General features: G+C 42.0%; 1 protein-coding gene across 2 annotated transcripts; it reads left to right on the top strand.

Moving 5' to 3' along the window:
- The first annotated feature begins 1,256 nt into the window (after positions 1–1,256).
- On the top strand, positions 1,257–43,969 carry chek1 (checkpoint kinase 1). 2 transcript variants are annotated; one of them, XM_068053817.1, is made up of 13 exons: positions 1,257–1,338; positions 2,995–3,083; positions 3,314–3,537; positions 6,190–6,254; positions 7,932–8,001; positions 12,010–12,198; positions 14,965–15,069; positions 22,587–22,682; positions 24,373–24,484; positions 26,321–26,498; positions 37,355–37,486; positions 38,902–39,003; positions 41,245–43,969. In XM_068053817.1, exons 2-13 carry the CDS (start codon positions 3,019–3,021, stop codon positions 41,338–41,340), a joined length of 1,434 nt encoding a protein of 477 aa, XP_067909918.1. In that variant the 5' UTR covers positions 1,257–1,338; positions 2,995–3,018; the 3' UTR covers positions 41,341–43,969. The 2 variants fall into 2 exon arrangements, with proteins under 2 accessions (XP_067909918.1, XP_067909917.1); XM_068053816.1 differs by having other exon boundaries at positions 1,270–1,387.
- Positions 43,970–60,948: the final 16,979 nt, after the last annotated feature.

The following is a 60,948-nucleotide window of genomic DNA, read 5'->3' as shown; positions in this document are numbered from 1 at the left end:
ACACGGTCACAGGGAGAACTTGCAAACTCCACACAGGCAGTACCCAGAACTGAACCCAGGTCGCTGGAGCTGTGAGGCTGCGGTGCTAACCACTGCGCCGCTGTGCTGGGTTGTCTTATCAAGAATGGCTAAACAGGTTAGGCCTTTATTCATTGGAGTTTAGAAGACTGAGAGGTGATCTTATTAAAACATGTAAGATTCTGAGGGGCTTGACAGGGTAGATGCTGAGAATATGTTTCCACTAATGGGGGAATCTCAAACTGGGGGACATAGTTACAGAATAAGGGGGGTTACACATTTAAAACTGAGATGCGAAGGAATTTCTTCTCTCAGAGGGTGGCGAATCTCTGGAATTCTCTACCTCAGAGAGTTGTGGAGGCTAGATCACTAGACACAATGTTTCAACATTGTCTAGTATTATGCAAATGTCCTTCCACTTGGGGCTTGCGATTTTAAGTTTCTGTTCATGTGATGCAATAATGTGTGCCACAGTCTTGGCAGGTGGGCGTTTGCCTGACATCACAAAGAAAACCAATAGGGAATTCAGCAGATGAGGAAAGATGGGAGGAAACTGGAGTGCAGCATGAATTGGCTGGGCCAAATGGCCTGTTTCTGTGCCGTATAGCCTATGTAAGAAAGACTTGTGCCTTTCATGACCACAGATATCCCAAAACGCTTTGTAGCCAATGAAGTACTTTTGAAGTGTAGTCACAGTTGTAATGTAGGAAACACAGCCACCAATTTGTTCACAGCAGATGTGATAATGAGCATATAATGTTTTTGTTATGTTGATTGAGAAATACATGTTGGCCAGGACACAGGGGATAACTCCTCTGCTTTTCTTCAAAATAGTGCCATGGGATCTTTTATACAAGAAGTCAAACAGGCCTCAGCTTAATGTGTCATCTAAACGATGGCATCTCTGACAGTGCAACACTCCCTCAACACTGCACTGGAGTGTCAACCTAGATTTATCTGCTCTAGTCCTGGAGTGGGACTTCAACCCACAACTTTATAATTTGAGGTGAGAGTGTTGCTAACTGAGCCACGGCTCAGAGTAATTTGTTAATTTTCAGATAAAATTATTATTGAAAAATGTCTTCAATATCCAGTCAATGTGATTAACATGACCCTTCAATATTATAGAATAAGTAACCGTGAAACCCCTGGTGCTGCTGTTGCAGCAGCTTCAGCTTTGTATCTCCCGCCGGCGCATGACGTCGCCTGCAGCGTAATGACGTTGCGGGACGTGATGCAGTTACGCAAGGCGCCAAACTGGATGGCTGTCTGAGGAGAAGCGGAGCGAGGAGTGACTGGCAAGGACAGCCGGCGGAGCAGGTGGAGGAGGCGGGGAGAGCGGGTCTCCGAGCCGAGGAACGGAATCATAGTGAGGAGGAAGCGATCCAGGAGGAGTGGTCCTGACTGGGAGGGGCTGTGGTAGTGGCAGTAGGCGGTGGAAAAGATTCCTAGATTGGGGTCGAGTCCGGGGGGGCGGGGGAGGGTCTGGGGGAAGGAGTTCTGGTTTGATGGGGAGATCTGGGGGCGGGGGTGTTTGGTAGCTGGTTCGGGGGAGGGGTCCTGGTTCGGTGGGGGGATCTGGGGGTTGGAGTCCTGGGTGGGGTAAGATCTGGGGAAGTTCCTTGTTTTCTTGTTGGAGTCAGAGGGGCGAGTCCTGTTTTTGGGAAGTTGAGTCCTTGTTATGGGGGGATTTGGTGGGGAGAGGCTGTTTTTGCGGGGTGGGGTGGGGGCAGAAAGAGTCCCGGCTTGTAGGATGAAATCTTATGAGGGGGAGAGTCCTGGTTTTGGGGGGTGGGTGGCAGTGGGTGAGCCCTGGTGTCGGATTGGGCTAGGCTTGCAGTGTGTGTCTGGGCTTCTGATGAAATCTTGAGTAGGTTTGACAAACTGAAAACAGAGACAGCAATACCTAAAACAAATTGCTGGTAAGATCAGGTTCGAAGCTTAATTGTAGAGATTATGAGAGGATCTCGCTTGTCTGGCGCACACACTGGTGGAAGAGTTGGAATTGAAGTGGGTGGAGCCAGGACCTGTTGTACAGCACCAGCCTGCAGTGGTGGACTGTGTGCCTGTTAGACTGAGGGAAGTTTCAATAGTCCAACAGATCGTCAGACTTTAACATACCATCTGTAGAATGGAAGGAAGATAATCGAGTGAATTCGTCAGGAAACCACAGCTCTTTCCAAGATTCGCCTGATGAAAATTTGATGTTGCAAAAAATTCTTTAAAGGGAAGGGCTTCAACGATTGATTTTGGACATTTACGCTGAAATTCGTTGTCTCTACTGGAGGATGATGCTTTGACTTAATTGTAGGACAATTGTTGGCCGTTCTCTAGATTTTGACCAGTGTTATGGTGGGTGGTGATCATGGATGTGTAGTGTTTACCCACTCACTCGGAAGCATGGTTAAGGAGGTGGGTTTTGAGGAGGATTTTAAAGGTGGGTGAGAGGGAACTATTATCTACTGTTAACTGAACTGGATTTGTGCAATAGGGCAGAAGTCTGACAACGGGCAGTATACCTTCTCACGGTAACAGGAAATAATGTGCAAGACCAGTTTTAAAAGAAAAATTTCATGAAAACCGATGAACAGCAATTTGTTCTGAAGCAAAAACTTTAAGCACTTGCTGTAAAACCCCAAACTAAAAGTTGAAAATCTGTGCCCAAAATGAAGTGTGCCCACCCCTTTGTATCTTTTCCTCTGTTCTCATTATCAGGAGCACAGGGAAATGAGAAAGGAAACTAATCTGAAACAAAGGCCCAGATATACTTTCCATTATCTTTGAAGGCTGTGCCTTCATGCTGAATATTAATGTAAATTCAAGTGACATGATGGGCTGTCTGGAGTTAGCAGGCTAGATGAGGGGTTTTGTCTAGAGGTGGCAAAGCAAAGATTAGATCATCCCAAATGAGATTAATTCTCTTGTGTACCTTATTCTTGCTATCTGTTGTGTTGATGAGTAATGTTTGTTTTTCAGCGCTATTGGTGATAGTCTGGGAAGATGGCAGTTCCATTTGTGGAAGATTGGGATCTGGTGCAGACGTTGGGTGAAGGGGCATATGGCGAGTGAGTCTGACTGCTTATCCATGCCTTTTGAGTGAGGTGAATGGTAGATGTATCCCTCTTGTGAAGTACTTCGTTGAGTTGGAGCCTCTTTTTAAAACAAAAGCTACTTCTCAAATAGGTTAAAAAAGAAATTCCTGAAAAGTTACTTGATTTTTCAAATCCTGCTTAAGTAGATGGAATGATTTGGAGTTGCTTTGCATCGTATTTAAGCAACTTCTGTTTCCCCAAAGGGTGCAACTGGCTGTGAATCGGCGAACAGAGGAGGCGGTCGCAGTGAAGAAAGTGGACACTACACGTGCTTCCGACTGTCCCGAGAACATCAAGAAGGAAATCTGTATCAATAAGATGTTGAATCACCCAAATATTGTTCGCTTTTATGGCCATCGACGTGAGGCCAACATCCAGTACTTGTTTCTGGAGTATTGCAGTGGAGGGGAACTCTTTGATAGAATAGGTAGGAACCTCGGAAAAACCTTGGGGGTGGCAGGGAGAACAACAACTTGCATTTACATAACACTTTTAACATGGTTAAATGCCTCAAGGCATTTCACGAGCGTTACTAAACAAAATTTGACACCAAGTCTCAGATATTAGGACAAAAGCTTAGTCAAAGACGTAGGTTTTAAGGAGTGCCTTAAAGGACGAGAGAGAGAGGTCTAGAGGGGGACTTTAAGTTTAGGGCCTAGATGGCTGAAAGCACGGCCACCAATTGTAGAGTGATTAAAATTGCGGATATGTAAGAGGCCGGAATTGGAGGAGTGCGGGTATCTCAGAGGATTGTAGGACTGGAGGAGGTTACAGAGATGAGAGGGTCGAAGCCATGGAGAGATTTGAAAACCAGAATGAGCGTTTTAAAATTAAGATGTTGTTGTCAGTTGGGGTGCCAGAGTAGGTCAGCAAGTGCAGGGGTTTTGGATGAATGGGACTCTGTTTGAGTTAGGATACAGGCAGCAGAGTTTTGGATGGGCTCAAGTTTATGGAGGGTAGAATATCGGAGGTCGGCCAAGAGAGTGCTGGAATATTCAATTCTAGAGGTAACAAAAGGCAAAGGAGGCGGATCACTATATAACCGAATCTGAACTGGCTAATTTTATGCTGGCTTGCTTAGTGTTGGAGCCACTTTTATGCTCAGTTAAGGATTCACTTGTTGAAACTCCTCCCGAGGGTGAATTGCTGGGTAAATTCACCATGGGGTACTGAGCTATACGAGTTTGGAAAGTTTTGTGGGCCCTAAACACTGGAATTCCTCTCTTACTCTCTCCGCCTCTGCCTCTTTCTCCTTTAAAACGGTTCTTCAAACCTACCTCTTTGGCCAAGCTTTTGGTCACCTATCCTAATATCTCCCTATGTGGCTCATTGTCGCATTTTATTTGATAATGCTCCTGTGAAGCGCATTGGGATGTTTTACTATGTTAATGGTGTTGTGTAAATGTAAATTATTATTGTTGTCTGTGTTTGGCTATGATTTATCCTATTAATGAATAAGCTTGCACTTGCAAAAATGTTAAATGATGTTTAGTTCTAAGAGCCTGTTGATTGAAGGAGGCAGAATTCCACAGTTTTGAGCTCCTCGGAAAAGAATGTTAGAATAGGAGACTGCAATGAGTCTCGATATCGTGAGGAGGAAGGGCAGAATATTCAGAGCTTCGATAGAAAAGAGAGGATGGTTCAGTGTAACAATGATTATAGTAATAGAATGCAGACAACTGAGGGAAAGGCATTGAGGCTAGAGGTGAAAGAGGCATCACTTAGGTGATCACATTGAAAGGTATAAAATTCTTAGAGGTGTTGACACGGTAGATGCTGAGAGGATGCTTCCCTTAACTGGAGAGTTTGGAACTAGGGATCACATTCTCAAGATAAGGGGTCGGCCATTTAGGACTGAGATGAGAAATGTCTTCACTCGGAGGGTTGCGAATCTTTGGAATTCTCTACCCCAGAGGGCTGTGGCCACTCAGCCATTAAATATATTCAAGAATGAGATCAAAAGATTTTTGGGCACTAAGGGAATTGAGGGATCTGACAGGAAGGTGGAGCTGATGTAGAAGTTGGTCCATGAACTTACTGAATGTTGGAGCAGGCTTGAGGGGCCATGTGGCTTACTCCTGCTTCTATTTCTTGTGTTCTATCAGACTCCAGTCGAGAAGCATAAGTGAGATGTTAAGAATCCACCCAGGCATGGGAGCATTGTTCAAATATTGCACAGATGTGGGCTTTATAAGAATTTCCATAAATGAAAGACTGAGAGAAGCCATCTAAAGTAAGAGACTATTTGTTAGAAACTTTTCTAAGTATTGAAAGAAGTTGACTTTTCAAAGTGCCTTTCCAGAGTGTGGAGGAGGTCAAGATTTAGTAATTGAGTCTTGGAGTGACATGAACACTGGAAGCTGAGAGAAATTTGAAGGCAGTTGAATGTAGAATGAAACCATCAGTGAAAGAGTGGATAGGGTTGATTGATGAATGGGAAAGATGATATATATGAAGAAGAAGCAGAGTGCAGAGGAAGTGGCAGTGTGAGGAACCCTTCATGAGTTGGGCCCTGGCTGCTCAACTGAACTGTAATCTCGTCATTTTCACAGCACACTATGAAAGACTGATTGATGCAGTTTGAGGGTATCTCATGAATTAGTTCCCCACATGAACAGTAAAAATCTTTCAATCACTATCAGTTTGTGTATTATAAAATAGCATGAACTGTAAAGATTGCCTATCTAGATGTTAAGCAGATCCTAAACTTGTGCTGATTTTTAGGAACAATTGACTGCTTTAAAAGCTTCTTATGATCTGTAACTATTAGCCCTCCTTATGAATGAGGTTGATTTTGCTCATGGTAGTGTATTGGAATGGTATCAACCAGCTGAATTTTAAACAAAAATGGGATGAATTTTAGTTCATTACATGAGCTGATTCAGTTCCTAACAGCACACTTAGGGATCATAATGTGTGCTCAAGTGCTGATCTAAGCCAGAGCTGGGAAATGGGATTAAAGTTAAACAGTTAGCATTGGTGTGATGTGAATGCTCTAATTTCAGGTGCAAACATTTTTAATTATTTGATAGCTGACAGCAGATTAAGGCTGTGATTAATTTGATCTGTATTCCAATAGAGCCTGATGTGGGGATGCCTGAAGTGGATGCTCATAGGTTTTTCCAGCAGCTGATAGCGGGAGTGGTGAGTATTGCTAATTTTTTCTTCACTGAATGGAGGCCCAGCCAATTCCTGTCCACCACCACCAACTCCCTCCTCCTTACATCGAACAATTTCTCCTTTGACTCCACTCCATTCTTCTAAATAAAAGGTTTTGCTTTAGGAACCCATATGGGTCTTAGCGAGATCTGTCTTTTTGTGGGATATGTGGAATGTTCTTGGTCTACCCTTACCTCTTTTTCCAGTCTGGTGACAACTGTATCAGTGCCACATCCTGCTCTTACCCTGAACTGGAAAATGTCACCAACCGTGCTTCCAATTCCCACCTTTCCCTTGCCTTCACATGGTCCATCTGCAACTCTGCCCTTCCCTTCCTCAATTTCTTTATCGCGATTTCTGGATAGGTTGTCGATTGGTATCTACTATAAGTCCACTAACTTGCACAGTTACTTTGACTACATTCCTCCCACCCTGATTCCTGTAAGGATGCTATTCCATTCTTCTAGTTTCTTTGTCGCCTTGGTCCAGTCATCTGTTGTTTTAATTCTCCGTTCCCCTCCCACTTTTAACCTCTCCGACATTGTTCTAATGAAGCTGAACAGAAGTTTGAGGAAAAGCACTTAACAGCCTTCTGGGCTCAACATTGAGTTCAACAGTACAAAAGCAAAATACTGCGGACGCTGGAAATCTTAAAAACAGAAAGTGCTGGAAATGCTCAGCAGGGCTGGCAACATCTGTGGAGCGAGAAACAGTTAACGTTTCAGGTCGATGACCTTTCATCAGAACATTCATCAATTTCAGATCATGACCACTGCTTCCATTTTTTCGGACAGCAGCTGTTGGTAATGACTCTACTATTGCCATTTACAACTCCTCTAAACCCATTTTGTGTTTTATCACTTGTTCCATTACCACCCTACTATTGCCTTGCACCATCATCCCTTCTGTTGTTTAATTTCCTGCCTCCCACCCTATCACAGACCTACCGTTTTGTTCTTCCCCACCCCACCTCCCCAGCCTTTCCCTGCCTCTGTACTTGCTTAAGACCTGTTGCGTCCCTATCCTTTTCTAGTTCTGATGACAGGTTGTCGACCTGAAACGTTAACTCTGTTTTTCTCCCCAGAGATGCTTCCAGACCTACCATGTATTTCCAGCATTTTCTGTTGTTGTTTTAGATTTCCAGCATCTGCAGTACTTTGCCCTTGTAATGCTAATTCTTTACATTGTTTTATCTATTGTTTTATTGTGTTGTCTGGGATTTGCAGGGGCATGGTGAAGGAATTTTCTTCATACAACTTTGCATTGCACAGTGTGACTATAGGTGGATTGTGGAATATCTACCTGCTGACATATGCATTCTCAAGAACTTTGCCTGCCAGAGTTTAGTTTGTCCATCAGCTAACACTATAAAGAACCAAGAGTACTGTGTTCCACTTTTTCAAATGACAAAGAACAAAATGAGTGTTGGAAGCCCTGATTGAACCCAGAGCAAAGCAGATATACTGTAAACCAGAGGTCCCAAGCTGTGGCCCAGCAGCCGTATCTGGCAAGTTAGCCCCGCCAATCTGATCCACAAACCTGTTTTATTTGGATGTGTAATTCTCACTTGCTTCTGTCGCCTTGTTATATTTTGTGGGCCTGGAGATTTGGAAAGAGCCATCAGTTAATTCAAAATAAAAGACTGTCTTTGCCTTCTTCTAGGAATACCTTCATAGCATTGGAATTACGCACAGGGACATCAAGCCAGAGAACCTGCTGCTCGATGAGCGAGGTATAGTATGTAACAGCAAAACAGATCTTTTCATCTTTAGTGATGAAGAAAGCACAAAGGCCGGTCATTCTCCCTGTGCCATACTTCCTAAATTTCTGAAAAAGCCTGAGCTATACTTTTACAATAGAAATCCCTTGAGTTGTGGGCAGCACGTGGTGTCTAACTGATATGGGTAACGAGGTGGAAAGCACAGCTGATAATGTGAAAGAGAAAGTTCTTTTTGTAACTTCATGCTCTTCCCTCAGAATAGTATGTAGTGGTGGAACTGTTGTCTGACGGGTTGTGACGTGAGCCTTCCTTCCATAACTAGCGTTGCACCGTCGATAGGGGTTTAGTCCTATCAAAGGACAAAAAGAAGAGACTTACATTTATATAGTGCTTTTCACAACCACTGGATGTCTCAAAACACTTTACAGTCAGTGATGTACTGTTGAAGTGTAGTTGCTGTTGTAATATAGGTATATAGTGTGAGGTTTATTGAGCTCCCAGATAACACAACAAAAGGATGAGGGGAGGATTATCCACAACCGCCAAATGTGAGAATCCTGCTGGATGTCTACCCAGATTTCAGAGCTGCAGCTTCGGTCTCCACTTGCTGGGACCGTCTGGAGCAGGGTTCGAGCCCTTCACCTTTTGACTCGAAAGTGGGAATGTTGATTGCTAAACTGAAGGCAAGTTCCTGACATAAAAATGATAAGGAAGGTGACTGTGATAGCAGCTGAAATTTTTTTAAGCACCTTACCTGCCCCACTTCTATTCGTGTATCTTGTCTTGATTTTGTATGTGGATGATATATAATCTTCACTTAAAGAATTACGAGTTAATCCAGGCAAAGCTGGTTATTGAACGGCCTGGTGCGGTTTTGAGGCATGCAGACCAGGACAATTCCCAGGCTCAACCTCCAATCTGTGCTGGATTATCAGACCTCATTGAAAAGAAACTGTTGTCCTCAGTGCCTTCGAACTAGGGAGGGCAGAATCGACCAATGTTCCCACCCCTGGTTATGATCAATTGATTTCTGTTGCTTGCAAAAATGTCTGTGTACATGTGTCCGGTGAAGAACGTCTTGGATTCTGCTATACTTCCCACTAAAGCCTGGCTCCCCGAACTGAATCCGACTACATGTGTTGGGTTCGGGTGGGGTCAGGTCTATATTCCGTGTCCAGTATTTGGGCGTGGGTCGGGCTGCACTGTACTGGCTCCGTGTTTTATAAATAAATGCATTAAATAACATGTTTGATATTATTAAATTCATTGCGATATTTGGGTCGGGTTGGGCATGAAAAGAAATTAAAGGACTCTGTCTCCAGTCGGGTTTAGTTTCGGGTCAGGCCTTAATTTTATACCCAAGCAGGCCTTTACTTCCCACTTTAGCTGATTATTTCACCAATACTTATGTATCTTAGATATTGAGGATGATCACTTTAGTTTGGAACCAACGGCCGTCCGGTGCTTATACCCAGCTTATGTCAGAAGACAAATTGGATGGAAACAAAATTGATTTAAATTTTTTTTTTTGTTGGTTTGCAGTAACTCAGAATAAAAAAAAACTTTATTCAAAGGAAAAGATGGGTGTAATTTACTTTGTGGTGATTTTCACCCCTTTTCATTCCCTTCTATCCTGAAGGTGATGGTACTTGAGTAAGGTTGCTGTGAAGGATGGTATCGTCTATAAATTACTACAGATGCATCAGGTAGTAGCTGAATTCACTGATCAGTTGGCCAAGTATTATTCAGTGAAATGGGGAAAAAAAACAATTATTGCCCTAAATTAGAGGTTCTGTGAAATCCCTTCATATTCATACCTACCCTGTATCCTATTCAAAGCTAGTCTCTCTGTTCCTTGGTAATGTTGTCCTGTCTTGACTAGAGGTGTTTCCTACTTTGTAGTCTAGAGGATGGATCATGGTCCTGAACATAGTGTGCCATGCCTTCACCTATAGGATGAACTCTGGTTTTAATAAACATATACCAAACCTCTAAAATTATTTTTTTTAACAGAAACCCTTTAATATTTGATTGTTTGTGTCAGTTGTCATGTGCAGGCACTGAACACTTTTTAATATATATTCTACATGACCTCGAGCAGACAGTAAGACCATGGAGTAAATGGTGGCAAATGAGTTTGAATGCAGATAAACATGAGGTATTACATTTTGAAAAGAAAAGGAAGAAAAACCTGCATTTTTATAGCATGTCTCGAAGTGCTTTACCGTCAATTGAAACAGTTTTGAAGTGTGGCCACTGTTGTCATGTAGAAAACGCAATAGCCAATTTGTGCACAGCAAGCTCCCAAAAGCAGCAATGATAATCTGTTTTTGTGATGTCGATTGAGTGATAAATATTGACCAGGAAACAGAGGATAATTCCTCTGCTCTTCTTCGAAATAGTGCCATGGGATCTTTTACATCCACCTGAGATGACAGATGGGGCCTAAGTTTAACATCTTTTCTGAATTATGGCACCTCCCTTCACACCTACTGGTGTGCAGGCTTTGATTTTTTTTTTGTGCTCCAGTCTGGAGTTGGACTTGAACCGACAACCTTCTCAAGGGCACTTAGGGACGGGCAATAAATGCTGGCCTAGCCAGCAATGCCCACATCCTATGGCTGACACACAAGAAGAATAAGGAGGTCATATATTTCTTGGCAAATAAGAATCTCAATGGGGTGGAGGAGCAAAGGGATCTGGGAGTACAAATACATAACTTGCGGGAACTATTTTTAGTGATTTAATAAGCCCATTAAAAATGCAAACCAAGCATTTAGATTTATTTCTAAAGGGATAGAATTGAAAAGTAGAAAAGTTATGTTAAAGGTGTACTGAACCTTGGTTAGACCACTCTTGGGGCATCCAGAACTGCACACTGTAATCTATCATGAAAATGATATAGAGGCATTAGGGAGGGTGGACAAAAGATTTACAAGGTTGTAATTTTTAACAGGAAAGGGTGGACAGGCTGAATATCTTTTCTCTTGAAAAGAGAAGGGTGGGGAGGTGGTGTAAGTTAATAGAGGTCTTTAAAATTATGGAAGGTTTTGATAGAGCAGATACAGAGAGAGTGTTTCCACTTGTGAGGCAGAGGAAAATTTGAGATCTAAGATATTTACCAAGAAATCAAATAGGGAATTCAGAAGAAATTTCTTTACGCAGAGAGTGGTGAGGCTGTGGAACTCTCTACCACAGGGAGTGGTTAAGAGGAATAGTATTGGTGCATTTAAAGGAAAGCTAGATAAGCATATGAGGAAGAAGGGAATAGAGGTTTATGCCGATAGTGTGAGATGAGGAAGGATGGGAGAAGGCTTGAGTGAGGCATGTATGCCAGTATGGACTGGTTGGGCCAAATAGTCTGTTTCCATTGAGTATTTGCAGTAAAGCTCTACATAAAAGAGGGCTCATATTGGTTTAACAATTAAAAGTTTGTTACTTTTTCCTACACCTGCCCCAGCCCCCTTCCCCATCCCAGGAAAGGGTATTCACCAATTCATAACCAACTGGATATTGTTCAGTACTTCAAATTGGAAGTGGGAGATGCGTTGGAACGGAACAGATTTTCCCCGTCTTGCTGCCCATTCACCATCACTTCACTTGATATCTCTCATTAATATCTCCAACAAAGTGTAGCCTATTGAGTGGCAGGAATCCCATGACCTTAGGTTAGTGCAGGAAAAATCTATATGGCTAATTACTCACTCTCTATTTCTGAGTTTGTCCCAGGAGAGTTGCCCTGGCTCACAGATCAGCAAGCAACAAGTGCTGCTTCAGTATTTCTTTACGTTCCAGTTGGAGGGCTGACAGCTGCAGCTGTTGTAGTCCACAAAAAATTGGATCTTAGGCATTGTCAGTGGTGTGTAATAATCTGTAGCTGCAGTGGAGGGAGTCCTGAAAACCTGCCACTGCCAGTCCATCATTAATATGAAAACAGTGTAAACTACTTGACTAATTGTGCTGATGTTCTTGACTGTGTATAGTGTCCCTAGCCCTGTGTTTTTGTTCCCCTCCCTCTAGATAACCTGAAGCTCTCTGATTTTGGCTTGGCGACAGTATACAGACACAATAGCCGTGAGAGGTTACTGAATAAGATGTGTGGCACTCTGCCATATGTTGCTCCAGAGCTGCTGAAGAGGAAGGAGTTCCATGCGGAGCCTGTGGATATCTGGTCATGTGGAATTGTTCTTGTTGCAATGCTGGCTGGAGGTTAGTTTAGCTTTTAAGCAGTAAGATCAGGAGGGATCCACTGGTGTGGTTTATTTGTACTGTACTTACTGTGTCTGTTTATTTCTGTCTCTGTGTGGTTCTCTCTCTCACTTTCTCTGTCTCTTTCAGTCTCTGTCTCTATCTCTGACTCTTTCTGTATGTTTCTGTCTGTCTGTCTCTCTATCTCTGATTTGCTCTCTCTGTCTCGCACTCTTGTGGCGCACTCTCGTGCTTTGTGTCTGTCTGTCTCTCTCTCTCTCTGGCCATCTGTGCCCATCTGCCTCATTCCATGGGGGTATTAACTTGCACATAATATGCATCTCCAACAATAGTGTTTTTCTGCCTATGTGCATGTTAATACAAAGTATTTGTTATTGTTCTGTTATGTTAGTGTTGGCGAGGAATTTTCCAGACTCTCTCTCTTCCCCTATATTGACTTGGGTTTTCTTTCTGATTATTTGCCTGTCCCAGGAGAGATTACATGGCTGACGGAGGGGAGATGTTTGCTCTTGATGCTCTAGCCATCATGATGTGGGGCAGGCTTGACAGATCAGCTGCTGTTTTCCTGCCTGTCAATTTAGTATGTCTGTACATCAGGCAGACATCCCAAAGTTGCTCTCAAATTGACTGTTTGGATTGCATAGGTTTTAAACAGATTACCTTGCCTTTGTTAGGACATTGCTGGCATTTTCCCAGATCGCTCTTTGGGGAATTGGCACCGGAGGATTACAGTTTCCGCCACTTACTACTAAAACTCATAAGTGCACATGGTCTGCTCTGCATCAAAGAGCAGTTTAAACAACAGCTTTCACTCATTAGTGAAATTGCTCATTGTGTTTCTCTCCCCCAACCTCAGTATTCCTCTAATGTAATAAGAGCTGCAGAAAGATGCATAATTCTGTGCACATGGAATATGTAAATTCAAAAATGAGTGTTCAAGATCCAAACTTGATGTTGTAAAGGCTTTAATAAATGATTTTCCTTCATGTTTCTTTCTAACACCAGAAGAAGCAAGCACCAGTTTCTGTATCACTGATTGCTTATGTCATTGAGAGCAATGCCCATTTACTTTGCCATGAGCAATTTTCAGTTTGGGAAAAATACGGAGCAGCAACAGGGTCTGTTAAAATTTGTTACACTGCATGTGGGCATCAGTAGCCCAGTGGAAACATTTATTACCTATCCCTAGTTGTCTTGAGAAGGTGGTGGTAAGCTGGCACCTTGAACTGCTGCAGTCTGTGTTGTGAAAGTACTTCAACAGGTCTGTTAGGGAGGAAGTTCCATGATTTTGACACAGTGACAATGAAGAATATATGGTGATATATGTCCTTGTCAGGATGTGTGATGTGGAGGTGATGGTGTTTGCATACACCTGCTGTCCTTGCCCTGCTAGGTAGTGGAGGTCATGAGTTTGGGAATTCCTGCCAAGGGAGCTTTGGTGAGATGTTGCAGTGCATCCTAATTATAGTACACACTAGCCTGGAGCACTGATGGTGATGGGAGTGGATATTTAAGGCAGTGAATGGGGTGCTGATTAATTGGATTATTTTATCCAGCGTTGCAAATTTGTACTGGCCGTTGTTTAATGTTATACTTGTAGCAATTTTCAGAGCTGAGTTGAACATTTACAGAATTTATTTGTGGCAGATTTCCGTTTGACACCATGTGGGATTGTTGCCCTTTAGAGAAGGGAGGGCGTAATGACAGTGGATTGTCACTAGAGGATGCTGGAGTTGAGTACAGTTTTACTATAACTGCAGTAAGAAAGTACTGTGCACAGTGTCAGAGACTGGCCGACTTGGTTGTGGAAGGCATATTTTCCTGCAGTTGCTTTATTTACTGAGGGGCTGAATTAGCTTTACAGGTCGTGTGAATTTGCTTTCGATCCAACTGATTGAACAACTTTGAATTTTGTTTAAGTCAAATAGGTGTCAAGTTATGACTTTGTGCTTTTACTTGCTACCCTAGTTTCCTGCAGAGCAGCCTGCAGATCTTGTGTGAAATGTGTTGCACAAATGTGAGTTCTTGACTCCCTGCTCAACAGGATGAAGGTGGTTCTAAATCTTTCTGCTTAGCAAATATCTTGGCAGGAGACCTATCCTGGTTTGCTCACAACCATTCCTCTCTCTTTACTGAAAGTTAGAATTTCTCCACTTGCATAAGAGAAATTCTAAAACTATTTTACTTACAAACCGATTTCTTCCATCCTGAACGAGTCATTGTTCTTTAGCAGGAGTAGGCGCAGTTAACCCAGGTGCTTCAGTAGCCTTGTAAGTTCAACTCTTGATTCAACTCCCTTGTGATGGTTTTAGCAGTATGGAAAAGAGATCCAAACTTCTACCACCCTTTGTGTGTAGAAGTATTTCCTAATTTCAGAAGCTAACACTTTGACATTCTGACTCCTCTGACTGACTTTCCTTTTATTTTTGATACTTTAAAGTGTAATGGATGCTCTCAAAGCAGAAAGATATATAAAGTTTTAAAACTTCATTAATTTTAATGTTTCTCTTTAAGGGTGGTGGGGAGCAATGTTCCTTCATAATTCCATGTGCAGAAGTTGCTGAGCAGGCTGCTCACAAGCTGTCCTGCAGCCATGCAAAAAGAATTTAAAGGTACCTTGCATTGAAAAGAACAGGCTGCACACAAAAAAAAAATTAGATGGGACATTGGTGGGGGAGTAGTTGGGGAGACTGATCTAAGTGCCAGGATATATCTTTCGGACAGAGTGGTTTGTCTGCTTTACTGATGGGTCATTCTCTGTTGCAGAGCTACCCTGGGACCAGCCTACGTACAGTTGCCAGGAGTACTGTGATTGGAATGAGAAGAAACTGTACCTGACTCCATGGAAAAAGATCGAGCCAGTGCCACTGAGTAAGGAAATGATAAGGAATCTGCTCCTTGGCCAGGCCAGCACTGAGAGTAACTGTTGGCAGATTTACAGAGGGGAGGAATTGCTGCCACATTAGGTGTTAGTGGTTAAGTGGGTAGCACTCTTACCTCCGAGTTAGAAGGCTGTGAGTTGAAGTCCCGCTCTGTGATTTGAGCACATAATGTAGCCTGAGAAATTTCCACCAACAAAAACACGTTAACTGTCAGTTAAACTAACAGTTGCTGAGAGCGGTAACTGACAGCAGAGCAGTGAATGGAGGAGCAGCAGGCGCGGGAAAGACAGAGCTACGCTTCCAATCGCAGATTCTGTCTCTCCCAGGCTCAGCTGCTCCAGCATGTCCAATTACATCTTGCAGCTGAGACCTGGAGAAGTAAATCAGCAGCTGGCCACTGAGAGACAGAAACACTGGTTGTTCAGCACAGGAGTAGAAGGGTGGTTGGGCAGAGCCTGTTGGAGCAGTGAGATCCTAGAGGAGCAGTGAGGAGGTTCTCGAACAGCAAATAGGTGCTCAGGAGGAGCATTGAGGAAAGCAAGGAGCATCAAAGAGATCGGTCAAGGAGAGCGAAGGCATTGAAGAGGTCAATCGAGGAAGGCGCGGAACATCGAAGAGGTCGTCGAGGGTAAGGAGCATTGAAGATGTCGGTTGAGGAGGGCGAGGAGCATCGAGGAAGGTGAGGATCAAGCACGTCAGTGATTGGTTTGATTGACATTGGACTGGAAGCTTGTATGGTATTTAACCAAGAGCTCTCGATTTATTTCAGTAATGCTGTGAACTCGTGAAGGGAAATGTGCGCCATGGCAAGCCACAGGAAAGATATTGTTGAACGTGAAGGCGGCAGTGAGAAACTTGGGGGAAGCCGGCAAGGGATTAAAGAATATGTGGCGCTGGTGCTGGCTGGAAGCAAAAGTTGGTGGTGTGTTACTTGCCAACTTCTTTTGAAAGATTTGGCAGCCCAGAAAAGCATTGTGCCTGTGGTGTATTTCAGAACTACACTATGGTGCGCGGGGAAAGATCTCATTCGTGAAGGACGTTGAAAGTGTGAAGCACATAGAGAACATGAAGCCCTGTGTGACCAAATTATCAGCTGTCCTGTAAGTCTCATGAAATTATATTCTGAGTACAGTGCAATTTTATTCATTACATACACAAAATTGTCAATACTCAACCAGTTTGCTTCAAAAGTGCACAATATTGCATTTGAAACTAAAATGGTACTATTATCATTTTACAGCTGGCATGCTGAAAAGTCCCAGGCAAACAACTCTGAAGGACCAGTCATATGGCTTACATCCATTCGTCAAGGCAACTGCTGCTGCTACTGCCACAACAAATACCTATGCATTGTCATCAGTTCCCTCATCCCCACCAAAGCCATCTGTACCGATCAAAGATTGGAGGACAAATTTTGAAGCCATGCTTCTTGGTTTTCTTGCTGAGAACAATCTGCCTTTTACCATGGCACCAAAGGTCATCGCTGTTGCAGATCTAAAGATCAGAAGGCATCCAGCGAACTTTCAGTAGATCGCACACCAGCGACGTATAAAATGAGACAAAAACAAGAAATGCTGGAATCACTCAGCAGGTCTGGCAGCATCTGTGGAAAGAGAAGCAGAGTTAACGTTTCGGGTCAGTGACCCTTCTTCAAATGAGGTTTGGCATTGGGAGATTCTTCCAAGAAAAGTTGGATAAAGACTTGAAGACAAGTTTCTTCTCTCTGAACATTGATGAAGCAACCTTTGAAAGCCATCAGAGTTTTTGGAATTCTAGTTCTACTTTTCACCAGAACTAGGTCTGAACCATTTAACAAACATAAATACCATAAAACAGTTTGATGTCTATCTTGATGGTCTCCTGCAATGTGATGAGGGTGTCAAAAAATGGTTTAGAAGCCCACATTTGCAGAGAAAAAGCACCACATTTACTGAATGTAGATGGGGATTCATGTCAGCACATTCACAATGCATGTAAGAAGCTCTGAAAATCCTTTATTTCTATGTTAAATGTCTTCTACCTGAGCTGCTGAAGTCACTAAAGAGATCAACAGGCTTGTGTGAGTTCTTCAGCCAAATGTGCACGTGTCTTGGGGTCAAGGATAACATGCCAGAATGCTGTGTAAGCGCATGTTGGTTGGTAGTGCTTGATGTCACTGTGGATACACTGCGCATGCTGGATGCTTACACCACCTTCTACCTTGCATTTCTGGATGAAACTGATTGGATTCTGTACATTGACCTGTTTAAAGGAATCTACCATAAATGTCATTTCAGCCAGAAAAACAAAGCTGAGATCTTGCAGGTGAAAGGAAAACTACACAAAAAGAATATGACTTCAGAAGGAAAACAGCGCAAAGCAAGAATCTCACAGAAGCTCTTTCACAGAAGAAAGTATGCTACTAATCCAACATTTCTATGCTAATGTACTTCTCTTTCAGAGTAAAATTCCAGTGATTCACAAGCTGAATGATGAGCAGGTTAATCTAGTCAGGAGGCTCTTGGCATGTTTTCTGAAGCCAGAAGTTATTAATGGAATCAAAACCAGCAAGCAGCTCACAGAACTGAATGTAAAGGAAGGCAAAAATATCCTTGTCTTGCAGGATATGTTATCACTTAATGTTATCACTAATGTGCTCACTGAGGGAGAACTTCAGCGCTTCAGTTAGGAGATCAGACAATTCCATGCAAACAGTTGCCGCTATACAAAAAGGAAGGAAGGTTAGACTTATGGTGAAATGAAGTACACAAAGGGGACAAGTACAACACTCTGCAGACTTGTATTTGCTTTGATGAGCTGCTTCCATGGACCAATGGTTGAAGGTTTTTCAGCACCATAGCTAATATCATTGACTCAGGGTCTACCCGGAGGAATGTGCCATCCAAACTGAAAAATACACTGAGAGCAGAGCCTGATTCAAGTTTGCAAGAAAACTCAAGAATAGTGATCCTGTCTGGCAAGCTGGTGAAGTGTATGCAAGAGGCCCACAAGATGTGTGCTGAGGAGAAACATCAGGGGAGAAAAGAAAAAGAGGAACAGAGAAAAAGGCTAGAAATCACACTCTAGAAACTGGCCACAAAACACTTTCCCAAAGTAGTTATGATGGTTGCTGCTAAGAAAGCTAGGAAGGCCCATGTTACAGCTCTGTAATCATCAGCTAAAGGGAAAACCTAACCAGTCAATTAGCAGTGTTGTAAAACCTTAGCACAAATTTGTGCACAAAGCAGAGCATATCTCAAATTGTGTGCTGATGTGAAGAAAACCTGTATAAAAGCCACAAACTACTGGCTAAGTGAAAGAGCTGAAGAAGCAGAGGAAGCTGTCACCAAGAAAGTAGTCACCAAGACCTTCACTAGTCAAGGTCATAGCTGGAAAGAAATATGTAAACCCAAGATTAGGTATCAAGGGCAAAAACAGAGACATGTTATATGGTAAGGACAAGATCAGGCTGCGATAAGAAAATTACTGCAGGAAACTGTTTGAAGAAGAACCAGAAAAGATAGACAACAAAGATTGGAAGTTGAAAAGAAGTAGAACGTGAGGTGTTGAAAGATGAGATAAGAAAAGCTATATAGAACATCGAGTGGAAAGGCAAAAGGACAAGGCCAGACACTAGCAGAAGTACTAAAAGCTGGAGGTGAAACAGTAGTACATGCCATGAAAGAAATTATTACTGGTATATCGATAACAGATGAATGGGCTTGCAAGTGAACTCTATCTGAGATGGTCACAGCGCCCAAGAAAGCAGGCACAGCACTGTCCAAAACATTGTACGCTAAGTCTCATCAGTCATGCATCTAAAGTGCTACTTGACATCATCAGGCAGAGTCACCCCCACAGTTTGCTTCATTCCAGCAAAGGGTGCAACTGACACTATGTTCAGAAATCTCATGGAGAAATGTGAAAACAAGGAGAAATCCCATCTTTTGCTCATGTTCATAGACTATGCCAAAACGTTCGATACTGTCCAGCATGATGCTCTATGGGAGACACTTACAGACTTTGGTGTACCCGAATATCTTGTGTGGCTAATACAAGAGCTATACAGAAATGCTTCAGGAGTCGTCAAAGTTGGTGATGAACATACAAACCAATTCCAGTTTGAGAAGGGGGTCAGGTAGTGGTGTCTTCTGTCTAATCTGGTGGGAGAGGAGATAATCAGGGTGATGCAGGAAGAGAGTTACTAGAGAGATGTGACTGCATCATAGGAGGTCATGGCGTATAGAATTTCAGGTATGCACTCTCATAGCCAGAACAAAGGAAGAGCTGGGGACTATGGCAGGCCTTAAAAGCCGGCTACCCGACCCGAACCCGATGGGACCCGACGACGGGTTCGGGTTGAGTTGGGTTGCACCTCTGTTCAGCATTAGTGCTCGGGTCGGGCCGAGTTGGACGCGCTCTACCGGCTCCAATGTTAATTTAATTTTTGGACTAGAAAGATGCTTGTGCAGATCAGCAACAAAGTGAAAAACGGAAGGTAAGTTAATTGATGGTCGGGTTGGGCATGGGAAAAAAATGGAAGGACTCGGGCCAGGTCGGGCTTTGGTCAGATGTGGTTCTGTTGGGTTTTTTTTTGCGGACCCGAGCAGGCCTTTAGCAGGCCTAGTCAAAAAACGCGGAGTCTTTTTTTAACTGAACATAAATGGGGCAAAGACCAATGTTGTGGCTCTAAATGGCAGTGGCAAAGTCAAGATTAGAAGCACTGAGATAGAGGCAGTGGACAAATTCAAGTACCTTGGCTTGGTGGTAAACACCAAAGTTACATCCAAAAATTAAATCCAGGTTAGATTAGCTACGGCAAGAGGTGTGACCAGTGACTTAAGTAAGTCCAAAAGCATCAGCATGAAGTTGATGGACTCTATGGATGTGAGAGTTGGATTCTGAAGGAGGAGGATGAGAGGGGAATAACAGCTTATGAAATGTGGGTATGGCGGAGAATGCTCATAATCAGCAGGATGGACAGAAAAACAAATGAGTGGGTTAGATCAAGAGTCGAAGTTCAGGAATCAAAAGGGTTGCTAAGTACAGCTAGAGAGAGCAAGATAGCCAAGTACGGACATCAGAAACGAAGATCCGACAGCTTTGTCTTGGCAACAATTGAAGGAGAAATTAAGGGGAAAAATCGGATGGGTGGATAACATTGAGACATGGACTGAGCGAGGCTTGAACAATGCCACAGAGACAATGCCAATGGCCCCACTAAGATTATGGTGATGATGAGGGACGAGCGAGCACAGATTTAGCAATAAGTTTTCAAGGTCATATTCTAGTGTCATGCAGACCCCCACCTGCCAAGAATGAGGCATATTAATTTTGTTATATGAGCATTGATTTTAAACTGTTGCTGGAGTGAAGACTTGTTTGAAGATCACTAGACACTGGGCTGGAAGGACATTTGCATACTAAGAGATGCTGCTTGTGGAGACAAAGGGCTATTCCCTGCTCCAATTAACCCAAATGGATTTTGATCAGCAGACATTGAAGATGTCAGGAAGTGCATTCCAGGCCCTGCTAAGATGATACAATCCACAGAGCCAGGAATGGTTAAACCAGCTGGTCACATGACTAACTGGCTGGTCCAGGTTTTTGAACTAGCCACAGGACAGTTTGAATTCAGAAGGTAGTGTGCAACTGAAGCTGGATCAAGGAAGCATCTCTTTCTCTCGCTTTTTCCCAAGCCACCGGATCCACGGAAGACACGTAAACCTCGAGAGAAAAGACTTGTACTTTGGAACAAGTTGAAGTGTGAACTGGGCCCCAACGAATTGCAAGACTTACTGGCAACCAAAGACTCCACATTGAACTTAAAGGACTGTAACTACCAGATATTGCCTCAAACCTTTCCCCTTTTATTCCTCCTTTTTCTGTCTCTGCGTGTGTTTATCGTGTATGCGTCGCATATTCGTAGTCGTTAACTGGATTAGAGTTTAAGATTAATAAACTTCTATCTTTCTTGTTTAAATCTAAGGAAACCTGTTTGATTTCTTTGCCTCTCAATTAGAGCAGTGCACAAGGATTCACTAAGGGGGAGCTAAAAACACCGTGTTTTAAAATTAAACCCTGTTACGGTTCAACCAAGCAAAGGGGCTGAGAGAGAACCCCTAGACCCCTTCTCTCCTGGACGTAACATCTGGTGTTAAAATTTACTTCATCCTTCCTTCATAATTACATGATATACTAACTATTAAATGCTGAAATGTTGGAATGGTGAGATCAAAAAAAAAAAGTTTCAGACTTTTTGTCTTCGGCTACTATCATAAGTCTCTGGAGTGAGACTTGAACCCATTACCTGATTCAGCAGCAAGGTTGCTAGCACTCAGCCATAGCTTTAACATGGAATTGATACTTACCATCTTACAGGGTTGTGATTTATAATTAGTACTTTTAAATTTCCAATAATTGACTGCAGATTATTCTTGCAGTAATGACAGTAATTGTGTATTATAGTTCTTAGCCAAAATAAATACGTGACAGATGGAGTGACCTGTCAAAGAAAAACTTTCAATTTCTGTATCTAAAAGTTTGATAGTAACTTTAACTTTATGATTGGCTTGCATTTCTGGTGGAGAAAATTCACATTCGGCCTGTTGGGCTTTGTTCCAGACTAGTGCCAGCCAGGTGCTGTTGTTCATGGACATTCCTGAGGCATTGTCCAGATCCTAAATAATTTGGTTCTCCAGATGGATGAGGTTCCACACACAGCCTGTGGGAGGGCTTGTTTTGACGGCTCCTTGTCAGGCAGCAACAGAGATGTTTAACTGCTCACTGCTAGCTCTTCAGGTCTTCCTGTTCCATTGCACTGCAGCCGATGTGAAGGTGGATACGTGTAGACTCCATGAGTATAAATTATACCCCGCGTGTAAGTTTGCATCGTTGGTGCTGGCCCAGGATCAGTATCATTAAGAGTTTGGCAAGTATCATGTACCAAAGGAAGTGTAAGATCTGTGGTGTTGACTTTTGTTTAATGTTTACTTTCAGTAAACGGTATTCATAGTTTATGACCTAAATTGCATGGTTTGGTAGAATGTCTATCTGAAGGCTAGGAGAAGATAAGCTGTCAATTCTGGTGAGTAACAGAGGTTTATCGTTAACCAGGTACTATGCATGTAAGGTCACACTTTAATTTGTATTGAGCGAGGGCTTTTGTAAGTGGTGCTTGATGCTATGCATAAGTGAAATAGTCAGTGAACCTCTTAAAACATAACCAGACTTGCCTTATATTCCTACGCTGCGCTAAGTTTTCAAGATTTCTGTCATGTGTAGGATTTGCTGCTCCTGTTCCTATGTACTTGCTGCTTTTTCCTATCTGCTCAGCTGGTACAGCTGGGGCATGATATTATCCTGTTGTTTGTAAGCTAACTTCTGAGTGTTTTATGCTGTACCTTGCTGCAGATGGAGAGGGACAGGTAGGAGACCGTTACATCTTGCTGTACATTAACAGTAGCTCATTTCCATTAAGACTTTCTAGCACTGCCTGCTGTATGACTGTCTGTCTGGTTTGTGCAGGCCTGCTGAACAAAATTCTGATGGAAGGTCCAAAGAACAGAGCCACAATTTCAGACATTAAAAAGGACAGGTGGTTCATTAACCAATTTAAAAGGGGTAAGTTAATTTGACAAAGCAATTCTCTCCAAAAACTTTCATTGCCTAAACTGTAAGTGATGTAGATCACAAAGGAAGTGCAGTTAGTTCCTTTTTGATGCTTAACTGAGACAATATTTTATGGATTAATTTGTTTGGGAAATGGATGAATCATTTGTGATTCTAGCTAAGGACACAGGCCACCCCACTCTTCAGGATGCAATTGTGCAAAAAAGGGTACAGAGCAGATTTACATGGACTGGAAAAATTTAGTTATGAAGAAAGATTGGATAGATTGGGCTTGTTTTCTTTGGAATAGAGGAGGATGAGGAGAGATTTAATTGAGATGTATAAAGTTATGAGGGACCCAGATAGAGTCGATAGGAAGGAGTATTTCCCTTGGCGAAGAGGTCAGTAATGGAGGTGGGGGTGCACAGATTTCAAGTAACTAGCGGGAGGATTAGAGGGGAATTGACGAGTAATTTGCTTTTACCCAGAGGGTGGTGGGGGTCTGGAACTCACTGTCTGAAAGAGTGGTAGAGGCAGAAAATCTCATCGCATTTAACAAGTACTTGAAGTGCTGTAACCTACAGACCAAGAGCTGGCAGTGGGATCAGGCTAGATAGCTCTTTAACAGTCAGCACAGACACAATAGGCTGCATGGCCTCCTTTTGAGCTGTAAATTTCTATGATACTGAAATCTTAACCTATCTTTCTTTTTTCTCTCTCCCAAATGTTGACAGACCCATTGTGTATTTCCAGTTTTATGATTTAGTACCATTGGAAATATTTGAAGAGATACTTAAATTCAGTTGGGGATAAGAAGGGTGATGGAGGTTGGCTGCAAACTGCTGTTGTTTCTGCCAACTGGGAAGAGTAGGACTGGCTGATTTTGGTGTAGAATTGCTTTATTAAGCGTCCTTTGCTATCCTGAAGCAGGTAGTATACTAGGCAGTGTACTCCTGCACAGAGCGAATTGGGTTTCATTTGTGTTGTACTCTTCTGGGAAGGTGGGTGGAAGGGGAAATGCTTTCAGTTGTAATTTTATTGAAGCATTTTGGAACTGTTTTTTGATATTCAGCCACGGCTAGGAAATACTGAATTTAAAGTTCATAATATAAGGCCAGTCAGCCCATCAAAGCTAGTACTCGGCCCCTAGTTTTCTACTGGCCTGTGAGAACAGTCATTCGCACTTTGAACATTTCTGATGCTTTTTGCCTCTACTAATCTAACTGTTCCAAATATTTAGCACTTGTTCAGCAAAAAAAAAACTCTGGATATTGGTCCATAAACTATTTTTCACTAATTTAAGCTTTATGTCCTTAGTTCTGATTTTCATGCATTAATTTGGCATATACCCTAACTAGGTTATAGCCTATCTGTAGCATTTAATACTTTTATATCCTGAATCAGATCCTTCTTCTGAAACACTTTCTGGAATGCAGAGCTTAAACTTCTGTGCCTGTTGTAACAGGAATGAAGCTAGAGTTCCAAATGATTTCCGACTACCAGCTGATCTTTTTTCTTGTTGGGACTGGTCAGTGAATTGGGGTTAAATGCTGGTACTCTTGTGAGACTGGAACCTGATCAGGAGGTGAGGAGCTCTATTCTGAGAGGAGAGATCTACTTTACGAGGGGCAGGCGTTATGTTCTCTACAATGTTATAAAAGCTTTTGGTTGGTCCTCAGTTTCTTCTGTTCCTTTTCTGCAGGTGTGAAGAGAGCTCGGTTATCCTCTGGCAGCCCAAATGACTCTCAGGGACCTTTCTGTAAACACATTCATTCTAATGTGGATTTGTCCCCTGTCAGTGGTGTACCCTGGAGGTAAATGCATTGTTGATGTGAGAGATTATACATTTAGGCAAATGTCACTGGCAGTAAACCACACAGTTGAAGGGTTTTTTTAATGAATGGGTTGATAGGATGTGTTAACCTTCACAGTCCTGTGATTGAAGGGCCAGCAATGTTGAACAAATGCTCCTGGTTATACTACCCGAAACACTTGATTCAAGGGGTTGTTTTACACAAGCCTTAACTTGTGTGGAGATTGCCTGGAGAGCTGGGTTAAGAGTCCAAGTCTCTTGTTGCCGAATCACTGTCTAATTCAATGTCCTGTAGTCACAAAACACTTCATGGGTTGTATTGGGTATTTACAAAAGAAAAATTCAAATCTTTTTAATGAATCCCAAAGATTGGTATTCCCTGCGTTCAAATAAAAATGTACAGCATAGTTTGTGCTGTGAGAATGACCATACAATAGGCCTATTAAGGCAAACCTAGCTGGATTGGGATGGATGCTGCTGTTGCTAATATATGCACAGTTACATAGGATATAACAAGATAATTCGGCCCATTACAATTTATCCCTCTCATTTATAAATGCACCAGCTGCCTTTTGAATGCCCCTAATGTTTTTGATTCTGGTAGTTTCCTGTCAGATTTATTACTTTCTGAGTAAATGTGCTCCTTTTAATTTCTATTTGAAGCTTGCCTGTATTACTTTATATTTGTCCCATTTTCATGGCTAAATTTTGAAGTAGTAATCTGGCTTCGACTTTACATTTGATATCCCTCAATGCGGTTTGTTTCCTTTCTAGACTGTAAAGTTTGTCTTTCTCCAATGGTTACACATAGCTGAGCCACTTTACTTTGGGGTAGAAGAAAGAATGGTGTCTTTCACAACCTCAGGTGTCCCAAAATGCTGTATAGCCAATGAAGAACTTTTGAAGTGTAGTCACAGTTGTAATGAACAGCAAGATCCCCCAAACAACACTGTGATAGGTTTTAGTGACGTTGTTTTAGGGATAAATATTAGTCCAGTCATTGGGAGAGTTCCTCTGCTCTTCAAAATAGTGCTGTGAGATATTTTACGTCCAACTGAGAGGAAGACATGGCCTTGGTTTAACATCTCACCTGAAAGAGGACACCTCCAACTCTGCCAATATTGCAGTGGTAGTGTTGGCCTAGATTTGTGCTAGAGACTTGAACCCACAACCTCTAACCCAGAGGTGAGAGCGCTGCTGCTAACATTCATAAGCTTGTCGCTCTTCTCTCACCCTCTTCAATGTTTGTAAATGCTCAATGTTTGTAATATGGTGTGGTGACCAGAATTGAAGTCTATCTTCCAACCGTACCTATGCATTATAAAACCCCAATTTACAATCTGTGTGTGGATATTCCAAATTTCACCACTTCTGTCACTCCCAGCAATTTGTATATATTCTGTTCAAAGCATTTTATTTATTTTATTTAGAGATACAGCACTGAAACAGGCCCTTCGGCCCGCCAAATCTGTGCCGACCATCAATCACCCATTTATACTAATCCTACATTAATCCCACATTCCTACCACATCCCCACCTTCCCTCAATTCCCCTACCACTTACCTATACTAGGGGCAATTTATAATGGCCAATTTACCTATCGACCTGCATGCCTTTGGCTGTGGGAGGAAACTGGAGCCCTCGGCGAAAACCCACGCAGTCACAGGGAGAACTTGCAAACTCTGCACAGGCAGTAACCAGAATTGAACCCGGGTCGCTGGAGCTGTGAGGCTGCGGTGCTAACCACTGTGCCGCCCAACCAGAAATTTCATCTTGCTGCACTTTCTTAATTCAGTCTGAATTTTCTACCACTTGTAATACTTTTAATGTATTATAGTGAGGATCAAACCAGGTACTCGAGCTCCCAGCCTGAGCCTCGGGTTGCCGTGTCGTCATGGGATTCCAATCACTCCAGTCTTGATAATCTGGTACAGGGGATTAGCTTCTCCCAGCCTACGTGCACAGATCACATGCTTGTCAGCAGCCAATTGCAAAGCACACCTGGATCATCACAGGTAAGCTGATTTATTTAGTAACACCAAGGGTTACAAGGCTGTACTTGTGAGTTAAGAAGTCATCTAACTCCCGCAACAACAGCTTGCATTTATATAGCATATTTAATATAGTAAAACATCCCAAGGTGCTTGAAAGAAGTTTTGAGGTGCTCTCAACCTGTGTGGACGAAAGCAAAGTCTGCAGGGTGGATGAGCAGACGGGCCATGGCACTATGGTACAGGAAGCTATTCAAGTGGGAGGAGCATGAAAGAACGTAGTAGTAGTAGGGGATAGTATAGTGAGGTGGATTGATCTTTCTGTGCAGCCGAGAGCATGAGTCCCGAAGGTTGTGTTGCCTACCCGGTGCCAGAGTTCGGGACAGGAACTTGGAGTGGGAGGGGCAGGATCCAGTTGTCGTGGACATGGCGGTACCAATGCCATAGGTAGGACTAGGAAAAAAGTTCTGCTTAGTCGAGGAGCTAGGCACCAAATTGAAGAGCAGAACCTCAAGGGTAATGATCTCTGGATTATTACCTGAGCCACATGTCAATTGGCAGAGGGCACAGAAGATTATTGAATTGAATATGTGGCTCAAAGACTGGTGTGGGAGAAGTGGGTTTCAGTTCATCGAGCACTGGCACCAGTACTGGAGAAAGTGGGGGCTGTACTGTTGGGACAGTCTGTACCTGAACCATGCTGGGACCAGTGCTCTAGCAAACCATATAACTAGAAGTAGAGAGGGCTTTAAACTAAACAAGGGGGGAGAGGGTTCAAGCCTGGATAGATGTAGCAAATCATGCGGTAGAGTCCAAGGCAGGAGAGCAGAATAGTAATATGGGAAATGAAGGTCAGAATGGCAGGAAGGGACAGAGAGAAAAAACCTAAGACCACACCAACAGCCAAGACTAGATGTTACAAAGGTAACAAAAAGACAAAACTAAAGGCTCTGTATCTGAATGCAGGTAGCATTCATAACAAAATAGATGAACTGATTGCGCACATTGAAGTAAATAAATATGATCTGATCGCCATTACGGAAACGTGGCTGCAGGATGACGAGGATTGGGTCCTGAATATTGAGGGGTATATGACATTCAAGAAGAATAGGAAGCTAGGTAAATGTGGAGGGGTAGTGCTGTTAATCAATGATGGTATTGGTGCAATAGTTAGAGATGACCTTGGTTCAGGAGATCAGGATGTAGAATCTGTTTGGGTGGAGATGAGAAATACTAGGGGAAAGAAGTCACTAGTGGGAGTGGTCTGCAGGCCCCCTAACATCAACCACAATGTAGGAAGAAGTATACAAGACGAAATATTGGGTGCTTGTGAGAAAGGGACGGCAATAATCATGGGTGATTTTAATCTACATATAAACAGGAGAAATCAGATTGGCAATAGTAGCCTGGATGAGGAGTTCATAGAATGCTTTCGAGAGTTTCTTAGAGCAGCACGTTCTGGAACCAAACAGAGAGCAGGTTTTATTAGACTTGGTTTTGTGTAATGTGACAGGATTAAATAATGACCTCAGAGCAAAGGCACCTCTGGGTAGCAGCGACCACAATATGATTGAATTTTACATCCAGTTTGAAAGAGAGGAGTGGGTCTAAGACTAGTATTTTAAATGGGGGCAACTATGTGGGCATGAAAACTGAGCTAGCTGAAGTGAACTGGGTTACTAGGCTAGGAGATAGGTCAATAGAGAAGCAGTGGCAGACATTTAAGGGGATATTTCAGAATACTCCGAATTAAGTATATTCCTACTATAAAGAAAAATTCCAAGTGGAGGACCCACCATCCATGGTTAACTAATGAAGTTAAGGAAAGCATCAAACTTAAGGAAAAAGCATATAATTGCCCAAAAATGAGTGGCAGGTCAGATGATTGGTCAGAATATAAAAAGCAGCAGAGAATTGACGAAAAGGTTAATCAGGAGAAAGAAATTAGAGTATGAGAGGAAGCTAGCTAGAAATGTAAAAACAGGTAGCAAGAGTTTCTACAGGTATTTAAAAAGGAAAAGAGTAATTAAAGTGAGTGTTGGTCCTGTAGAGAATGAGAATGGGGAGTAAATAGTAGATAATAAGGAAATGGCGGATGAAATGAACAAATATTTTGCTTCTGTCCTCACGATAGAGGATACAAAAAATATTCCAGTAATAATTGTTAAATCAGGAGGTGGAAGGAAGAGAGGAACCTGGTGAAATTACAGTCACCAGCGAAATGGTACTGAGCAAACTGATGGAGCTATGGTCTCACAAGTCATCGGGTCCTGATGGGCTTCACCTCTTAAAAGAGGTGGTTAATGAGGTAGTAGATGCATTGGTGTTAATTTTTCAACATTCGCTAGATTCTGGAAAGGTTCCATCAGACTGGAAAGTAGCAAATATAACCCCTCTATTCAAGAAAGGTGGGTGGGGGGTTGGTGGGGAGACATAAAACTGGTAACTATAGGCCAGTTAGCTTCACGTCTATCGCGTGGAAGATGTTGGAATCGATGATAAAGGAGGCTATAGCTGGGCACTTAGAAAAACTTAAGGTACTCTGAATAGTCAGCATGGTTTTGTGAAAGGGAAATCATGTTTAACCAATTTATTACAGTTCTTTGAAGGAGTAACATGCGCTGTGGATAAAGGGGAGCCCATTGACATACTGTACTTGGATTTCCAGAAGGGATTTGACAAGGTGCCACATAAAAGGTTATTGCGCAAAATAGGAGCTCATGGTGTAGAGGGTAACATATTAGCATGGATAGAAGATTGGCTGGCTGGCTGGCTGGCAGAAAACAGAGTATGCATAAATGGGTCCTTTTCTGATTGGCAGGATGTGACAAGTGGAGTCCCGCAGAGCTCTATGTTGGGGCCTCAACTTTTTACAATTTATATCAATGACTTAGATGAGGGGAGCGATAGCTTGGTTGCTAAATTTGCAGATGGCACAAAGATAAGTAGGAAAGTATGTTGTGAAGCAGACATAAGGAGGTTGCAGGCCGATGTAGACAGGTTGAGTGAGTGGGCAAAAATCTGGCAGGTGGAGTATAATGTGGGAAAATGTGAAATTGTTCACTTTGGTCGGAAGAATAAAAAAGCAGAGTATTACTTAAACGGAGAACGACTGCAGAATTCCGAGGTGCAGAGGGATCTAGATGTTCTAGTGCTTGAGTCACAAAAAGTTAGTATGCAGGTACAGCAAGTCATAAAGAAGGCTAATGGAATGTTATCATTTATTGAGAGAGAAATTGAAAATAAAAGTAAGGATGTGATGCTTCAGTTAAACAGGGCATTGGTGAGACCACATCTCGAATACTGTGTGCAGTTTTGGTTTACTAGATTGATACCGGGAATGAGCGGGTTGTCTTATGACAAAAAGTTGGGCTTATTTTCACTGGAATTTAGACGAGTGAGGGAAGACTTGATTTGAAGTATATAAAATCCTGAACGGTCTTGACAAGGTGGATGTGGAAAGGATGTTTCCTCTTGTGGGTGAGTCCAGAACTAGGGGGCACTGTTTTAAAATTAGGGGTCGCCCTTTTAGGACAGAGATGAGGAGAATTTTTTTTCTGAGGGTTGTGCGACTTTGGAACTTTCTGCCTCAGAAGGTGGTGAAGGCGGGATGATTGAATATTTTTAAGGTGGAGGAAGATAGATTCTTGTTAGAAAAGGAAATCAAAGGTTATCGGGGGTAGATAGGAGGGTGCAATTTGAGATACAAATGGTCAGCCATGATCCTATTGAATGGCAGAGCAGGCTCGAGGGGCCGAATGGCTCTGCTCCCAATTCGTATGTTCATAAGGATTATCGAACAAATTTTGACACCGAGCCACATAAAGAGGTATTAGGACAGGTGACCAAAAGCTTGGTTAAAGAGGTAGGTTTTAAGCTGTGACTTAAAAGAGAGAGGCAGAGAGGTTTAAGGACGGAATTCCAGAGCTTAGGGCCTAGGCATGGCTGCCAATGGTGGAACGATTAAAATTGGGGATTTGCAAGAGACCAGAATGGAGGAGTGCAGAGCTCTCACGTAGTAGAAATGGAGAGGGTTACAGAGGTGGGGTTCACGGCAAAAATAGAGACAATCAATGAGGGATCCCCTTGGGCCTTGTGGGTAGAGGCATAGTCTCGTGTGATCTTGAGCTATAAAGACCAGAAGATCCCAAATTTGAACTCTGGTCTTTTTGAGTCATAGAATGCTACTGCACAGAAGGAGGCCTTCGACCCATTCTGCCTATGCTGGCTCTTGGGTAGAGCTATCCATTTAGACGCACTCCCCTGCTGTTTCCCCATAGCCCTGTATTTTCTTTCCCTTCCAAGCATTTATCTAATTCTCTTGAATGTTTGTTTCTATTGAATCTGCATCCACCACCCTGTCAGGCAGTGCATTCTAGATCACAACAACTCGCTGTGTAAAAGAAAATGTATCCTCATGTGGCCTCTGGTTCTTTTGCCCATCATCTTAAATCTGTTCCCTCTGGTTACCAGCCTTTCTGCCATTGGAAATGGTTTCTCCTTATTTACTCTATGAAAACTGTTAATGATTTTGAAACCTATCAAATCTCCTCTTAACCTTCTCTGCTCTCAGGAGACTAATCCCAGCTTTTCCAGTCTCTCCATATAACTGAAGTTCCTCATCCTTGGTAACATTCTAATACATCTCTTCTGTAGCTTCTCCAAGGCCTTGACATTCTTCCTTATGTGTGTTGCCCAGAATTGGACACAGTACTCCAGCTGAGGCCTTATCAGTGCTTTACAATGGTTTCGCATAACTTGCTTGCTTTTGCACTCTATTCGTCTATCAATAAAGCCAAAGTTCCCAATGCTTTTTTAACACCTTCCTGACTTGTCCTGCCACATTCCAAGATTTGTGTGCGCACAAAGTCTCTCTGTTCCTGCACACACTTTAAAATTGTACCAGTTTATAATGCCCCTCCTCATTCTCCTGCCAAAGTGTATCACTTCACAAATTTTTGCATTAAATTTCATTTGCCATATGTTTCTCATTTCAATATCAGCAACTTGTATTTGTATAGAGTCTTTAATGTAATAAAACGTCCCAAGGTGCTTCAGAGACATCATGAAACAAAATATGACACTGAGCCACATAGGAGATATATTAAAGGAGAAAAGTGAGGTGGAGAGGTGTAGGGAGGGAATTCCAGAGCTTTGCTGAAGGCACGGCCGCCAATGGTGGATGATGACAATTGAGGATGCTTGAGAAATTAGAGAAATGCAGATATCTTGGAGGGTTGTAGGGCTTGAGGAGATTACAGAGATAGGGAGGGGAGAGGCCTCGAATGGATTTGAAAACAAGAATGAGAATTTAAAAATTGAGGCATTGTTTAACCGGGAGCCAGTGTAGGTCAGCAAGCACAGGGTGATGTGTGAATGGCATTTGGTGCGAGTTAGGGACTGGGCAGCAGAGATTTGGGTTACCTCAAGTTTATGGAGGGTAGAATGTGGGTGGCCAGTCAGGAGTGCATTAGAATAATCAAATCTGGAGGTAACAAAGGCACAGATGAGGGTTTCAGCAACAGAAGGGCTAAGCCAGGGTAGAGACGGGCGATGTTACGGAGATATAAATAGGTGGTCTTAGTGATGGTGCGGATACATGGTTAGAAGCTCCACTCCTGCCAAATTATCTGAAACCCTCCACCACTGCAGTAATTACTCCTCTTGTGAGGACATTCCTCCTAATTCTGTTGCGGTCCAACCCATCCATCTTGAACAGGTCCCTCTTTCCCCAGAACCTGTCCCAATGCCTAAGGAATCTGAAGTTCTCCCCGCTTCACTATTTCTTCAGCCATGCCTTAATCTGTCTGATCCTACTATTCCTGTACTCATCTCAGCCAAAGCAGTAGCAGGGTCAGTAATTGGCCTTCATGCCCCTGGACTTTGGAGAAGGAAAATGAGCCTCGGCACCTGCTCCTGATCACCCTCCAGTGACTCCTGTTGGAAAATGCACATTATAGCACCTGATAAGGGAAGGATCAGGCTCTGACCATTGTGAAATAGCCTGCAATGAAGAATGGCCACTTCATCAAGGTGCCCGAGAGCTGTCGCTGTTCATAGAGAGCATCCCAGTAAGATTCAGAACAGCCAAGAAAGGAGGAATAGAAAAACACAATGAACTAGAATGATATGAGTGATGAGGGACTACAATTACCAGAATCAGAGGGGAGAGGAGGAGAATTTTTTTTTTAACACAGTGAGTTGTTATGAACTGGAATGTACTGCTTGAAAGAGTGGTAGAAGCAGGTCCATGCTAACTTTCACATTGGAATTGGATAAATACTTGAAGAATTTGCAGTGCTATTGGGGAAAGAGCTGGGCAGTTTGACTAATTAGAAAGCTCTTTCAAAGAGCCGGCACAGGTACGATGGGCTGAATGGCCTCCTTCTGTGCTGTAAGATTCTATGAGGACTTGTCATGTTCTTCAGACATTTCACACTCCGTAGCACTAGTGTTCTAACTGGATGGTGACTGTCTCATTGACTCACTGAATCCAATCTAGTATGTTTAAATCATCTGTTGTATACTTGTACTGCAGAAGTATTTCTGTGGGTGGCTGTTAGTTCACTTACTGCCACAGTGATCTATTGTTCCTGGCTGTGGTGTTATAGGAAGTGCAATAGACATGATTATGTTACAGTAGACTGTGACCAAAAGTGGTTTCCTCTGTGGGAGATGGCTTGCAGTCTGCTGTATATGGGGTGAACTTTAAAGGTTAAGGAATTTGTTGAATATTAACTGATTCGCTGTTCCATGGGATTATTTCTGTTAAATTTTGGAAAGTAAATATTAACATTTAAACTATGTTAAAAACTTAGACACTGCAGCTCTAAGTCTCTTATAGTGTATCCGTGTTTTAATATATCTAAAATTTTAATATATATGCCTAATTATGTGGGAGCTCACTTAAGCTCTAACTACCTAAGAGTTTTCTCAACATTGAATGCAAAGTGCTCTCCAGGTTGTTCTCGAAGAGAACACTCTCTACAAAAAGCATTCTGTTCTAATTCAGCCTCACCCTGCTAGGGTTGATGGTGAGCAAACTTCATATGACACAGACCTGGTGACAAGGTGAAAGAAAAACAAAGTGATGGAAATACTCAGCAGGTCTGGCAGCATCTGTCAGAACCCCTGATGTATGCTGATGAAAGGTCATTGACCTGAAACGTTAACTCTGTTTCTCTTTGCACAGATGCTGCCAGACATGCTAAGTATTTCCAGCACTTTCTGTTCTTACTTCAGATTTACAACATCCACAGTATTTTGCTTTTATTTTAGTGGTTACTACGTGCCCTAGGTTGGGAAGTAAAAATTCCAGGGTACTCAACATTTTGAAAAGATAGACGGAATGGAAAAGGAGGAGGAGTAGCCGGGATAGAAAAGAATGACATGAGGATAGTAGTGAGAAAGGATCTTGGCTCAGGCGATCAGGAAGTAGAATCAGTATGGGTGAAGGTTAGGAATAACAAGGGTCCGAAAACGCTTGTGAGAATTGTTTATAAACCCCTTAACAGTAGTTATACAGTTGGACAGAGCATTAAGCAAGAAGTAATTGGAACTTGTAACAGAGGCAAGGTAGTAATAATGGAGGATGTTAATCTTAATATAGACTGGACAAATCAAATTGGCAAAGGTAGTTTGGAAGATGAATTTGTAGAATGCTTTTGTGGCAACTTCCTAGAATAATATGTTGTGGAACCAACTAGGGATAAAGCTGATTTAGATCTAGGCAAGGTTCATTAATTAGTAATCTCATAGTAAAGGATCCTCTGGGGGGAAAAAAGTGATTATAACACAGTTGAATTCTATTTTAAGTTTGAGTGACCTACGCAAGTCAAAAACAAGAATCTTAAACTTAAAGTCAATCTCATAGGTATGAGGGGAGAGCTGGATAAAGTTGATTGGGTAAATAGACAAAAAGGTATGGTGGTAACTAAATAGTAGGAAACATTTCAAGAAATTATTTTTTTAAATTTCAACAAAATACACAATTAAAAACAAAAACTCTGACCTATTAGTTAAGAATAGTATTAGATTAAAAGAAGAGGCTTTTAATGTTGCAAAGAGTTGTAGTAAGCTTGAGGATTGGGATGGTTTTGGAGACCAGCAAATGGCGACCAAAAGTTGATAAAATGAGAAAAAACAAAATAAGAGTAAACCAGCCAGGAATATAAAAACAGATTGTGAGGGCTTTTTCACATATATAAAAAGGAGAGTAGCTAAAGTAAATGTTGGTCCTGTAGAGGCAGACACGGGTGAAATTATCATGGGGAATGGGAAAATGACAGGGAAGTTGAACAAATATTCTGTGTCTGTCTTCACAGTAGAAGACACAATTTACATCCCAGAAATAGAGGTTGCCAAGGGACTTTTGAGAGTGAGTAATATCAGCAGAGAGAAAGTATTAGAGAAACTTAAGGGGCTAAAAGCTGACAAATCCACAGGAGCTGATGGCCTACATCCTAGGTTTCTAAAAGAGGTAGCTGCAGAGATATCGGATGCACTGGTTATTATTTTCCCAAAATTCCCTAGATTCTAGAATGTTCCGAGCAGATTGGAAGTTATTCAAGAAATGAGAGAGAGAAAATGGGGAACGACAGGCCAGTTTGCCTGATATCAGTCATTGGAAACATGCTGGAATCTATTACTAAGAAAGTCTTAACAATGCAGTTAGAAAATCATTATATGATCAGACAGAGTTAACATGGTTTTATGAAAGAGGAATCGTGTTTGACAAATTTATTAAGAGTTTTTTGAAGATGTAACTGGTAGGGTAGATAAAAGGGAGCCAGTAGGTGTAGGATACTTGGATTTCCAAAAGGTGTTAGTTAAGATGCCACACAAAAGGTTAATACGCAAGATAAGGGTTCATAGATTTGGAGGTAATATATTGGCATGGATGGAAGATTGGTTAACAGAAAGGAAGCAGAGAGTAGGGATAAACGGGGCATTTTCAAGTTACAGTTCTAACTGGTGGAGTGCTGCAAGCATCAGCGCTGGGGCCTCCGCTAATAACACTCTATGTTAATGACTTGGATGACAAGACCAAGGGTAATGTATCCAAGTTTGCTAACGATACAAAGCTAGGTGGGAATGTAAGTTGTGAGGAGGGCACAAAGAGGCTCAAAGAGATATAGATAGGTTAAGTGATGGAAACAACAAGGTGACAGATGGAGTATAATGTGGGGGAGTATGAGGTTATTCACTTTGGTTAAAAGAATAGAGAAGCAGAATAGTTTTTTAAAAGACGTGGAACTTTAAAATGTTGATCAGAGAGACTTGGTTGTACTTGTACAAGGAACACAAAGTTAGAATGCAGGTATAGCAATCAATTAAGCTTTTATTGCAAGGGGATTGGAGTACAATAGTAAGGAAATCTTGCTGCAATTATAGAGGGCTTTGGTGAGACCACACCTGGAGTACTTTGCACAGTTTTGGCCTCCATATCTAAGGAAGGATATATTTGTCTTGGAGGTGGTACAGTAAATGTTGACTAGATTGGTTCCTGCGATGTGAGGGTTGTCCTATGAAGAGATGCTGAGTAAATCTGACCTATACTCTGTGGAGTTTAGAAGAATGAGAGGTGATCTCATTGAAACATACAAGCTTCTGAAAGAGCTTGACAGGGTTTTTTTATTTGTTCATGGGATGTGAGCGTTGCTGGCAAGGCTAGCATTTATTGCCCATCCCTAATTGCCCTTGAGAAGGCAGTGTGAGCTGCCTTTTTGAACCACTGCAGTTCGTGTGGTATAGGTGCACCCACAGTACTGTGTTAGAGAGTTTGAGGTTGTTGACCTGGCGACAGTGAAGGAACAATGATATAGTTTCATGTCTGGATGGTGTGTGGCTTGGAGGGGAACTTGCAGGTAATGGTGTTCCTGTGCATCTGCTGCCCTTGCCCTTCTAGGTGGTAGAGGTCACAAGTTTAGAAGGTGCTGTCAAAGGAGGCTTGGCTGTTTCCACTGATGGAGAGCCTAGAAGTCTCAGGTTAAGGGGTCAATCATTTAGGACTGAGATGAGGAGAAATATCTTCACTCAGAGGGTAGTGAATCTTTGGAATTCTTTACTCCAGAGGGTTGTGGTTGCCCATGGTTTAGGACATTTGAGGCTGGAATAGATAGGTTTTTGTTCCTGGAATCAAGGGTTATGGGGAACAGGAAAGTAGAGCTGAGGTAGAACATGGCTACCCGACCCGGACCTGACGACATGTGTCGGGTTCGGGTCGGGTCGCTCTTCTGGGTCCGCCATTCAGGGTCAGGTTGGGCTGGGTCGGACACACACTCTGTCACCACCTCCGGTACGTGGCTCCAATCTTAATGGACTTTTTAAACAACCTTTCAGGTCCAGTTACAGTTTTGTTGCTTATCTGCACAAGCTTAAAAAGTGAAAAATGGAAGCTAGGTTAACTGAATATTCTGGTGGTCAGGTTGGGCGCGGGAAAAAATGAAAGGACTCTGGCTGGGTCAGGCTCGGGTCGGGTTTCATTTGCAGGCCCGAGCCGGCCTTTAAGCTGAAGCAGAAAATCAGCCATGATTGCTTTGAATGACAGGGCAGGCTCCAGGGGCGGTACGGTCTACTCCTGCTCCTATTTCGTAGGGTCTTAGGTTTACATTAAAGCTGGGACCCATACGTGTTGTAGTGAGAAGTCTGAATTTCTTTGTACCGGTTGCATTTGCAGTTAGCAAAATAGTGTTTCCACCACTGGTTCTATATGCAGAGTATGGTTGGAATCCTGATGCAGGACTACGATCTTCAGATCCTCGTAGTTGGACATTCTATAGAACATTCGTCTTTTAAAACTGCAGTAAAGAGCAATTAATGAGCTGTTTGTGCACTGCGTCAGAGTGCTCTGTGCTAACCACACACTGCTTGATTTACAGAGTCCTTGGCAACGGCTGGTGAAACGAATGACTCGGTTCTTCACAAAGTTGAATGCTGAACAGTCCTACCTCGGCCTGAAGGATGTTTGTGAAAAACTGGGCTACACTTGGAAGAAGAACTGCAACAACCAGGTAGAATGGTTAACGTCTCTATAGTTAACAGGTTAAATAAGAGACTTCAATCAAAAATTAGCTGAAGACTGAAGTTAACATTTTGCTGCCTATCACTCGCTGAAGTGCTGATTCATTTTTTTTTAGAACTGGGAGAGTACTGAACACATCACTGATTTGAACACAGGTCACGAATGTAGGAATGGAGAGAATAGTGAGCACATGTCATTAATGTAGAATGGAGAGAGTGAGCACAGATCACTAATGTAGAATGGAGAGAATGAGCACAGATCACTAATGTAGAATGGAGAGAGTGAGCACAGATCACTAATGTAGAATGGAGAGAGTGAGCACAGATCACTAATGTAGAATGGAGAGGGTGAGCACAGACCACTAATGTAGTGTTACAACCAGGTGTGAAAGATGTCTCGGGTCCTTCTCAACCTTCACCTGGTCTTACCGTAACACGGTTTAATTTTAAACACACCGTGTTTTTAGCTCCGCCTTAGTGAATCCTTGTTCACTGCTTTCCAATTATAAGGCAAAAAAACCAGCACAAACAGGTTTTCTTAGGTTTAAAGAAGAAAGATTAAAATTTATTAAATTTAAACTCAAACTCTAATTCAGTTGACAGCTACGGATACACGACGCGCCCATGCTGGCATGCATACACGATGTACACATGCAACTAGCAACAGCAAAGAGCAGAAGAAAAAATAAAGTGAAATGTTTGAGGCAATATCTGAAGAGTTTTTGTTATGGTTTTTCAAGCTCACTGTAGAGTCCTTGATTGTAGGTAGTTCTTGCTTTTCTTTGGGGCCCAGTATTCTTCTTAAACCTTGTTCGCTGTAGGAGACTTTTCTCTCATGGGGTTCATGTGTCCTCAGTGGATTCAGAGGCTTGTGAGAAAGAGATGGGAGCAGATAGGAGAGATCTCAGTCCAGGAGCGAACAGTCTTCCTGAGTTCAAAGTCTCTGTGGCCAGTTCAAACGAAAACCCTGGAACAGCCAGTTAGTCAAGTGACCAGCTGGTCTGACCGGTCCTGGCCCTTGTGAATTGTATCCTCAGCTGGCCCTGGAATGCGCTTCCTCACCTTCAATGTTGTTTGTATGTAAATGTTTTTTTTCCCGCCATGACTGATTTGTTTCCGCATTCCAACAGCAGTTAAAAATCAATGTACATAACAAAGTTGATGTGCCTCATTCCTGGCAGGTGGGCGCCTAGCATGACAGTAAGAATGGAGTGATCGCAGTTCATGAATATAGGAATGGAGAGAATGAGCACAGGTCACTAATGTAGAATGAAGAGAGTGAGCACAGGTCACTGTCTCCAAACCGGACAAAAAAAAACTTCTGTCTAGGTAATGTGAGTTGGTGTATGATTTATTGTGGAACTTGAAGATTAAAAGATTAAAGTACAACTGTGCTGGTTTTCAGGTGACCATATCAACAATGGACAGACGAAACAACAAGCTGATATTCAAAGTGAATCTGATCGAGATGAACGAGAGGATTCTGGTGGATTTCAGATTGTCCAAGGTAAAAAAAAAATTTGTTGCATGTAATTTTTTTTATTTACAGATTTCCTACCTGGGACGATCAGTTTTAGGTGAATTGTTGAACGTCACTGAGTGTTTCCTTTTTTCCTTTAACCTTTTTCGCTGACAGGATTACTAAGTTTTTTTTCTAATCAGTCTTTCCGCCACCAAAAGTAGAGAGTTTCCAATCCACGTTGCCCTGGAATCTCACTAGTTTATCAAATTGGCAGTGTTTTGCTCCTGTCATCCAAGGTAATGCCATTTACTCCTGTCCAAATAAAAAATGGAGAAAACGCATTAAACTGTGCAGCCAGCAAAAGGCTCTGCAGGTAAATCTAAATGTGTCGATGTTCAGTCTCCATTTTTAACTTTTGCTGTTCATTGTTTATTCCTGCCTGATTTTCAACTGGATTTAGTTGAACAGAAAGTCTAGCAAGAAGTTAAAGAGGCTTAATAAAGCAGTGAGCCCTGATGATTAGCTATACTTAGGACTGGGGGAATAAAGAGAAGCGGTTTGCATTCCCAGTTGGACAAACATTGTTTCTGAGCAAAGTGTTGCAGCCTTTGAATCAGTACCTACAAGAATGGTCAAATATCCAATCAATTCCTCCTTTTTGCAAGATTGTCTCTGATATCAAGAGCACTGTAATACCGTAACCCAATACTCTTTCTGTTGAAGACAATGAAATATTCCTGGGGTTTTGCCTGGCATATCTGACAGAAAATGCTGTTGGAGTCCGAGGCAAACAGCTTGTGCCAGCGACAACACTTGGTGTCAGCTAGCCCATATGCAGTATTTTTATACCACCATATTTCCCCTGTTGTGTTGTGCACAGACCCACCGTCCTGACATCTAGGAAAGGCCTGCCACATCTGTGAACAGTTGCCGTAAGATTGCTGTTGTAACATTGGAGAGACTGCACATGCGTGAACCTTGCAGTTTTTCCATTGCTGTGTCAGCTCTGCAATGTAAACAAACAGATATGGCACCAGTAGGAATCAGCATAATTACTGAAAAGAGCTAGAAAAGGAGTGTTAGTATCTCCAGTGGTTACAGATGTCAATTTGACTGAATCTGATGTCTGTTGTGTAAACTAGATCGTGTAAACTTTTGAACTCTGAACTGGCCCAGGTCTATCTGCAGATGTATGTCTGAGATTCAGACCCAGCCAAGAGCCTCAATGAATGAAGGGCCAATTGGCTTCATGTTCTGAATCCCTGCGCCTTGCTGTATTGCAGCAGTTGGCTGAATGCATTAAGGGAAAAAAGGATTTTGCTTCACGCTTTTTAAACCCCTTTTAAATTCCTGACATGCTGAATACCTCCTGACATGAGAGAGCACCTCAGTCAAAGTTCTTAATGTGTGACTGTTTTGCTGCAATGCCCTTAAGTTAAAGCCAAGGGAGCCCAACCTATCCTCACTAGACGTCTTTTACCAGAGGGGTAAGAGGGAATTCTGACTCATCTACATCCCTCTCCCTGATGCTGAACCAGATTGTTTTCAACCTTGGTGTTGTATTTGACCCAGAAATGAGCTTCCATCCACATATCTGCACCATCACTAAGACCGCCTACTTCCACCCCTGTCTCAGCTGATCTGCTGCTGAAACACTCGTCCATCTTTTGTTATCTCTAGACTTGACTGTTCCAATGTGCTGATGGTCGGACTCTCAGTTTTCATCCTCGGTAAACTCAAGCTCTTCCAAATATCTGCCCATATCCCAACGCGCTCCCGGTCATCCATCACCCTGTGCTTGCTGACCTACCTTGGCTCCCAGTCCGGTAATGCCTCAGTTTTAAAATTGGCATACTTGTGATTGGTGGCTTTGTATGCAATAAAAGAAAAAATTGTGTTTATACAGCGCCTCCCACAACCTCCAGATGTCCCAAAGCACTTTACAGCAAATTGAATATGTTTTGAAATGTTGTTAATGTAGGAAGTGTGACAACGAATTTGTGCACAGCAAGCTCCTGCAAAGAGTGCTGTGATAATGACCATATAGAGCTGCTCTGGGCCCATTGTCTTAGGAGAAACTGTTGCTTTAAGGGAGTTCCCAAGAGAGCATATGATCTATGATCCCTGCGTAAGGTGATCCTCATTTTTAACCCCAAATGGAGCATAAGTTTCCCATGAAACTTAACAGCCTGAAGACTTAAGTATTTTAATATTTTCTAGTTCTGTTCTCTTTAGAATTACCTCCTAATCCATGGACTTGCACTGATTTTTACTTCTTTCTTGCAGGGTGATGGCCTTGAGTTCAAAAGACACTTTGTAATCATCAAACACAAACTGAGTGACATCATCTACACTCAGAAGATCCTCCTGCCTGTAACCTGATCTTTCCTTTGAGTTCCTGCACTGCATCATATCTCTGCTGGGATGAGGCTGTTAGTAGGAACTGTGTGGGATAACGGCTGGGATACCTTTTCCCACTCAGCTTGTAGACACTGTGAGCTTGTGTGTATGTTTGAACGTTGAAAGTTAAGCCCCAACTGTAGTTAATGGAGAGACTTCAAATAATGGATCATCAACTAAAGTGCAGATTTTAAAGCATGAGCAAATGTATCCAGCGCAGTCAAATCCAATGCTTTTCTCTTCCTGACACAGTGGTTGAGGTCATTGTTTGAATCTCTGCCAGAACCTGCCAGGTGCTTAATTCATTTGCATTTTTTAAACAAAATTGGGAGTAGATGCGAAGTTTGTAGAACTCTATAATTATGTGTAACACTGAATGAAATTCATCTGGTCACCTGACCATGTGAGCATCAGGATATCCACAGATTAAAAACAGCCTGTGGAGAAATGTGAGATTGTTATCTACTGAAAGATGAGAATGAAGGGAGCAGTGGAATCTTTCCAGGGTGGGTCTGTCAAATATTGCAACATCTCCCAACCTGTGGACCAGTTGGCTTCCAAAATGTTCAGGAAATGTCAAGCTTTCAAGAAGTTTGCAAGTGCCATCGAGGTGTGTCTTGTATACAAGATGGGGAGGTATGGTGCAGAGTCCAGGGCCTGTAGGTTGGGAAAGTTGTCGCACTGTTTTGGTTAGGTTCACTTTTAATACCAGTATTATACACACAACATACCCAACTGTGAATTCTGAGCATTTGATTAAAAACGCAGAAATCAGTGAAGGGGTGAAGTTGTTGGGAATTTGAGACTCGTCAGTCAGACTGTCTGGGAGCATTTCTGCTGTTGAAATTATTGCAATCATTGATCTGGTGTCTAGTTTGGCCGATCAAATTGGGCAATGTCATTTTTCAAATTATACGTAAAAGGGTTGTGTGTGTGGAGTACTACGCTGAAATATCACTAGAGTGCTTATCTGCACTGTCGGATTGACAGATCTTATGATGGTGATTGCAGGAGGTGTAGCTTCATTAGCTGTGGGGTTTTTGGATACCCCACTTCACATCCAGTGATCCAGTCTCATACCATGGAATAGCAGAAAATTCTGCCAATTGTTTTGTAAATGGAATTCTCTATCTGGTGATTCAGATGCCCAACAACATACACTATCAATTATTTATTTTAAAACTTTTAAGAAAACATCCATTTTGCGTGGGATTATTAGACTATGTACTATGTATTGTGAACTGTGTACTCTGAATCTGCTGTTCCAGTATAAAACTCTTCATGGTAAATCATTCACAATTTCAAAAAAAATCTAGCACTTTCAAGATTAAGTTAGAATCAAGGGGGCAGAAGGATTGAGTTATGTACAGTTTCACAAGTTGACATTAGCAATATATTTTTTTCATTTTCAGACTAAATCTTTATGCATGTTTTGAGACTGGCTTTAATGAATTGGGGAACTGGGCATTGCAGCTTCGATGCGTGTGTTGGGTACACAGAAGCTCATGGCCTGCACTGCTCTTTGGCCCCAATATCCTCCTGCATGTTACAAGATTGTAACATTGTCTGAGGTAGGCCACAGTATTGCTGTAAGTGGAATCTACTAATGACAATGACCAGTTACAGGTATTTTTCCACACATAATGAGCAATGCTGAGCACCACAATGCAGAGGTTTGAAGAGAGCTAAGTAGAGATCTGTCACTTGCTAAAAGAACGAGATCTGGTTTCACAATTTAAGGGCAGGGCACTTAATACTTATACACCATAAATGATAAATAATGTTTTGGCCACTGTGAATAGAGCCTGATTTCAATTCTGTTGCTTTCTGGGAAGTGGGAAAATAATAGACATTTTTAGGTACAAATTTTTAGTTCAAAGAATCACGCCTTTGCAATGTACCTTTCACACTTGGTAAAAGTGATTCCTCCCCTCCCCCTCCACCGATGCCATCTTTTTGATTTAAAAAGAACACACAAAATAACTAGCCATCAAATGTTTAAATAATCCAGTGTTTGGTCTGTATTTTTCTAATATCCTGTTTGTAGATATATTTGTGTATGTAAAATTCTAACTGTTCTTTGTTTGGTTTTGTAGAGTTTGTGATAACTCAGTTTATTGAGGCTTAGGGAAGCAGTTCTTCTCTAGAAGGGGAACTTTCAGGATTAGGTGGCAGCAGCTGTTGGCAAGAACCTGCTCCCCTGGCTGCAAATAAAAGTCAAATGTGAGAAGGACAGACTAATGTTTCAGGTGTGACTCTTTTTACTCTCTCTTTAAAGCTGTCTGACCCATTCTGTATTTTGATTTTAGATTTCCAGCATCTTTTCTTTTCTCTACCCCTCTTACTCTGTCTCTTTTTACCCTGACCCTCACACACCTTAATTAAAGGTTGACATTTTCCCTTATACAATGCTGCTTTGTTTTATCCATAAAGTTCACTCAGTTTGGTTAGTTTTGCTAACTGGACACAGAGCCTGTGTGCTGATGCTGTTTGTGAGAGGGAGGGGAATTGGCTGACCCCTCAAGGGTTGTCATTCTGGAAGAATTTCTAACAAAACTTTTTAAAATGTAAGGAAGATTTTGGAATAATGAATAAAGATTTTCTGTATGTGTATGGTGTTTCATTTTCTATTACCAAAGGGAATAGTGGTAGGATTTGAGACCCAAGTCATAAGCTGGATGCATTTAAAAATGGATTGAACAATGTAGTGACATATCTAAACTTCCATTAGTTTTTTAATATGCATCATTATTTTACTTTATCAGCTAATTGCACAAAATGTAACCCCTGTATGAAATAAGAAAGACTTGCATTTATGTAGTACCTTTCATGGTCTCAAGATGTCCCAAAGTGTTTTATACCCAGTACTGCACTGAAGTGTCAACATAGATTTTTGTACTCTCTGGAGTGAGGCTTGAATCTACAACCTTCTAATAGTGCTATCACTGAGCCATAGATAACACCTTCATGATATAATTGGTGTTGAGGTGTTTAGCAAACACATTTACACAGAGGTGGTACCTCTTTCAAAAAGAAATCAGGAGGAAAAAGCCCCTTTCCCACCTGACTAAAGGCGCTATTAAAGTTGATCACCCTTTGGAACTGGTGGTTTAGTAGGCTGGACACTAGCCTTTAACCTTTGTCCCAGGTTTGAATTCACCTCAGAGGTGGAAGTTTGCTCTGCATGTTTGCTTGCAAGATGGGCATTTTAAAAATCAGTAAAACTTCTTTCTATCATGAATTGCTTCCTTAAGGAGAGGAGGAGTATGGCGAGGGAAAAGCTATACATACTCTTCAGAAGGGATTCCTCTCCCTCAAGCACAAACTTTGAAACATTTCTCTAATAAATTTTCTACATTCATTCAAAAATATTTTTGAGGAAATTAGCAGAGGCTTCTAGGAAGAGTAATCGTTTAGTTAGACTATGGCTGTACATCAAATTAATTTTCCTGCCCTTGTTCCATAGTGATCTCAGTCTTGAAAGCTCCAATTGTCCCCAACATCTACAGCCTTTTACATTGGCCATTCAGCCCCTCAAGCCTGCTCTGTCATTTAGTAAGATCTTGGCTGATCTTCTACCTCAGCTACACCTTCCCATAATCCCTTGATTCCCTTCCAGATCTCTGACTTGAATATACTCAACTACTGAGCTCTCTGGGATAGCGAATTCCAAAAATTCACAACCATTTGAGTGAAGAAGTTTCTCTTCATCTCAGTCCTAAATGGCCATCCCCTGATTCTGAGACTCTGACCCCGAGTTCTAGACTCCCCAGCCATGGGAAACATCCTTCCGGCATCTACGCTATCAAGCCTGTTAATTTTATATGTTTCAATGAGATCACCTCTCATTCTTTTAAACTGTAGGGAATACAGGCCAGTTAACTACATCTGTCATACAACCATCCCCTCATCCCAGGCAGTGAACCTTTGTTCTCCCTTTAAGGCAAATATATCCTCCTTTAAGTAAGGAGACCAAAAGTCTACACAGTACTCCGGGTGTGGTTTCAGCAAGGCTCCATACAATTGCAGTAAGACTTTACTCTTGGGAGAGAATTTTCCAGATTTCTATTACCCTTTAGGTGAAAAAGTGCTTCTGATTTCCCTCCTAAATTTTAAGGTTATGTCCCCTTGTTCTGGATTTCCCCACCAGAGGAAATAGGGTAACTACAGAGGGAAAAACTAGCAACTCCTAACATTTTAAACTTCTCAATCAGATAAAGTGTTAAGTGGATTGTGACATTTCATGAATTTTTCAGCTGCCTGTGAATACTCTAACATTTATCTAGTCTTGGTCCTGAGGAATGAGCAACATTGCTTGGGTGAGACTAACCTGGTAATTCCTGAACAATGAGGTGAGGCTTTCAAGTAAGGTATTTCCCACAAAGATGACATAATCCACATGTCATGTAGATAAAATAAATGATTTTTAAGCTACTTTGATGTGAGTGTGGAAATATTTTAACATCTCCTTTGTTCTGATACTGCATGTGTGCCTACATTGTTTTGCACAGTTGTGCAGCATTTTGGAATTTACATTCTTGAGTAAACTGTTTTGTAACTAGTTAAAGAGCTTGCATTTTTGTAGCACCTTTCACAATCTCAGGACATCCTAAAGTTTTTTTACAGTACTTTTGAAGTGTAGTTGCTGTTGTAATGTAGGAAACGTAGCAGCCAATTTGCACACAGCAAAGTCCCACTACTGCAATGGCGTAAATGACCAAATAATCTGTTTTAGTGATGTTAATTGGGGGATAAATGTTGGTCAGGGCACTGGGAGAATCTGCCCTGCTCTTTGAAATAGTGCCATTGGATCTTTTAGGTATGAACAGGGGTAGGCCATTTAGCCCCTCGAGCCTGTCCAGTGAGATCATGGCTGATCTGCCACCTAACTGCATATACCTGCCTTTGTCCCATATACCTTTGGCTAATGAAAATCTACCAATCTCAGTTTTAATAACAATTTATCTAGCATCAATTAGAGTATGCGGAAGAGTGTTCCAAAGTTCTACAAGCTTTTGTGTGTAGAAGTGTTTCCTAATTTCACTGCTGAAAGGTCTGGCTTTAATTTTTAGACTATGACCCCCCAGTCCTAGACTCCCAACTAGTGGAAATAGTTTGTCCCTGTCTACCAAATCTGTTCCTTTTAATATCTTGAAAACTTCAATCAAATCACATCTTAACCTTCTAAATTCAAGGGACGATAACCCAGTTTGTTTAATCTCTACTTTTAGCTTAGCCCTTGGAGTCCAGGTGTCATTCTAATAAAGCCATACTGCACTTTCTCCAAGGCCAGTTTATCGCTCCTTAGGTGTGGTGCCCAAAACTGCTCGCAGTACCCCAGGTGTCATCTAATGGCCAGTATTCCATTAGCCTTTTTAATTATTTTCTGTATTTGTTCATGACATTTTAATCTATGTACCTGGACTCCCAAGTTTCTTTGGATCTCCGCTGTTTCTAGTTTTTAACCATTTAAAAAGTATCCTATTCTATCCTTTTTAGGTCCAAAGTGGTGACCTCACATTTGCCTAAATTGACATCCATTTCCCACAGTTTTGTCCTTTAATCTATCAGTATCTTTTTATAATTTTATCCTTCCATCTACGTTGATTACAGTGCCACTTATTCTTGTGCCATCGGCAAATTTGGATATGTGTCTTTCTATCCCATCATTTAAGTTAATGAATACAGTAAATAGTTGAGGCTCCAACATAGATCCTTGCAGGACGCTAGTAGTCATGTCCTGCCAACTAGAATACCTGTCCATTATTCTTACTCTCTGTCTCGCTCAACCAGTTTCCTAACCAGGTCAATAATTGGCCTTCAATTCCAATTTAATTCAGCTAACAGTCTCTTTATCCGATATCTTCTGGAAATCCAAAGATAGACTGGAAATCCATAGCATCCATGGACTTTCCCTTGTGCACTACTTTAGTCACCTCTTCAAAAAATTCTATCAGATTTGGCAGACATCTTTTCCATTCTGACTGTGATCAGCTGAAAGATTTTCAAGGTGTTCAGTCACCCTATCCTTAATTATAGACTCCAGTAATTTCCTGACAACAGATGTTAGGCTAGCTGGTCTATAATTCCCTCATTTCTCACTTTTCTTAAACGGAATGACATGCACAATTTTACAATCTAAAGGAATGGTTCCCAAATTGAGAGAATTTTGGAAAGTTATAGTTTAGAGCTGTAATCATCCAAATGAGGGGGCTGGTGGGGCCTCGGTTTAATAGCTCATCCGAAAGCTGGGCCCTTCAACGATGAAGCGTCAGCCTTGATTTTGTGCTGAATTCTCTGGAGTGCTGCTTAAACCAATGACCTTCTGATTCAAAGGCTAGAATGTGACCACAAAGCTGCAGCTGAGACTACAGATATTAACTGTTTTGAGAAATTTGTGTCTTGATTTCTGAGCTCGGGCCAAGGGAAGCCATGTTGCACATTTGTTGGAAACAAGGTGAGTGATAAATTTCATTAAATGCATGATCTCAGGAATCAGCGTTTCTTCACTTTTAAATATTGATCTTTGACTTTGGAGACCAGGGTTTAAATTAATTGAGGACCTAATTGTAAGAGTCCTATGGGAAATGAGAGCTAGTTGTCTTAGCCCTAGTGGGCAGTAGACATTCCAAAATTGTCTCTAATTTGGCATCAAATGGTAATTTCACTCAGGCCAGAGGGAAATGAGAAAATGACACTGATGCTCTCGAAAGTGGATTCTGAGGTAGATACATTGTTGGAGCAGAGTTATGGGGACCTGCTATACCTGCACTGGGAGTACTTGATGCGGACACTGGTGACTGAATTGGGAAGAGCCCCATTGTCCAAAATTGACACTTGACACCTCCATGACCACTAAAAATAATTTTTAAAATGTAATTTTTGGATGTAGAACCATAGGAAAGTTACGGCACAGAAGGAGGAAAAAATTAGCTGCCAATCTAATTCCATTTTCCAGCACCTGGTCTGTTACTTTGCAGGTTACAGCACTTCAAATGCATGTCCAGGTACTTTTTAAAAGAATTGAGGGTTTCTGCCTCCACCACCGATCCGGGCCGTGAATTCCAGACACCCACCACCCTCTGGGTGAAACAGTTTTTCCTCATGTCCCCTCTCATCCTTGTACCAATCACCTTAAAATCTTGGCCCCCTGGTAATTGACCTCTCTGCTAGGGGAAACAAGTCTTTCCTGTCCACTATATCTAAGCCCCTCATAATTTTGTACACCTCAATTAAGTCACCCCTCAGCCTCCTCTGTTCTAAGAAAAACAACGTTAGCCGATCCAATCTTTCCTCATAGCTGCAACTTTCAAGCCCTGGCAACATTCATGTAAACCTTCTCTGTACTCTCTCCAGAGCAATTATGCCCTTCCTGTAATGTGGTGACCAGAACTGCACACAGTACTCCAACAATGGCCTAACTAGTGTTTTTGACAGTTCAGCATTACATCCCTGATTTTGTATTCTACACCTTGGTCAATAAAGGAAAGCATTCCATATGCCTTCATCACCACTCTGTTTACCTGTCCTGCCACCTTCAGGTACCTGTGGATATGCACTCCAAGGTCTCTCACTTCTTCTACACCTCTCAATATCCTCCCATTTATTGTGTATTCCCTTGCTTTATTTGCCTTCCCCACATGCATTACCTCACACTTCTCTGGATTGAATTCTATTTGCCACTTTTCTGCCCACTCTACCAAATCATTGATATAATTCTGGCGTCTACAGCTATCCTCTGCTATCAACGACACTGCCGATTTTTGTATCATCTGCAAATTTACCAATCATGCCTCCCACATTTAAGTCCACATCATTAATATATACCACAAACAGCAAGGGACCCAACACTGAGTCCTGTGGAAGACCACTGGAAGCCACTTTCCATTTGCAAAAACATCCGTCGACCACGACCATTTGTTTCCTGTCACTGAGCCAATTTTGGATCTGACTTGCTACATTCCCCTGTACCCCATGGGCTTTCACTTTTCTGACCAGTCAGCCATATGGGACCTTGTCAAATGCCTTAATAAATTCCTTGTAGACCACATCCACTGCACTACCCTCATCAATTCTCCTTGCTACTTCCTCAAAAATTCAGTCGAGTTAGTAAGACACGAACTTCCCTTAACAAATCCATGCTGACTATCCCTGATTAATCCATGCCTTTCTAAGTGGCAGTTTATCCTGTCTCAGAATTGCTTCTAATAATTTACCCACCACTGAGGTCAGACTGACCGGCCTGTAATTATTTGGCCTATCCCTCGCACCCTTTTTAAACAATGGGACAACGTTCACAGACCTCCAATCCTCTGGTATCTCACCTGTATCTAGTGAGGATTTGAAGATGATCCTCAGTGCATCCGCTATTTCCTCCCTGGCTTCCTTTAACCACCTGGAATACAATCCATCCGGCCCGGGCGATTTATCCACTTTCAAGGATGTCAGATCTTCCAGTACTTCCTCTCTCATTATGCTTATCGTATCTAATATTTCACACTCTTCCTCTTTTACTACAATGTCTGCACATCCCTCTCCTTTGTGAAGACAGACAAAAAACTCATTAAGAATCCTGCCCACATCTTCTGCATCAACACATAAGTTCCCTTGTACATCTCTGATAGGCCCTACCCTTTCCTTTGTTATCCTCTTGCTCTTAATGTACTGATAAAACTTCTTTGGGTTTTCCTTGATCTTACCTGCCAATAATTTCTCTTTGCTTTCCTAATTTCCTTTTTTACTTCACTGCTGCACTTTATATACTCCTCTCGGCCTTCTAAAGTATTTTTTGTGATCGTCATAAGCTTTCTTTTTCTGCTTTATCTTACCCTGTATGCTTTATCTTTGTGTACTTTGCTTGGACACTATATTTTTACTAATGTACTGCCCGTGGTGCAACATGTTAATTTTAGTTAATTTCACGGTCACATTTTAAGAATCGTGAATTTCATGATTTCATGTACTTAAATCATAAATTTCACACTGTCGCAACAGAGCATGAAAATGATCCTTTTAAAACAAAAAAAGGGAGATTTCTGGTTTCAAATGGCATTTATTGTACACTCAAAACCTATTATAAAAAGCTGACTATAAACAGGTCACATCATTTACTCACTGAAGTCAGTGCTTGAATGTGAGCATAGAGCAACCTTCAACTGTCTCTTTCCTCATTCCCTGTCTCTGCGCTGTGAACAACTATCTGTATTTAGACAGAACTCTCTCCACATCCACAGAGTTTGTTGGAATTGTCAAACAACTCGCATAAATGAATCTGAGACTTCATCTCCCCACAATGTGTAGGAAAAACCTTTGGTAGGTAGTTCTGTCGCAGCTTATTTGCACTTGGCAAGCTACCACCATTTTGCACATTTCATAAATGAATGCCCACAGCTTTGGGTGATCAAGTTTTCCCAATGGTATGTAGGTGCTTGCAAAAGCATCCACAAGTCCCATTGTAACCAACTGTAATCAACAACTTATATTTGTGTAGCTCCTTTAATGTAATGAACATCCTAAGGCACTTCGCAGCAGCATTATAAATATGACACTGAGCCACATGAGGTATTAGGTCAGATATCTCCCTTTATGTGCTTGTATTAAGATTGTTCCCTTGTGTCTTTAATTCATCTACCTATGGAAATGTCTGCCTATGTTTACCTTGTCCAGCCCTGTTACCATTTTGAACACTTCTATCAGATGCCCTGCCACCCCACACCCCCCCAATCCTCTCAGTTCAGGAGAATGCAGCCCTTGCTGCTCGTACCCTTTTCTGATAACTCAGGTCCCAAATGTCTGGTGCCATTTTGGTAAATCCGCATTGTACTTTCTCCAGGGCTGTTGTATTCCCCCAAAATGGTGAGGTCAAAACTGCACAGTGTATTCCAGATGCAGTCTAACCATTGTTTTGTACAGAATCATAATGACCTCTGATTTTCTATTCAATCTCTCTCTGTCTATGAAGTCCAAAATCCCATTTGCTGCCTTAGCGGCTTTTTGTATCTGGCCAGTCATCTTTGAAGATTAATGGGGTGAAATTCAATAGCGATTCTCCCACTCATCACAGCTTCGGCGGAAGATCTATTAAAAACCTTGTAAAAATAGCTATTTGCGCTGTTTATCCCAGAATTGTGGGGAAATTTATGGCAGAATTTTATCCCTCCTCCCCTGCATTGAGAACTGTACTATCTTAAGGTATAATTGCCACCCTCGTTCCTGAAATGCATAATTTTCCATTTCTCTGTGGAAAATTGCATCTGCCACTCACCTGCCCAGTTCCCTTACCTGTTCATGTCCTCCTCTTGTCTCCTGTACTTCTTCCAGGCAGTTTATTTGGTATCATTAGGAATTATTGTATCAACTCTTTTTATGTATAAGGCCATAAATGATTGACGTGAATCAATAAATATCAGTAATTAAATTATCAGATAAACTTTGTGCATGAACACAATAATAACACAACCATTCTTGTTGTAAGTGTCCTAAATAAAATAAGTTTGGAACTGTCTGAAACAGTTTATAATGGAGGTGGGGCCATAGTACAAAACTGCTCCATAATTGGCACTAAACTAGCAGTACGTGAGAAAGACAACAGGGGAAATAACTCTATCATTGTTATTTTTAGATAAATGCATCCTTTACTATGTTATTTACATATAACGACTGGAGCAGGGTTGGTGTGAGATGGTAATATTATACCGGTGCACTGAGATTGGGAATTAAGCCACATTAATGTGCCTTAAAAATCAGGAGCTCCACCCTGGATTTAACTCATACCGTACCTGACCAGGGAGTGTCTGATGCTGACACTCATTGAAAAAAAATGTTCCATTTCACAATACCAACATTATTCACTTACAACAAACAAAGGGAAAGAAATAATCTTTTCAAAAGAAGTCACCATTTCTGATGGTTTTGCTGTAAATATGATTCATGACTGTAGAATATGGTTTATTAACTTGTAGCTGGAATACTCACTGCAGCACAGAGTGAGATTTACAAGATTGCTTGTGCAAGACAAGACTGGCTTAAATGATTAGGGATGAAATTAGGGAGGGTTACTGCAATTGGTCCCTGGGCCAATCTCTGGTTAGAATCATACAGCACAGAAAGAGACAATTCAGCCCACTGTGCCTGTGCCAACTCTTTGGTTGGTTTTGGTTATGCCACCATAGCTTTGTGTATTGCATTTATGTAGCTTGAAATATATCCTGGAGCATTGACTAGTTTTCCTTTGGAAACTGTTGCAAGCTGGACACTAGGACCTAGAATACTCTCCCAAAACCTCTCCATCTCTCTCTCTCTCCTCTCTGCTCCTTACAACTTATCTCTTTAGCCAAGCTTTTGGTTGCCTGGTCTAATATCCCCTTATGTGGTTAGGTGTTAAATTTTGCTTGGTAACACTCCTGTGAAACACCTTGGGATGCTTCACTATGTTAAAGGTGCTAATTAAATGCATGATTCAATTTACAACTGAGGTGTTTGTAAACTGGAAAATTGAGTTTAGGTCAGTCATGCAGGCCCCCACCTACCAAGAATGAGGCACATTAATTTCACCACATGGACATTAAATTTCAAATTGTTGCTGGGAAGAAGAGAAGGCCTGTGACAAGGGGTTGCCAGGCTCCTGGCTGGAAAGACATGTTTGCATATTAACAGACAGTGTTGGAACAAAGGAGCTATCGCCTGCTCCAATTAAATCCACAAACAGACCTGGTCAAACCAGTTAGTCACAACACCAAAAACCGACTGAAGACACATAAACCCCAAGAGAGAAAAGTATCTGACAGTGAACAAGGTTTAAGAAGAATACTGGGCCCCAATGAAAAGCAAGAGCTACCTACGATCAAGGACTGTACAGTGAGCTCAAAGAACCGTAACACCTCTTCAGATAGTGCCTCAAACTTTTCCACTTTATTTTTCTTCTGCTCTTTGCTGTCTCTATTTGCATGTGTGTATCACATATGCATGCTAGCGTGGGTGCGTCATGTATCCATAGGGGTTAACTGAATTAGAGTTTAAGTTTAAGTTTATTAAGATTTCACCTTTCTTCTTTAAACCTGAGAAAACCTGTTGTGCTGGTTTCTTTGCCTCATAATTGGAAAGCGGTGAACAAGGATTCACCAAGGGAGAGCTAAAAACACGGTGTGTTTAAAATTAAACCCTGTTACAATAAGACCAGGTGAAGGCTGAAAGGGAACCCTAGACCTCTTTCTCGCCTGGTTGTAATGTCAGTAATAAAGAGACCAGTGGTGCATCAAGGCAATGCTGACTGACATTAGCTGAGCACAATGTCACTAGTCTTTATATCTCGCTCTCTATCTCTTTATCTCTCACCTTATCTCTTTCTGTTGCTCTCAATCATTTAGTCTGCCGACGTCTGGGATGCCATGAAAATAACTGCAGCGCCCACAATCCTGCCAGGTCTGTTTGCTGAATATGTGCATCACTATTTTAAAAAATAGTTTAAAGAAACCTATTCAAAAGGCAAAAGCCCATGGAGCAGGGCAGAGAAAATGAGAGAAATCACAAAGTAATGGATAACTGATGTCAAGTTTAGATCTTAAAGGCCCAGAGTTTGTTGGAGGAAGAGGAGACTGTAAGGAGGTGAGGAGTTCCACAGCAGGCAGTTCCAGGGAAATAATCAGTTGAATGGGAGACTGGCTAATGAGTTGATTTCAACACAGTGAGATAGAGGGTGTAGGACAGCATAATTGGAGCTTAAAAGGAGCAACAGAGAATGGATGAAAATTAAAGTTCAGTACACCCGAATTACAGTGAATGTGAACAATGTGAGTGCAGATGTACAGAAAATGTTTGGGGATTTTCAGCTTCTGTTTACAAATCTCAAGTTCACCTAAGTTTTGTAAACCCATTTCTAAAATTAATTAGTCAAGATTTTGAATTATTTTCCGCTTGTCAACTTCAGTTTGATCACTGGATTTGACCACTTGTTTTCAGTGGTGGGAATGTTCTCAGAATCACCACATTTCTGACATTCACATTTTTATAAACCTGTCCCACAGGCTGAGCCACTGGATAAAAGCAACAGCTCTGAGGTTATACATGATAGTGGCAGGGTAGGAATGTGTCCAGGATCACTGATAGAAATCAGGAGAGCAAGAAAAAGGTTAGAGCTATAACTGGCAAATATTCACATGAGGACATAGGGTGAGGACAGGATTGCACTCGGTTGTGCCATCCTTATGGCCGAATAGCCTAGCCATCAGCGTCAGGATCACGTGTGAGGTCACGGATGAAGTATTGCAGGACTGCAGGCACCTCTGGAACTGCTCCCTTCCAGGGAGGATAAAATGCCTTCAAGAGAGGAGGGAGGAGAGAAAACTGGTCATGGATGTGGGAAGGGAGGTTGCGGCTGTGGGAGCGGAGTGGGGGGGGGCTGTTGGTGGTGGTTGCAGGGTGGGTAGTGGATGGTGGGGGTTTGTGAAATATGTACTTTAAATGAACTGTGTTTATTTTGTTACCAGAAACGTACGCCAAAGATTGATGATATAATGACAGGTGCGGGGCTGTGGGTATTGAAGTAGTTTGTGCTAAAATCATTGACCAAAACAGTAACTGAGATCGGGTGAAATCAGAAAATGCTGGCAAAATGTAACATTTGATCAGAGTGCACAGTGGCTCAGTCACATGTGTAAAGGGTAGAGACAGGCTCTGGGTGTGTAACTTTCCTCCAGATGGTGACTGACTTGCAATATATTTTCAACCTGAAATCAATGTTTCGCCGAGCTTTGGCTCACACTTCCTGAAATCCCTTTCTTTGGCTCAGTGTCCATTTTTGGCTAATTATGGTCCAGTGCAATGCCTTGAGATGGCTTTTCCACATTAAAGGCACTACAAGAATGAAAATTATTGTTTAAACAGAATCAGATCTTGCCAAAGGCAGAACGCCTTCAGTTATGTGGAGAGACTGGAGCAACTGGGATTCTTCTCTTTAGAGCAGTGGAGGTTAAGGGGAGATTTAATAGAGGCTTTCAAAAAATATGAGGGGTTTGCTAGAGTAAACAAAGATAAATTGTTTCCAATGGCAGTAGGGTCAGTAACCAGAGGACATAGGTTTAAGATAATTGACAAAAAAGACAGAGGAGAGATGAGGAGAATGTTTTCACCCAGCAAGTTGTTACGATCTGGAATGCGGTGCCTGAAGGGGTGGTGGAAACAGATTCACTAGTACGTTTTGAAAGGGGATTGTATAAACACTTGAAAAGGAAAGGAATGCAGGGCTATGAACGAAGAGCAGGATAGGACTAATTGGACAGTTCTTTCAAAGAGCTGGTACAGGCGTGATGAGACGAATAACCTCCTATTATGCTGTATGTTTCTAATTCCAGGCCTGGATTAAGATTTCGGTCATCTGCTGTTAAAACAGAGCTGGTTAACAAAATATCCCTACAACAGTCTGTGTAGTCGTTTATTCAGAAACCCAGTCTAACATCAAAACACTGAAGAGAAATGTCACAGAGCAACAGTTAGATTTCCCTAATTTGTTGCTGTTGGGGATTAAAGGAAGGGGGCGGGGTACAGAAGAGTAAGTAGATGTGGCAGCTATTCAATTGTGGATGCATCCTAAAGGTTAACTGCATGGCCTCAGGTTCAATCCTCGGCCTCTGTGGAGTCAGTACAAGTGGGGCATTGTGTAAAATGTTACTGTTGGTTGGGGCAGGTTCAGGAGTGGGAATAGTCAACCAGGCTTCCCTGTTGCAATTGCTGTGCAGCGGATCTTATGCATGTGTGCATGTGGATATCAGTTGGGGGCAGAAAAGTGCTGGGCTGCGATGCTTCCCATAGTAGCATACCCTATTGCCACTCACTGTCAAGGGTCACACAATCTTTTGGAAGAGGTGCTAAATGGCATCTGGCAAATCCATCTCTCAATAAGGAGATAACTCCTTCAGCAGGGAAGTGACATCACAAAACTAAATTGAAACAATTGAATAAGCTATAAGAATACTGAAACAATACGTTAAAAAAAACATTCATAGGATCTGAGTGTCGCTGGCAAGGCCAGCATTTATTGCCCATCCCTAATTGCCCTCGAGAAGTGTCATGAGCTACCTTCTTGAACCACTGCAGTCATTGTGATAAAGGTATTCCTATAAAATGGTCAGGTAGGGAGTTCTGGGGTTTTGACCCAGCGACAGTGAAGGAACGGCGATATAGTTCCGAGTCAGGGTGATGCGTGACTTGGAGGGGAACTTGCAGATGGTGGTGTTCCCATGCGCTTGCTATTCTTGTCCTTCTAGGTGGTGGAGGATGTGGGTTTGGGAGGGACTGCGGAAGAATTTTTCATATTGTTTCAATCTTCAGATTTGAAAGCCTATTACAGAAGGCAGAAAAGAAACAGAATCTATTGTAGCCAGCCCTGATATTTTGCAAATATTTTCACTCATAGCCTGATAGTGATTCTCAAGTTCTACCTTATAAATAGTCAACATTAGACAGTGATAGGAAATTACTTTTCTGAGTATTACAAGAAAACAGAAGTAGGGCTTGTTCAGCATCGAAAGCCTTGATTGCTACGTGGAGTGAAAACTATGACTTGCACAAAACTCATAGAACAGGCTTTGTTTCCTTAAACAAAGGAACAGATAGGAGATTTGATCTTGCATTAACAGTGCGTTTCTTTGTAACTGGTTTTGCACAGTTGCTTTGCTGATTCTTCTTCTGTTTCCTAGTTACTGTGATGCAAAAAAGGTGATTCCTGTCCAAACAATCTCCTCAGTTGCGGAGAGGGTGATGCGGCTGAAGTCTGATCTGTGCACAGATAAGACGGATCAGTGTTACAATCCCATATATAGAAAGATATTTATGGTGAGCAGTGGAATTTGTTTCTCTTTATATTATCCTGACACCCTGAAAACTATCTCAGTGCAACAAAGTGTTTCCTTGTTGAGGCCAGTCTGACCAATCTGGTAGTTGCTGATTAAATTCCTCTCCCCTTTCAGCCATGGCCCAGTGAGTAGCCTTCTTGCCTTTGAGTCCAAAGGTCCTTATTTCAAGTCTAGAGGCCTGATTATAAAACCTAGGTGAACACTTCAGTGCAGTACTGAGGGAGTGCTGCATTGCTGGAGGTGCCATCTACAGGATTAGATGTGAAAACTGAGGCCCTGTATGATCTCTCAGCGTGGATGTAAAAGATCCCACGGCACTATTTTGAAGAAAAGCAGGGGTGTTATCCCTGGTGTCCTGGCTAATATTTATGTCTCAACCAACATTACTAAAGCGTATTATCTGGCCATTATCACATTGCTGTTTGTGGGACTTTCGTGTGTGCAAATTGGTTGCTGCATTTTCTACATTACAACAGCACTTCAAAAAGTACTGCATTGGCTGTATAAAGCTTTGGGACATCCTGAGGTCATGAAAGGTGCTATATAAATGCAAGTTCATTTGTTCTTCAAATGTAAAATGTATCAGTTTATTGATGGCCAAATCAATATTCAAAGCCCACAACAAAGGCTTGGTCAGTAGGTCTGGGGCAGTCCTGAGATTCTGAATTATTTCAAAGGGATAACTCATCACTTGCCTTGTGCATCTCTCACATGCACCACTATCCATTGTGAATGAGTGAGGTTAATATAAGTTTATTATTTTTCAGGCGTTCTTTGCCTTCCTGTATTCTCATTCAGGCTCTATCTCTGGCAGAGAGAACTAGTTGGAAACCTATGCCCAGGTACCCTTGTGTGTGAGTGCAGGCTCAGTTGACAGGCCTCCGATTACCTTTTGCCCTGAGAGTCTCGATATCTCACCTGGTCAGGCTGGTGATATTCACCATGTACAGAAGATTGAGGGGTGATCCAATTGAGGTGTTTAAAATGGTAAAATGATTCAATGATACAGAGAAACAATTTCCTCTGGTCAGAGAATCCAGAACAAGAGAGTATAATCTTAAAATTAGAACCCGATCATTGAAGTGCAAAATCAAGAAGCACATTTTCGTTCAAAGAATAGTAGACATCTGAAATTCTCTCCTCCAAAAGGCTGTGAACACTGGGGGTCAATTGAAATTTTAAAGACTAAGATCAATAGAATTTTATTGGGTAAGTGTGTCAAAGGATATGGAGCTAAGGTGGGTAAGTGGAGTTACAACATCAATCAGCCATGGTCTGTGAGTGAACGGGAGAGCAGGCTTGGGGGGGTGAATGGCCTACTCCTGTTCCTATGCAATCATTGTTTGTTGGTGCGGTTTAACATTTCTCTATCGAGAGTAGTATAGTGTAGAGTGATGCCTACTCAAGGGATGGTGGAGAATAAGAGAGGGGTCCAACCCTTGTCATCATCTTTATTTTCAGAAGCTGCACCGAGAGACCATCCAATTGGATCATGTGCTGCAGCGAATTGCGGGTGAGTGTACTGCAGCTAAGTGAGACTCTGAGACTCCCCAAAACTATGAATTAAACAGGGGAACCATGGACCTTCCATTTTCACCAGGAGGTAACACACAGCAGAATAACACTGAGACAGGTGTCATGGGAACAGCCAGAGACATGAAAATATACATTGAGGAAAGGTGAGTCTATTCATGGATTATTCTCCAGCCCTGGCAGCACCAATTGAAGAAATAACCCTCATTCTTTTTTGCTCCATTATCCAATTTACTTCTTGCTGTTGTCTTTACCCCACAACCAACAGCTACAAATTTACCAAATGCTCATTCATTTTATTGCTGTTTGTGGGATCTTGTTGTATATAAAGTGGCTGCAGTGTTTCCTACATTACAACAGTGACTAAGCTTTAAAAGTACTTCATTGGCTGTAAAGCACGTTGGGACATCCTAAGGTTGTGAAAGGTGCTATATAAATGCAAGTCATTCTTTCTGCTTTACTAAGAGACACAGTCTATGCAGTCAGAAAAATATTCTTCTAAAGGCATTGAAGAGCAGGTTAAAAGACTTGTCTTATGGAGAACAGTCTCTCTGCCATCCCCTCTGGCCACTGTCTCTAGCTTCGGTTCGGGGTGTTGGAATTTTTGCCATTAATTTTCCATGGTCTGTTTATTTTGTCCAGTAATAGGGACTGAGATCCGGCACTGGGTGACCTCTGTGGCGACCACAGCACAATCTAGTTTGTCTTCTTACCCAAATCTTTCAAACTTACCTGAAATGCCCTTGGAGATATTGAGTGATAATATCATTTACCTCAATCTAACCTACAGTGCTGGCTGCCTCCATCTCTCAGTGACCCTTGGGCAATGCATGAGTGCAGGAAGATTATACATTTCTCATGTGATGACAGTAAATTAAATTTTTAAAGGGATACCACCCTAGAGCTTTCTCCTGTTGGACAAAGGATGTGTTCTAGTGCAGTGGTTCTCAAACTGGGATAGAGACTTTCCGTGGGCGGAGGGGGGGGGGGGGGGGTGGGGGGAGGGGGTGGTGGTTGGTAGGTGGTGCCTGTGAAATAATGTGAAGTATAAGCCGGGAGGTGGGAGCAGAGTGAGCACAGAGTGGGTTGGCTCTCCCTCCTAGGAGGGAAAGCACAAGGATAGACAGACCCATCTCACTGACATCTGTAAGCAAATACCTGTTTTCGTAAAAGTATTATTAAAACACTCTTTACGTGCAGCACTTTCATATTGAGTGTTATACAGTATTATCATGGGGGGGCTCGTGGTTACTAATGCAATTGAAAAGGGATCCTTCAGCCAAAAATGTTTGAGAACTGTTGCTCTCATGTATCTGGAGGATAAAATGCTTGTAATGGGTTCAGGAAAAGTCATACTGAAAGCAAAGTTACAGCATCTGTGGGGAAGACATGGAGAGATGATAATGTAGCAAAAAAGAATGATCGAGAAAGTCCTGGGACAGAAAGTGTCAAGCTGGTCCTTCTCCCTCTTTATAGAGACCATTTGGCTTCCTTGATTAGATTGTGGCCTTTGAACTGACCCCTCATTGTGGCTCACTACTGGAAGCCCTGGTCAAACTTCGAGAGCACGTATGAACAGAGAGTGAGGTCTCTCTGAAGCTGCCCAAGTAAAATTGAGAACTTCTCATCTGAGCCACAGATTCCAGTCCATAGTGTAAACAAGGCCTTCTGTGGTTTGGATCCACAAGCACAAAGTAGGCTGAGAGCAAGGTTGGAAGTTTACCAGATTAGCAGGGAAAATGGGTGATGAAGGATACAGCCTTGTAGCAATGCCTTTCCCTCACAGAACTAATACAGAACCTCTTTTCAGTTGCTGAGAATTGTTACTGACTTGTCCTGAATACATGCATTGTGATACCATGCCATGACACAGTAATGTCAACGGTTTCCATAGCATTTAAATCCTGGAAGGAAGATTGGGATTTCGAGCAGCCAGTATGGATTGATCCAAAGTAAACTCTGTTGCTTCCTGAAGTGTGAATGATCACTGACTGCTCTAGTCTTGTTCACTGTGACTGACTGCTTTAACCTTGCTTGTTTTGACTGACTTCTCCAGGTCTGTGGAACATAGGAACAGGAGGAGGCCAGATAACCCCTCAAGCCTATTCCGCCATTCAATAAGATCATGGCTGACTCCATAAACCCGCCTTTGCCCCAAATCCCTTAACACCTTTGGTTAACAAAAATCTATCAATCTCAGATTTAAAAT

Source organism: Heterodontus francisci, chromosome 22, assembly GCF_036365525.1.
Source record: "Heterodontus francisci isolate sHetFra1 chromosome 22, sHetFra1.hap1, whole genome shotgun sequence".
NCBI lineage: Eukaryota > Metazoa > Chordata > Chondrichthyes > Heterodontiformes > Heterodontidae > Heterodontus > Heterodontus francisci.
Note: the sequence above shows the minus strand (reverse complement) of the source record. Positions and strands in the feature narration are given on the sequence as shown.

Coding starts and splice junctions, on each gene's coding strand:
- chek1 (XM_068053817.1), top strand. CDS start 3,019: ATGGCAGTTCCATTTGTGGAAGATTGGGATCTGGTGCAGACGTTGGGT. Junction 12,199..14,964: donor TGTTGCAATGCTGGCTGGAG/GTTAGTTTAGCT, acceptor TCTCTGTTGCAG/AGCTACCCTGGGACCAGCCT. Junction 26,499..37,354: donor GCACACCTGGATCATCACAG/GTAAGCTGATTT, acceptor CTTGATTTACAG/AGTCCTTGGCAACGGCTGGT.